The 61,981-nt window shown below is 44.1% G+C and overlaps 1 protein-coding gene across 1 annotated transcript; it reads left to right on the top strand.

Annotated features, from left to right (window-relative positions):
• Positions 1-1,952: 1,952 nt before the first annotated feature.
• EEF1G (eukaryotic translation elongation factor 1 gamma) lies at positions 1,953-24,348 on the top strand. Its single transcript, XM_089652874.1, has 10 exons — positions 1,953-2,097; positions 8,739-8,897; positions 10,226-10,289; positions 13,859-14,001; positions 14,453-14,596; positions 14,775-14,904; positions 17,085-17,283; positions 17,388-17,560; positions 22,694-22,818; positions 24,046-24,348. Exons 1-10 carry the CDS (start codon positions 1,987-1,989, stop codon positions 24,202-24,204), a joined length of 1,407 nt encoding a protein of 468 aa, XP_089509000.1. The 5' UTR covers positions 1,953-1,986; the 3' UTR covers positions 24,205-24,348.
• Positions 24,349-61,981: the final 37,633 nt, after the last annotated feature.

Genomic DNA, 61,981 nt, shown 5'->3' with positions numbered 1-61,981 from the left:
TGGGGCATCCTAACATTTCTAACACATTACCCAGTCCATATCAGCATAGATATCCAGCATGATATTTTTCCCCAGTGAGATCTGATGTGTTTTCGAAGTGTTCCTTTAATTTTTTTGAGCAGTGTATTTATATGGCTGTGACAAATTCATTAAGGAAATACTGCCATCGGAGATAAGAAAAGTGTAGGCCACCATGTTGGAGTAAAGTGTGTTGCATGTGTACGTACTGGGGTTGATTTACTAAAACTGGAGAGTGAAAAATCTGGTGCATATCTGCAGAGAAACCAATCGGCTTCCAGATTTTTTTTTTTTCTGTCAAAGCTTAATTGAACAAGCTGAAGTTAGAAGCTGATTGGTTACCATGCAGAGCCGCACCAGATTTTTCATTCTCCAGTTTTAGTAAATCAACCCCATTGTGTTACAGACAAAACTGTCTAAAGCAGGCCATAGACAGGTCGAACATCGGACGATTTAAAAAAAAAATGAAAAATTGGTCGTTCGATCGGCTGACGTTACCACCGTTAAAAAAATCTACCGATTTTCGTCCTGTCTATGGCCGGCATTAACCCTGTAACTTCTGTCCCTTGCAGAGACAGGGGAGCACACCATACATTGTGACAGCAATACATAAGAAGAAGAAGAAGTATTCCAGTCCGCTATTATATTTTATATGAAAAAGTATTGTGGTTGCAACAAATGTATCCATTTGTATCCAACTAAAAACATTGTAATGCATTATTGGGATTACAATGTTTTTATTTGGATTACAATGTTTTTATTTGGATACAAATGGATACATTTGTTGCAACCTCAAGCCTTTTTCATATAAAATATAATAGTGGACTGGAATTCTTCTTCTACTTCGTCAAAATCGGCCGCTAATTTTCCAACAGTCCCCGATAAAAAAATGTGCAAAAACCCCAAAAAACAGCTGACCAATTAACCCACTAACGGTGCAAAAATCGGCTGATTTTTGACCCATCTATAGCGACAGAAGGCTAGGTTCACACCAATGCAGGTTTTGTTTGAGCTGTTTCTGAATTGCGTTTTGTGTTTTTGCACCAGCGTTTTTTATGTGATATGCAGGGTTTTTTTATTGTTGCTAGACAGATATAAAATGCAAAACACAAAAAACGCTGCAAAAATGCAGGAAAAACGCACTACATGCTTATCTGCAGCATTTCCATTGAAGTGGTAAAGCGGTTTTGAGGCGGTTGATAGGCGTTTACCAAGCATTAAAACCACACCACAAACTCCTATAATGAAGTTTAAATGGTATTAACGCTCTGCAACCGCGCCGCAAACGCCAACCAGGCATTTGCGAAGCGGCACCATAGACTTGAATAGGAGGCTTCAATTCCTCCTGACTGGACACGAGGCGTCAGTTTTGCTTCAACGCTAAAGCTTCAGTGTGAACAGCACTGTGTGCTGCCATGTGAAGAATTTTCATAGGCCTATGAGAAGCATTAAAAACGCTTCCCAAACGCCTAACGCAACAAAGGTAGTGTGAATGCAGCCTAACACGTGAACTAAAGCCAGCCATACATGGAGGGAGATTTTATCAGCAGGGATTGGCTGGATGTTGGATCCATGTATGGGCAGGCTGGTTGTACAGACATCGATCCATGGATGGACTTGTGGACAATCAGCCTGTCAGTAGTCAGTAACCAACACTGATCGGTGTATTCTGAGGGCGGGGAAGGCTGCCGGCTGTCACAGTGCTGGTTGAATGAATACAAAAAGAAGACTGTATGGGCTGCCTGGTCCTGCACACTGTTTGCACCGTAATCACAGGTGTCAGCTAGGAACATGTCACAATCAGCACGGCTCAGCCGTAAAGTGAAGTTTATAGTTCCCTATCCCAGGACTGGAGCCGGGTATACCCCGAACACCTCTACAGTCTGCGAACACATCCCTCCCTCCCCCCTCCTCGCCTGTCAGTGACATCTCACACGCAGAGCAGCGTGCTGCCGCTAGGCGGCGCCTATGAAAGGAGCTCTTCATAGCACGACACTTTTCCTTTACGGCTCCCTGACAACGTCGGCACGCTCGCTGTACGGCTCCTCCCTTTCTCCTCGCATGAAGATGGCCGGCGGGGTGAGTAGTGTCGGGTCCGGGGAAATCTGACAGCATCGGACACATGGAGCCATGGCTGGGGTGTGGAGATGGAGGGCCGGGCTCCTGTGTGTTCCCTGTACATGGCGGGGGGTTATTGTGTGTGCTGTGGATGGCAGAGAGGAGCCGCTCCGGGAATACCGGCACCCCCCCCGGAACTGAGAGCCCGGCTCCCCTGTGTGTGAGTGGAGAACCGGACCGGTGTGTGCTTACCGGACATGGGGCCCCCAGGCGGCTCCTCCGCGTTATGGCATGGACCGTGTGCTCTGCTTATTCCTCAGGCATACAATGCCCTGAGAGGGCTCCTGTGATCTCCATAGACTGACCATTGTACGATATGGACTGGGGGCTCTGTACTGGTCCCACCTCTGAGGAGTCCTGTGATCTCCATAGACCATTGTATGATATGGACTGGGGGCTCTGTACCGGTCCCACCTCTGAGGAATGTCCTGTGATCGCCATAGACTGACCATTGTATGGCATGTACTTGGCTCTGTACTGGTCCTACCTCTCAGGAATGCCCTGTGATCTCCATAGACTGACCATTGTATGATATGGACTGGGGGCTCTGTACCGGTCCCACCTCTGAGGAGTGTCCTGTGATCTCCATAGACTGACCATTGTACGATATGGACTGGGGGCTCTGTACTGGTCCCACCTCTGAGGAATGTCCTGTGGTCTCCATAGACTGACCATTGTATGGCATGTACTTGGCTCTGTACTGGTCCTACCTCTGAATAGTGTCCTGTGATCTCCATAGACTGACCATTGTATGATATGGACTGTGGGCTCTACTGATCACACCTCAGAGGAGTGTCCTGTGATCTCCATAGACTGACCATTGTACGATATGGACTGGGGGCTCTGTACTGGTCCCACCTCTGAGGAGCGTCCTGCGATCTCCATAGACTGACCATTGTATGATATGGACTGGGGGCTCTGTACTCAGCTCTGTACTGGTCCCACCTCTGAGGAGCACCATGTGATCTCCATAGACTGGGGGCTCTGTACCGGTCCCACATCTGAGGAGCGTCCTGTAATCTGCATAGACTGACCATTGCATGACATGGACTGGGGGCTCTGTACCGGTGCCACCTCCTGAGGAGTGTCCTGTGATCTTCATAGACTGACCATTGAATGACACGGACTGTGGGCTCTGTACCAGTCCCACCTCTGAGGAGTGTCCTGTGATCTCCATAGACCTTTGTATGACATGGACTGTGGGCTCTGTACCGGTCTCACCTCTGGGAAGTGTCCTGTGATCTCCATAGACTGACTGTCGATTTACGCCAGTGTACTGGGGCTCTGCCTCCTGTACTGAGCACATACCTATAGACAGGTCCCTATGATCTCCATAGACCATTCTGTGACATGTACTCTGTGTACTAGGGTAGGGGTGCTCAACCTTTGGAAGAGCGAGGGTCGTTTAAGTGACTTAGTAACTGGTCGTGTGTCACAATGAAATAGTTCCGAATTTCACTTTTTTTTTTTTTTTTTTTTTTTTCTCGTGAATATCATAAGGAACTTTTTCCCTACTGCAGCCCCTGAATGCTGGCAGGAGAGAGGAGGAGTAGCTGGCTTTCAGTGGTTGCAGCAGAAATATGGAATGGATCAGTTCCTGTATATGCCACCCCCTCCTGTCCAAGTGTCAGAGCTGATTCACACATGTGCGGTGCGGCTTGAAGCTCAGGTTTCACAGCTAATTGACGCAGTAGTTGTTCAGCAGGTTCTTGTACATCTGACATGGACAGCTGTACATCAGGTCAGGATTTTGGCCTGTTCACACATGTACGGTTTAGAATGGTTCCCATAGAAGTCGATAGCCTGTAATCTGCACCTGAAGCCGCTGCTCAGAAATTGCTTCCTAAGCTGCCTGCTCACATATGTCCGATGCACTGGCAATGCAGATTAAAAAAGAGTGCAATGTTCTTTTACATTTCATGTAGATTGGATGCAGTTTGAACCGCATCCAATCTGAACCGCATCCAATCTGCGTATATGTGAACCGGCACTAAAACAGAATGTGATAGGGAGGCTGCACCTGGAGCATGGAGTGCAGCTGCCATTGCAACCCCTGACACTACATCATTGGTTGGGTGTGGTAAAAAGACATCTCACCTATGGGGTTTTACTGTCCCAGGCCCCCCCCCCCCCCCCCCAGAAGACTGCTTTCATACTGGTACACCTGCGGCCTTCCTGTGGGTTATATGTGCTTTGCCATACACTTCTATTAAATCTTGCAGGTCTGGTGCTCTTTTTGAAACGCCTGCATTCAGCAGTTTTGGGGCACTTTCGGAAAGGTGCACTGTACTGCGGATCCGTGTAAAAGCAGCTGAATAGTTGTTACCCTTTTATAGGTGCTAATATGCCCATTGCAAAAGCTCAGTGTGTGTTGTTTAATACCTCTCTCCAGGCTGCTGGAAAGATCCTAGGCGAAAGAGCCGATGATACAGAAGAACCATTGCCTTATGCGGCTCTTGCTCTCTCCACGGCCGCCTGCTTCCTCCACTGCTGGCTAAATGCACTCTAATGCTCTAGGATGGCGGGTTATCAATCCCAGATTGCGATCAATGAGTTGTTGACCCTGGGCATGCACTTCCCTGGTTTGAGGTCAAGGGCCACATCAGAGGACTCCTGTACTAGGGGTCCTGTCTCCTATCTCATACAAGTAGAAATGTTCTGTGATCTCCTCTACACTGATCATTGTGTGGCAGTTACCATGTGCTCTGTACTAGAGCTCAGTCTATTGGTAATGCCATGCACCCCTGTAGGGCTGGTTTTACACTTTAAAATGTGCTATACGTTTAACCACTTCCCGTCCGGTCCATGTATATAAATGGCCAGATGGAAGCAGTGCAGGGGTGGGTGGCCGTTTATAAACTGCCTCCCTGCTCTGTGCTTGTGCGCGCTCCCTGGGAGCGTGCAGCACTGCGATCTGGTGCCCGCTGTCCTCTGGACACAGTGGAACACCGTTCGCCGTACGGGACCTCTGTGTGAGGTCCCGATCATGCGATCACTGATTGGCCAATCAGTGATCAGCTGAAGAGTAGTAAGCAAGATGTCACTTCTGACATCATTGCTTACTACGTCTGAAATCTGTGAATGATCACAGAGATCACATGGTACAAGGCTATTCACAACAGCCTTGTACCATGTGACAAGCTGTGACCAATCACAGTTCACACAGTATTTCTCAATGGCTGCAAGAATGCAGCCAGAAAAAGGAGAAATGATTGCTTTTACAGCCTTTATGGGTATACAAGCAATCAGTGTTTAAAAAAAAAAAAAAAATCATCCCCCAAAAGTAGTACAGTGTCACTTTGGTGACCATGTACTGCTAGGGTGACAGTATGTAAAAAAAAAAATATATATATATATAAAAATTTCAAAAATTATAATTTTTAGCTATAAACTAACTTGGGATATATATATATATATTTTTTTTTTTTTTTGAAAGATAACGGAATATATTTTAGCCAGCAAAGAAAGATTATTTGCAAAATTTTATAAGAAACACTTTTTTAAAAAATTTTTTGGACATTTTTATTTATATAGCAAAAAAAATAAAAATCCCAGTGGTGAATAAATACCACCAAAATAAAGTTTTATCTGTCTCAAAAAAAATGCTAAAAAATTCATATGGATACAGCGTTGCATGACCGTGCAATTGTCATTCAAAGTGTGATAGTGTCAAAAGCTAAAAATTGGCCTGGACTGGAAGGGGGTGAAAGTGTCCGGACTTGAAGTGGTTAAGAAGAAAAACTCGTAGTTTGTTTTAAATGTCTTGTGTTAAAATTGAATGCAATGCATATACTGTAGCACAAGGCATATGCAGTGAATAGCTGGTTGTTAAAGTTGAACTTTACCCATAACAACTTGATAAAAATGTGTTTTGGTATAGAACATACATTCCACATTAATTATGCTACCAAAAGTAGTGTGTGCGGTAAATTGCCTCCAGCATTGTTCTGTGTGTTCTTGCTGGAGGTTGCCATTTTACTGAAGCCCAGAGCCCTGAGCAGCAGTAAATCTTTAGGCTGTCAGCAGATCGGGTTCTACATTTTTGGCATGGTGCCTTAAAATGTGCAGAGCAGGGTGAGACATTGCATGCCTGGATTTTAAAGCAATGCTAAAGGTTTTTTTTTTTTTTTGGGGGTGGAGCAATAACAAACATGTCTATACTTACCTGCTTTGTGCAGTGGTTTTGCACAGTGCAGCACAGATCCTCCTTTTCTCAGGTTCCCTGCTGGCACTCCTGGCTTCTACCTGTCTGCTTGCTATGGGGGCACCCGAGCAGGCATGTTTCCAAGCTGCTGCTCCGTGTTCTCCAATGGCTCCCGCTTGCTGTCTTTGCCAATGAGGAGGCAGAGACCCGGGACAGCCGAGGCTGTCAAGCACATTGATGGATCGCGATGGAGTTCAGGTAAGTATTGAGGGGGCTGGGAGCACTGCTGCACACAGACCTTTTTTTTTCCTTCATGCATAGAATCAGGGGCGTCCCTAGGCAGGTGCGTGGGGTGCGCGCCGCACGGGGTGACACTGGACCGCTCCATGAAAAGTAAGTTGTAAAGCAAGCCGACAATCCCCGGAGGATGGATCGGATCTGCGGATTGGGGAGCATAATAGATCGGAGTCCGATCCATTATGCTCCCTAATCCACAGATCCGATCCATCCGGCGGGGATTGTCTGCTTGCTTTACAACTTATCTTTTCGTGGACTGGGTCTGCTGTCACCCCGTATAGGTTGCATGCCGACGATCCCCGCAGGATGGATTGGATCTGCGGATTGGGGAGAATGGATCGTTGGCATACAACCTAAACGGGTTTACACCGGACCCACTCCACGAAAAGGTAAGTTGTAAAGCAAGCCGACGATCCCCGCAGGATGGATCGGATCTGCGGATTAAGCATAATGGATCAGAGTCCGATCTATTATGCTCAATCCGCAGATCTGATCCATTCTGCTAGGATCGTCGGAGGGGGTGTCACCAAGTGTTACCGCACCGGGTGACACCAACCCTAGGGATGCCCCTGCATAGAATGCAGGAAGGTAAAAAACCTTGAACTTTTACAACCACTTTAAACAGTCTAGGTAGTTTAGGCAAAAGGGACCAGCATGATGTGATCTAGCAGGACTTCATTTTTTGACTAAAATTCCACTTTAAGGATGCCAGCGGGTGCTATCTCCTTCATAAACAGCTGTTCACTGATCGTTAGGATGCTGGCTCCTTAAAGTGATGGGAAATTCCGCCTTTTATTTAGGAATAAAGACCAGGTGAAGATGACATACCAGTCAAGCACCCTCTGCGCATTTTTCTTGCATCTCTATTGACTTAAAATGGAACCTTGGACATTTTTTTACTAGGCCTTTAATGGAAAATAAGTGTTTTTGTTTTTTTTTTTTTTTTTGTTTTTCTCCCATCTCTAAGGACACAAAACCACTACAATGCTTCTAACCAGAAACCACACAAACTACACTGCCTAGGTACTAGCCCCCAACAGGGCTCAGAAGAAGCAGCCTTTGACATTTTTTAACTAGGCCTTTAATGGAAAATAGGTTTTTTTTTCCCCTCATCTCTAAGAACACAAAACCAGGCAGCCATTTTTATTCAGGTGAATAAATTAAATTTGGTAATCCTGACATGGCTATATGAAATAAGGCAAAACACGTGTCTATGTCAGGATTACCAAATTTAATTTATTGACCTGAATAAAAACTGCTGCCTGGTTTTGTGTTCTTAGACATGGGGGAAAAAAAAACTATTTTCCATTAAAGGCCTAGTAAAAAAAAATGTCAAAGGCTCCAGGAGGATCTAAATATTTGATGGATGTGGCATTGTTCAGAGTCTGGAGTAAGAAGCCGGTTCTAATGACGTGTGTCAAGTGATGAACCTAGGAGCCGATGTATGATTGTAGCATCTATAGCTAGGTGTGTCCTGTCTATGGTGTCACAAGTAATTGGTTACTGTATATATGAAATGCATGCTTCTGTATAGAAACGGAACTGGACAACTCTTGTGAAGCAGCTTACCAAAGTATCTTAAAAATGCAGCTGGGAGTATTCATATCAACTTTCTGAAACCGATTTGAAAACCTTTGCTGAGAGAAAACGAGGAGGATTCTGTGGACAACTTGGTCTGCAAATGGTAGTTGCCTGGCTGTCATGCTCATCCCCTGTTTCAGTACATGCCATTGACCTGAAATGAGGCCTCTTGGCCAGCGTAACAGCCAGGCAAGTAGCATTTGCAGCAGAGGATCAGAGCATTGCATTCACACTTTTCTCTTGTAAAAGGCTTACTCTAAGGTCTGCTGTTTACAGGCATGAAATCTGATCTTCCCACCTGCATTCATGGCATCTACTTGGCAGTTGTCAGAATCATCCTGATGGTTGGGGTTTCCGCAGGACATTGTGTGGCTCAGCAGATGGTTCTGTTTTGTATCCATTCACATGTCCTGGAGGTGGCTGCATCCATCATGGTGAAATGGGCCAATGTTTTGCAGATGTACAGATCAGCCGTAGGTAATCCAAGCAGACTTTTGCTGGCAGTTCTTGATTGTGTAAGGCTGGAGTCGCTGTTTGATTAATGAGTTTTTTTTTTTTTCCTTTCTCTCTTCCGTTGCAGACTCTGTACACGTACCCTGACAACTGGAGGGCATACAAGCCCCTCATCGCTGCTCAGTACTCCAGGTTTCCTATAACTGTTGCATCCTCTGCCCCCGAATTCCAATTTGGTGTGACAAACAAAACACCAGAATTCCTAAAGAAATTTCCTCTGGGGAAGGTGAGTGATGATGACGGATGTGTTAATGTTTGATGGCTGGATAGCTGATTCATCTGAAGTATAGACTAATGCCAGCCTTTATAGGGGGAGGGGTTAGACAACCTAAAGGAAGTTTGTAGTGAGCGGTATTGGTTGTTATTGCTGGTCACTTTGTTAAATGTTTAGTTACTTTGATGTCCTACTGCAGTACACCTGAGCTAGTGACCCAGAGCAAGCATGCAGCTCAGGAAAGTCAGATTGAAGCCAGAACCCTTAGGCCCCATTCACACTAGGGCATTTTTAATTGCCACGATTCTGCTCGCAGTTTCAATGCTCTGCTAAAATGACAAATCACAGGACTGTGTGTTTGGCTGCCATTCATTTTAATGACACCTGAAAACACAGTGCGGTTCTGCCACGGTTGTCGAGCTGCAAACCGCATTGTGTGACATGCATCGCCGCAGTTGCAGCACAATTTATTGTGCAACATTCGTGGCAGAATCGCACCTCGTTTTTAGGTGCCAGGATTTGTCATTTTAGCAGAGCGGTTTGAAATCGTGGCAATTTGGCCCACGATTCAAAACTCCCATGTGGGAATGCAATCCTAATCTAACTCGTGATTTATTTATTTATTTTTTTTATAATGTCATATGATCAGCACACAAGCCATTTAATTATTTTCAGATGCATTCTGCAAAAACAGCCTCCATACCTCCTGAGTACAGATATTTTATAGTTCCAGCGGTGCTCTTAACGGTGTCCGGGGAACTTAAACAGGATATCCAATTGTGCTCAGTGCATGGCTGCCTGCTGTTTACGGTTTCACTTTAAGTGGGAGTTTAGGCAAAACGGAGAACTCTGTAATATTTTGTAAAAGTGTATCTAAAGCCAAGTTTTTTGTAGTGGTAAAGGATTTGGACCCCCAATCAGTTAATGTTTGTGTCCCTGCATAGGGGAGGTTGTCATTTTTGTTCTGGTGACCATTGTCCGCAAAATTAAAAACTCAGAACAAGAATTGAACAGAAATCCATTCGTGGAGCTCCTTGTTTTGTGTCACTTGTTCTGTGACAACTGAGAGGGGAGTTCACTCCATTTTTTTTTTTTTAAAGAGATTTCCCCTCTTCCTATTGTGTATACAGAAAGTGGAAGGAAAATATTTTAAATATGATCAGGTAGGAAACCGATTTTTTTTTTTTTTTTTTAACCATTCCATACACTAAAAACTAACATTTTTCTTTGCAATAGAAAGTACACATATTATTGATTTTATTACATATATTTTCCTGGCTGATGTTTTCACCTAAAGTACAGTTTCTTGACATGTAATGGTCCTGTGTTCTTTTTCTTAGGTTCCAGCTTTTGAGGGAAATGATGGCTTCTGTCTGTTTGAGAGCAGTGCCATTGCTCACTATGGTATGAAATCGTTTTGTTTTGTTTTTTTTTCCAGTCAGTGCATTTTATAATACTAGTAGTCTCTGGCGGATCTGTTCTCCATTGCTTATGATTTATTAGGTTAGTTGCCTACTTTTATTTTCATCCTTGTAATAAAATAAAACCCTAAGCCCATTAAAGGCTATTTAAAGTGGTTATGGCTGCTGCTAAGAAATATAGTATGACTTAAGGAAATTATTGGAGGCTGGCCTATTGATCTTGGTAAGAATGGGAGCAATACAAAAAGTGATGTAATGCATTTTGTTCTGCTTTGGATAGGATTGGGCAGGATTGGTTTTACTGGGAGAAGTGCAGCCTGTAGTTCAGGGCCCCACTGGTCTAGATGGTTTGAGGTATTCTGTTGGGAAATGCATATCAAAGTTGCAAAGCAGTGGTTACCTACTCTTGAGGCCCCAACTTGAAGGTCAGTTTGTTGCTGTTCTAGTTCAAAATGATTGCCAGCTGGATGCAGAGCTGCCAGGTACCATTCAAACTGCAACAGCATCCCCTCACCCCATGCCCACACATTTCAAAGGGCTCTCATTTACTAACTCTTGAGTTGTAGGAGCACTTAAAGTTCTGCCTAATGATAAATCTGGTACTGTAATTTTTTGCTATTTCGCAGGTGCACAGTTTTGAGGCTTGATCTAGTTGGTATCCATTTACTTGACATTGCATTGCATCTTATTTTGCATAAAATGGGGGGGTACATTTTGTTTATGCATTAAGTTCTAGTGTGGTTTTTTTTTTTTTTTTTTTTTTTTCCAAAAATGCTAATTTTAACATGTGGCAAATGAGAGGTGAAGTGGGTTAAAGTAAACTATCCTTACCAGCAGGTGGGATCATGGGATGAATTTAACATGAACCCATTCTCCTTGCTTTATTATTATTATACAGGATTTATATAGCGCCAACAGTTTGCTCAGTGCTTTACAATATAATGGGAGACAATACAGTTCAAAACAAGAGGGAAAGGAGGGCCTGATCCTTGGAACAGTAAATCTCATAGATTGTAAGCTCCTTTAAAAAAAAAAAAAAAAAGATGCAAACTATCAGTTATCTCTATACTGCTAGGATATGTATGCCGAGCGGTGGGTCATACGAAATCATTTGGCAGATTAAGTGTAGCTCCCAACAATTACATTGCCTGCAGGATTGTGACCCTTCCTGAAGTCTCTTTCAAGGGTTGTGTCAGTGACCAGCTGCAGGTGAGGGGGCTTGAAGACTGGGCATCGGCAGAAATGGAATGAAGGAGAGACTTCAGCAGTAGATGAAATGGCAACGCAGCACTATAATCGATCACAGTAAAATCACTTGAACTCACACTTGTAGCGGTCACTGCTGTCCTTCTGAAAAGCAATCTATGTTGTATTCCTTCTTGGAGACATTTGACTATTAGCTTAGAGGGGACTTGCTGCCTGTCATTACCTGGTGGGGGGTAAAACTACAGCTCAGACTCCCTATTTTTACTGCCTTCCCTGGCTGCGTTTCTAGGGGGCATCCCTGACTCCTTGAGGGATATAATCAATCATGTTTTGGAATTGGATTGCGTATTTAGAGTGGAATATGAACAATGTTCCATCGCCGGCAGCCATTTCACCTAATTCTTCTTTTTACCTGCTGTCACAATTCAAAAGCAGTGCCCACATGGCCACATCATTCCATTAGTTTTCTGTGAATGCATGAACCACAACTACCTTCAGCCATTGCAGTTGACTGCTTGTAGTTCTGAATGAACTGTGTGGTCGCTGATGAGTGGTCTTAGTTTGTTCACAAGCCCTGCAAATTGTAAACGGTCATACTGTGTGACCCCTGGTTCACATGTATGCGGGCCGTGTTTTGTGCGGGCAAGAGAGCCCATTCATTTGAATGGACTCCTGTGCCCTGTGACACGCAGGGAAGAAGTCCCTGCACTTCCTCTGAAAACGCAGCCCACACAGGAACCTCGGTTCCCAGTACGGTTGCGATTTCATGTTTGTGTGGCGTGCCATTAGAACTAATGGCACCCACCCGCGGGTCCGCATTCCTCTGCGCGGGTGATGCGGCTGCATGGATTTTCATGCGGTTCTGCAGCGGCACCACCTGCACAGATGTGAACCAAGCCTGAAGGTACAGGAGTCTGGCATTGCATTCCTGATCCACTGATTTTTTTTTTTTTTTTTTTTTTTTTTTTTTCTTTTTCAGTAAATGTCATTTATTATTTTTTCCAGAAGGTAAACCTATTATAGTTTAGGATTTGGTTAGACTAGAGTAGTTTCCTCAACTAGGGTTCCTTCAAAATTTAGTTTTTTTTTAATTATTTGTTTTTTTCCTCTCAGATAAGTTCCTCCTGACACCAGTTCTCTTTTTAGCTATCTGTAAGAGGCATTCTTTCCACTGACCATCACACTAAAATGTTGAAATTATATTGAAAAGGTTGAGGTGATTGTACATTTGCGACAAACAATTGAGTACTGTCGTGATACTTTTTTTATTTGCACTAACATACAATTTTGAAGACAAGCTTTCGAGGTATGTCCCCTTCAAGGTCCAAGCAGTACTAATATTGAAAAGGTTGGGAGAGTCTGGACTAGATGCACTGTAGAATAAAAAGATTTATATTTGCAGTTTTTAATGTTGCAGGATATCTGTGCAACTGTTTATCAATTTTATATTTTCAGTAAATGGTACATTAAAAAAATGTTTTGGGGCACACAATTTAGTCCCACAATTTTATTTATTTATATTTGTACACAAATGTGGCAGTGTGCTTGAAACATCAAAATATTGTTACCTAAGTCTTAAAATGCCTTTTAGCCCCTGTTCACTCCGGTGCAACTTGTGCGATCTGACAGTTCCAAATCGCATGACAAGTCGCACCCCATTACCGGCATTGGAACTGCTCAAATCGCTGCAACTTATGTTGCAGTAATTCTGAAAGGTTTCTGCAGTATTTTTTGCTGATTTTTTCATCATGACTTACATAGAGGGTTTTTTTATTATTATTATTATTATTATTAAAGTTGCAAGCCGCAATGGAATCAGCAGTGCAAATCGCACTGATGTGGCTTTGAAATCGCGTTGTATCAAAATGAAAGCCGTACCTGTTTTAACTGATGGCTTAAAGCTCATGCTCTCAGTAAACTGTAAATGAGGGACCTAGAATTATTGCTTGCACTTCAGAATGCGTTATGATACCCATGTGTAACAAGCCTCCGTTGTGATTGCATTGGCAGGTGACAGGTAATATTTTTTTAATTGAATATCCGGAATCTATTAGACCAGCCACATCAGCACAGGAATGGCATTTTGACAGCTGTGATCAAGAAGTGCTCTGAGCTGAGCAGTACTTTTCTATCTGCAATGTCTCCCACAGAGTGGGGGTGCATTGTTTGTTCTCCTCTTCTCCCCCCCCCCCCCCGCACTGTTTTCTTTTCATGGTAGCGTGCCACAGTTGTGACTTGATACAGATATTTGCCAAAATGGTTATCAATCTGCGCACATTTTTAATGGTGTATATTACGAGAAGGCAAGATGTTAACGTAACTTTTTTTTTTTTTTTCTGTCAACAGTTGGTAATGATGAACTCCGTGGAACTTCCCGATTAGATCAGGCTCAGATTATCCAATGGGTCAGCTTCGCAGACAGTCACATTGTCCCTCCGGCCAGTGCCTGGGTTTTCCCAACTCTGGGGATCATGCAGTTCAACAAACAGGTAGGCATTTCTAATTTTATTTTATTTTATTTTTTGTTTTCTGAATGGCAGGACTATGGGATTTCTGCCGATCCTGTTCAGGTGGTATTTATTATTTTTCCCCACTTGTCTTCCTTAAGCAGATCTGGAAAAATGTTTGTAATGATGTAAAGAAGGATTAGAGCCTCAGTGGAGGGTTTTTTTTTTTTTGTACCAATCCGGGAGAATGAATTGCTCCACCCCCTTCTGTTGGATGGCACTTGTCACTGGGACAGTGCATAATTTGGTAATCTCAAGGGGACCCAATGTAATGAAAATATGACCTTTTATTTGCTAAAACATAGTTTATATTAAAGCCATTATACATGGAAGTTTGGGAGATGAGTAAAATTGCCTGCTGGTATGAACTTTGAGAACAGGTGACATATTTGACTGGTTTAAGTAACATTCCTGCTTTCATTGTTTTAAAAAGGCAACAGAACAAGCCAAGGAGGAGGTGAAGCATGTTCTGGCTACTCTGGATTCCCATCTGCAGACAAGAACATTCCTAGTGGGGGAGAGAGTCTCCCTGGCCGACATCACTGTAACATGCTCCCTGCTTTGGCTGTATAAACAGGTATGTATTTGTTGCTGAGACTGAATAATTTAAAAGTACTTTTCACACCGAGTATCACCACCATACTCTGGTCTTTGCTTCTCATTTCAGAACGGTTCCTGATATTTCATATTTTACAAAATGTATAGCTGCTTGGATATAATAGCTGTAACTAATGTATACTAAATTCTGTCCTCAGGTCCTGGAGCCTTCCTTCCGTCAGCCTTACGGTAATGTCACAAGATGGTTTGTGACATGTGTGAACCAGCCACAGTTCCGTGCTGTGTTGGGAGAGGTGAAACTCTGCGATAAGATGGCTCAGTTTGATGGTAATTGTCCTTGTGACTTTAGCAATGTTTGGTCCATTAGCTGTGTGTGTGTGTGTGTGTGTGTGTGTGTGTGTGTGTGTGTGTGTGTTTTTGCTCAGAGCAAGTATGTAGCCAGTGTGACCAGGGCACCAGACCTCTGTTCTTTCAGGTCAGTGACTTGCTAGTAAAGTAAGGGTGACTGCTGCAGGGCAATATCAGAAGTTTGCAGCATCTAAAGTTTAAAAAAGCGCCCCCCCAAGTCCCGTTAAAGATCTGATCGTATTTCTCATTGTTTGGTGCACTGGCCTATTCTTGGTGCGTGTTTTTGTTTTTTGTTTTTTTTACTTTCAGACTACATGGTTATTGATGTCTAATAGCATGTATACAGCTTTAGGGTGTCTGACTTTCTATATGTGGCCTAAACTTGGCACTCTACCTTGGTTGCATTTCAGCTAAGCATATAAATGTGGGCTAAGGGGTGCTTTGGCAGAGGCAGAGTGAAAAGTTAGTTTTCTCAAAAGAATTGGGTCCAGATAGTTGAGCTACTCATAACAGGTATTGCTGCCTTGCACTTAAATACACTGCTCAAAAAAATTAAAGGAACACTTTGAAAACACATCAGATCTCAATAGGGAAAAATATCATCATGCTGAATATCTATACTGATATGGATTGGGTAATGTGTTTAAGAACGTAAGGGTGCCCCATCATGTAATGGAAATAAAAATGATCAACCTATAGAGGACTGAAGTCAAAGACACCCTGAAAATCAAAGCGAAAAAATGATGCAGCAGGCTAGTTTTGCTGCAATTTCCTTGCAGCAACTTTAAAATTTTACAATAGTTTTGTATGGCCCCCATGTAAGGCATCACTGAGCTCCTGGACAGTCCGAGGTGCAACCTGGCGGCTTCAGATCGAAACATGATATACCAGAGGTGTTCTATTAGATTTAGGTCAGGCAAGCGTGGGGGCTGTTCAGTGGTATCAATTCCTTCATCCTCCAGGAACTGCCTGCATACTCTCCCCACATGAGGCCGGGCATTGTCATGCACCAGGACGAATCCAGGATCCACTGCACAAGCGTAGGACAATGGGTCCAAGGATTTCATTGTGATACCTAACGGCAGTCCGGGTGCCATTTGTCTAGCCTGTAGAGGTCTGTACATCCCATGGATATGCCTCCCCAGGCCATCACTGATACACCAACAAAACGGTCATGTTGAACGATGTTACAGGTAGCATAAAGTTCTCCAGACCCTCTAATGTTTGTCACATGTGCTCAGGGTGAACCTGCTCTCATCTGTGAAAAGAAGAGGGTGCTAGTGGTGGGCCTGCCAATTCTGGTGTTCAATGGCAAATGCCAATCGACCTCTATAGTGCCCGGCAGTGAGCACAGGGCCCAATAGAGGACATCGGGCCCTCAGGCCACCCTCATGAAGTCTTTCTGATTGTTTTGTCAGAGATATTCACACCAGTGGCCTGCTTGGAGGTCATTTTGTAAGGCTCTGGCAGTACTCATCCTGTTCCTCCTTGCACAAAGGAGCAGATACCGTTCCTGCTGATGGGTTAAGGACCTTTATATGGCCCCAGCTCTCCTAGAGTAATTGCCTGTCTCCTGGAATCTCCTCCATGCTCTTGAGACTGTGCTGGGTTACATAGCAAACCTTCTGGCAGTGGCATGTATTGATGTGCCATCCTGGAGGATTTGGTCTGCCTGTGCAACCTCTGTAGGGTCCAGGTATCTCCTCATGCTACCAGTAGTGAACCTGACCCTAGCAATATGCAAAACTAGTGAAAAACAGTCAGAAAAGATGAGTAGGGAAAAAATGTCAGTGGCCTCCACTTGTAAAACCATTCCTGTTTTGGGGGTCATCTCATTGTTGCCCATCTAGTGCACCTGTTAATTTTATTAACACCAAAGCAGCTGAAACTGATTAACAACCCCCTCTGCTACTTAACTGACCAGATCAGTATCCCAGGAGTTTAATTGATATACTCTGATTAAAAAGTGTTCCTTAAATTTTTTTGAGCAGTGTACTTATTGCCACGACAAGATACTCCCTAAGAGAAGTTTGAGAATTAAAAAAAAATAAATAAAAATTTGCCAATGTTTGTAAGTTTATAGTAATTTAGTGCCTCAGAGCATTTTGCTTGCAAAATTTCTGTATCTGTTTAATGAGTTCCACTTTCTCCACATCCAGCCAAAAAATTTGCAGAGTTGCAACCAAAGAAGGAGACCCCCAAGAAGGAGAAACCAGCAAAGGAGCAGAAGAAAGATAAGGAGGAAAAGAAGCCTGCTCCTGCCCCAGCCGCTGCTCCAGAAGAGGACCTGGATGAATCTGAGAAGGCTCTTGCAGCAGAGCCAAAATCAAAGGACCCTTATGCTCATCTCCCTAAGAGGTATGTTCCTGAACATTTTGTGTAACATGTATATTGAGAACTTTTTTTTTTCTCCTCTCATTGAGTAGTTATCTACTTATGTAACAGGATTTCTTGCTTTACAGCTCCTTCATTATGGATGAGTTTAAACGAAAGTATTCAAATGAAGATACACTTTCTGTGGCTCTTCCCTACTTCTGGGAGCACTTTGACAAAGAGGGATGGTCCATCTGGTATTCAGAGTACCGTTTCCCAAATGAACTTTCACAGACCTTTATGAGTTGCAACCTCATTACAGGTGAATGGCTGCCCAAAGTATTCTGTTGGTGCTGTGGTTTTTTTTTTTTTTAAATTTGGGGGAGGTGTTGGGTTGGGTTGTTCTTGTCATTTAAGTGTGGCAGAAAGAATCAGTTAAATGGTGTGATGTACTGCCATTCATAATGACCTTTTTTTAGAGAAGCAGGCTCCTCTATCATATGCAACATTTGTAGTAAGTTTGACCGTGTCAAGTGTACAAATAGACTTGTATAGTGGCTCAGACATTCCTATAGGTAGGTGAGCAAAGTTATCTTTGTTATCCAACATCATTCTCTAGACTTTTCTTTTTAGTTTGCTTACCTGGTGGGCAGTGACTTCTGTCCTTTTTGCTGTTTTTACAGAGCTAGAGCCACCCACAAAAGGTTAATAGCTGCTTGCCAGGCTACCCATGCTGATGAATCGTAAGCATTATGAAGTGTCAGATGCGGAAGATTCTTTGGTGCCCATAGCTCTGCTAGAGAGGAAAATGGTCTCACTTCCTCCCCAGATTGATAAGCAGTATAAACTTTTTTTTTTTTTTTTTTTTGTGGATAGAGACGCACACACACACTTTTTTGGTTATAAGCTATCATCCTGTTGACCAATTTGGGTAATCTTTCATGGGGTAACATGAATTCCATTTGATATTGTGCAGCTACCTGCAGATTCTTGGAGAGGTGCATTGGGGCTACATTAAGTGGCTGCAGTGAAGGGTTATAGTTTGCAAATCTGCTTTGTGTCCTTGGCTATTTAGAAATAGACTTCAAAGTTGAAGGTGGCCTTAAAGCCGAACTGCAGTGCATCTGAGCAGCACAAACTAAAAACTCTATTGAATTTGTTTTTAATTTTCTATGCAAACTCCCCCATCCATGCATCCATCCCTTAATTTGTTTCTTATGCTCATTTTGAAAAACATCCTCCTAGCATTTATGGCCATCTTGAGTGAGGGCCAATTATTCCAGTAGCATTTACTTCCTAGAATCAATCTGACCTTAGCTCAGTTTGCAGCCAGGGGAGATTGCTTAGCTAAGAAAACCCCTCTTGAAGACTTTTGGGATGTATGACATCATTTTGTCTAGGCCTGAACCTGTTAGTAGCATTTACTTCTTGGAATCTGTCTGCACATAGCTCAGGCATTGGCTGAGCTGAGACCCCTCCCCTCATGAGGGCTCCTGGGATGTATGACCTCATATGCCTAGGCATGGAAACCAGGAAGTAACTAAGGAATTGTATAGTAAAAATCTTTAAAAGAAATAAACATAATACTTTCCTATCTATTCAACTAATGCTAGCAGCATAAGGATTAAAAATAGTCAATGTTGATTAAGATAAAAAAAAACTCTACTTTAAGGTAACTCCTAATATCTTGGAGATTTTAGTAACACGTGCAAAAATGCCTGAATTTAGTTTTGCTGTGAATATTGTAGAACTAGGTCTTGTGCTCCCATAGGGATTCATTTTGTACTACATTTAAGTCTAGTTGTGTGTGATCTTGCAACTCATAGCCTTTTGAAATGGTATGGAAAGAAACTGCTACAAGGAATCTTTCTGAGTGAGATAAAGACTGAATAATTCAGCCCTTGGATTTACATCAGTTTGAATGGATAATTAAAATGCAACATTGCTTTATATTTGCCAAATATCCTGGCAGTTCCAAGTGCTCAAAGTGCCATCGCTTCTGTAGTGTTGAAACGTGCCTGTTTGATTCTGTGTCCCACTGATGCCTAATGGCCAGTTGGCCCATTGTAAGAATGTGAGAACATTTCGGTGTCTGTCTTAGAGGAAAGGGTAAGGAAAGACGACATTGCTGACTTGCTTTTTAAAGGATGGGTCCTTTGCTAGGCTATGCTTCCCCTTTGCTTGGTTCCAGTTTCCCAACTTCCTCTGTTTCACAGTATGTTGGGAGAAAAGTCCACCTAGGCTTCAGTCAATCTTTTCAGTGCAGTTTCAATAAAAGGTCAACACTTTGCAGACTATAAATAAGAGTTGGGACTTGAAGATTGGGGGTTCTGATCCTGCCTTCACTACATAGTATCTGAGACTAAAAACAAGTGTCCAGGATGGGAGATCGTGTGTGTGGTGTGTTTGTTGTTTTTCCATCATGCTTGTTCCAGGTCAGTCCTTTTTATTTTATCCTTTTCAGGAATACTTGCACCTATGATTTAGAATCTTTAGATCTCATAGTTTCCATTCAACTTTTTTTTTTTTCTTTGCCGCCGCCTTGGTTCAGGCTGGGACCCTGACCTTTCCGTTACATCTGCTAGTAGAGGCATTCCTCTATGGCAGGCGTGTCCAAACTATAGCCCTCCAGCTGTTGAAGTACTACAAGTCCCATCATGCCTCTGCATGTCTTGTCTGTGGATGTCAGTCTTGCAAGGTCTCATGGGACTTGTAGTTCCTCAACATGTGGAGGGCCATAGTTTTGGACACCCCTGCTCTATGGGGACTGGCCATGCCCTGATGGGTCCAGGGCCCAACCCAAGTGTCTTTTTTTTTTTTTTTTTCCCTTTGGGCAGTAATACGTAAATCATGACATTACAACTTTCAATTTAACAAGCCTGGTAGTTTTCAGCTCCTTGGCTAAGCTCTGGACGCTGGTTGTCACTGACAGCGGTTCCAGTGCGAATGCTGGTGGGTGTCACAGAAACCATTGACACTGAGTACCCTTTTATAACTGCGGCAGGGGGCTCTGGGATGAATGGCTTATATCTCTGCATTGGTTTAAACCTGATGTGTTTAACAGGATTTTTACTGCATTAGTTGAGGAGGTGCTCCCTTTTGTGATTCCACCGACAGGCAATTAGTCCATTCCTAGATCCCAATTAAGATTTGACTGGCCTTGCTGTGTCCTATATTAGCAGTGACTTTAGCTTGTCAAGTGGAATGGGTAGATTTCCATAAAAGGCTCCCTTTACCACTGAGGTAGGTCCCTGGTTTTATAATGTCTTGAGCCTTGTGCTTCAGTTTTGATGGCATATTACAAGTGTCTAAACTTGTGGCTGGCATGAAACTCGTCTCCATACAGATGTGTAGAGCACTCTGGATGTGTGTTTGGGACCCTTATACTGAACCCAAGAAGTGTCTGAATTGCCAACACTTTGAAGGACGCTGTCTTTCTCCTTGCTTTTGACAGCATGACAAGGATGCCTCAATGCAGCAGGTCTGCAGGGAAGTCTCAGGAATCCCACACTTTATCTACTTCGGCAGTGGGTACTTGCGGTCCTTCAGATCCTGACTCCCACTTGGTCTATAGGGCTCCTAGCCAGAGATTGTCTAACACCTTTGAGAAGCCTTCTATGATGAGGTGTACTTCCACACATTGGGGGCTGATTACTCCCCACTTTACCCTGGGCTTCAGTCTGGCTTCCATGATTAGATGGTTCTCCTAGTGTCCGTGTGCCTGCCTTGAGTTGGCTTCCTGGGTTGGAATTCATTGCCTATTACCTAGGTCTTGGTGTCTTCAGAAAGGTGTAAGGAGCCTTTACTGTGACAGAACAAGTAGCCTGGTTTCTGTTAAGGAACAGCTTGTTGGGGATGAAGTATGTCCAGAGTCCTACCTGGGACCTGCTCACTTGCAGATAGGTTATCCTTCTGTAGCTGATTCACAGCAACTTGAGTTTCTTCCATTGCCTTACCATGTTGGCCCTTAATCAGGTGAATGTTCTTAGCAGTGAGACTGTTTTCTGTTCTAGAATATTCTGTGCTCAAGGTTAGGCAGTTCTGCAGAGTTCTTCTGTTAGGCAACAGACACTCTTCTGGGTGTGAAGTGAATATTTTCATTTTTGTATTTTTATTTTTTCCTTTTATGTTTTTACCAGTGTGCGGTTGTGTGATACCTTTTCATTCCTGGCTCCCATTTTAGGGGTGCCTCTCATGCTCCCTACTCGTTAGGCTGAGCTTGTGGGATTGTACCAAACAATTTGAATCTGACAGTTACCAACAATGGTCAGCAATTCATAGTTACGCCCCTTGAGGGTTAGGGACTGATGTGAATGTACAATATAATATGTAAAGCGCTGCATAAATTGACGGTGCTATATAAGTACCTGAAATAAAAGTTAGGACTTAACAGGAAAGACACCTGTTGCTTAAAAAGTGTTAGCTGGAATTGGACTTTTTAATTTGTTTATTTGCACATAAGACAAGGCCGATACTGCTGCTGTCCTGGGGTGACTATGTAGATCCTCCAGAGATAACGAAGACAGGATGATCACCAGCTGAAAATAAAGGCGGTTGGAAAATGTAGTCACCACATCTAAGGATTGGCAGGCTGCAGTATATTACAATTTTTTTTTTTTTTTGGGTTTGGATATGGTTTGACACAAACCTGCCAATTCTTGAAGACCGGATATATGAAAACTGTGCAGATGTTTTGACTTCTAAAACTACTTGAGCTTTTTAGTTAAGATTTTGCAGGTAGGTGTGAGAATTTAGGTTCCATGCGCTGAGCAGTCACACTCTGGAGTTCAGTGCTCTATTGCTTTGGATTGGGCAAGTAGCAAGCCTGTATGTGCCTGAGCTTGCAGAGTAGGTGCAGAAGTGAAGCAGTAGGTGTGAACAGGTCTTTAAGCTATTCCCAGGATGGGAGTGGGACCAAGGCTGAATGAAGGGACAGACTATGTATTTTTTTTATGTAGTGTAAAATGGAGGGCGTTAGCTGCTACTGCCTGGTTTTGAATTCCAGAAGGAGGGTGCAGCTGGGGATAGAATTGTGTAGAAAGTGGTATCATTGGTGTTTTTTGGTAGCCTTTTGCAATGATACATTGCATTGTAGCATGACTGTGGTCACCAATCTTGGGAAGTTAATGCTCAATCACTTAAGACCATTCGTAGTGGGGTAGCGGAGGCCAGTGCATCTGTAACATGTTACACCCTGAATATGGGTGTAACATGTTATAAAAGGTGAACCTATCCTTTTTGTAAAATTCATAGAAGTGGCCTGAACCTAAAGCTGCCAATAGCCTGCATGGCTGATGGCACTGCACATTATGAGGTGTTTGTTTAGTTTTGTGTTTTTTGTTTTTTTTTTTGGTTTTCTCCTTCTTGTGATCCTTTATCCACTCAGTGTAAAACAGAGAAGTTTTATTGTTGCACTGGTTCTGCTTTGTACTAAGCAGTCTTCTTCATCCAACAGGTATGTTCCAGCGCCTGGACAAGCTACGTAAAACTGGCTTTGCAAGTGTCATCCTGTTTGGAACCAACAATGACAGTTCAATCTCTGGCATATGGGTGTTCAGAGGACATGATTTGGCCTTCACAGTAAGTTAACATATTGTATAACTTTGCATATGTCTAAAATGTTTCAAAATCTTACTGAGCATATATTGCAGAGCAAAAATGCTCCCAAATTTGTGTGATCTCTCTCCCAATACAAATCACAGTGAATAATTTAAGTAAATATATGAATAAAACCAATGCTGTATTGCAAGCTAAACACTTGTTAGTTATTTTAACCTCACCCTAACCTAAAATAGTAACAAGTGAAGCGCAACATAAACAATTCAAACCTAAAAACGTTCAAGGTCAATTATTGCAAAAAATATTTATAATCAAAGTCCAAAATATGAGCATCCAATTCAATCTACGTGACACGTGCACCTCCACCACTCCAATACGCTCAACTCCAATATGTCATATTAAGCCAATCTCATTCAAAATAAAGCAGCCCTTCTGATCCCGAAATCCACTTCTTATCCAGGTAATATCCTTCTCCTCAGCTTGATAGATGGATTTGTATACCATGTAATAAAAGGCCAGAACATAGTGCTCTCCGTTTTTTAAGACTTTATTTCATCCCCACTGTTAAAATCACACATAATCCACATGTAGGCCTACTGAAGAAGCCCGCATGTAGGTGCAATGCGTCCAGGGAGGAGGAGCCGATCTTTGTCATGAGTTTTGTGCAAAGTGGTGAGCAATTGGATTATTGGAGTTGCATGTGGATTATGTAAGTGTGATTTTTAACAGTGGAGATGATATAAGTCTTAAATGGAGAGCACTATGTTCTGGCCTTTTTATTACATGGTATACACATCCATCAATCTCTGAGCATAAGCTGAGGAGAAGGAGGATATAACCTGGATAAGAAGTGAATTTCGGGATCAGATGGGCTGCTTTATTTTGAATGAGATGAGCTTAATATGACACATTGGAGGTGAGCAGGTTTTTTACCTGGTGTGGTGGAGGTGCACTGATTGTGTAAGGAAGACGTGAACACACCTTAGTCGCATGTGGAGGTGCGTGTGTCACGGAGATTCAGTTGGATGTTCACATTTTGGACTTTTGTTAAAAATATTTTTTGCAATAACTGACCTTTTTTATGTTTTTAGGTTTGATTTGTTTGTTGCGCTGCACTTTATTGATATTGCAGAGCAAGCATATTTTATAATGCTCAAGATCATACCACCCTTGCTGTAGATTTAGCAGCAAAGGTATTGTGTTTTGTTCCCAAATCTGTTTAACAGTAAAACTCTCCTCCACTTTTAGCTGTCTGAGGATTGGCAAATTGATTACGAGTCCTATACCTGGAGGAAGCTGGATACAGACAGTGAAGAGTGCAAGACCCTGGTGAAAGAGTATTTCTGCTGGGAAGGAGATTTCAAACATGTAGGCAAAGCCTTTAACCAGGGCAAGATCTTCAAGTGAGGACCTCGGGGAGGGAGAGAGGAGCCGTCTTTCATTTTGAAGAGAGATCTGGGACATCTTAGTTTTTTTTTTTTTCCTCTTCTCGACCACTCAGACGTTTTAACTTAAGGCAGCAAAGAAAAAAATAAAAACCTGAAATCAAAATGTTACCTTGTGATGGTGTTTGATTTCTGTAATTCTGAGTGGAGTAGCCCTTAACCCCTTTCTTATCAAGGTATGTCTAGTCAAGGGGTTAAAACAAGCCCACAGCCCAACTTCAACAGTCAACTTAACCACTTGCCTACCGGACACTTTTTCCCCTTTCCTGCCCAGGCCAATTTTCAGCTTTCAGCGCTGTCGCACTTTGACAGTTGCGCAGTTATGCAACATTTTACTCATATGAAATTTTTATTAGAGCTTTCTTTTGGTGGTATTTAATCACCTCTGGGTTTTTTATTTTTTGTTTAAATCAAAAGCAACTGAAAATTTTGAAAGGGGGGGGGGGGAAACATTTTTTTTCTTTGTTATAAAATTTTGTAAAGTGATGTTCCTCCTTCACTGTTGTGTGTTAATGAGGCTGCACTGATGGGTACTGATGAGGAGGCACTCGTAGGTGGCACTGATGGGCATTGACAGGCATCACTAATAGGCAGCACTGGCGGGTGGCATTGTGGCACTGATGGGCATTGGCAGGTGGCACTGATGGGCCTGCACTGATCATCACTGTACATGTTCCCTCTGAGGAATGCTGATTACCAGCTCTCTTCTCACGAGCTGTCAGCGTGGCAGCTTGTGAGGAGAGGAATGCAGATAACTGGCATTTCCTTAGATTGGGAGGACATCATATGACTTCCTCCCAGAATGAGAGAACCACCTCCCGTCCGCCATTCCTTTATATGGCGGGAGGCAGTTAAAGTGGAAGGAAAGGTTTGCCTACAGAGATCTTCCGTCAATCATAAACCCCGTAATGATAGTGTTCTGTTAAGTTGTGTTTGTGTGTTTTTGGGGGGGGGTTTTTTCCCTACTTGTATGCATTGAAACTGCTCCTGTCACGTGACTGTAATGGTTCTAACTGTATTCAATCGGAGCGGCTGCTGGGTGCTAATGTGTCCTAATGACATGACAAATTGTACTGGGCCACGTGGGACAAGGGCAGGGTTATGTGCGCAGTGCTGTAATGACTATACAGACACTGAAAATCGTTTAGGGAAGTGCCTGTGATCTGCCACATTTGGCTGTACATGCACAATGTTTGTCGGTAAGGCTCAGGAGATTGCCGATTGTCTACATTGAACTGTTTTTAAATTTGGAGAATCAGCAATAACGATAATACATCATTTTTAAATGTTTTCGTAATTGTACATACTAAGCAAGGTCAGATTTTGATTTTTTTTTATGTGCTGTGTGCACCCCACCCCCTATGCTGCTACTGACTTAAGCGTTATGGTGAAAGTGAAAGGGTTAGAACGGTTAATTGCTGCCATTTATCTCCTAAATAGCACCAACAGTTTGTGCAGCACTTGACAATATAAGGGGAGACCGTACAATTACAATACATTTCAGCACAGAAGGAATAGGAGGGCCCTGCTCGTGGAGCTTACAATCTAAAGGAAGGGGGAGGTGATACAAAAGGTGATAGCTGCGGGGGATGATCTGATGGAGGTGACTCAAGTACAATTCTTAGGTGGAGGTGGCGTAGGCTTCCCTGAATAAGTGAGTTTTTTTCAAAGAACGTGTAAAGGCAGGCAGGGTGGGGGCTGATCGGACATACTGGGGTAGAGAGTTCCAGAGGATGGGAGAGGCTCTAGAGGTGAGCGTGTGAGGAGGTGACAAGGGAGCTAGAGAGCAAGATGTCTTTGGAGGAGTGGAGCTGGTGGGCAATGTGGACGATGGTTTACAGAGCAGAATATGACCATTTTTAGGAGGCCCCTAATGGCTGTCCTTGAATTTCACCACTGATGTGTCCTTTTAAAGTAAATCTAGAATATGAAATGCCACGTTTTTCATTACTACGCACCTCCTGAAAATGCTAATGCCTGGTGTCAACATTTTGTTAATAACCCAAAACAAGCATGAACAGTGTAATGCATAGCCTAGGTCAGGAGCCATAGCTAGTGAGTGTTTGCATCTATAGCCATATCCATGGTGACACTGTACTACTTGTGGGGGGTGATGAAGATTTTTTTTTTTTTTTAACACGGATTGCTTTTACACCCATAAAGGCTGTAAAAGCAATCATTTCTCCTTCTCTCTGGCTGCATTCTTGCAGCCATTGAGAAATACTGTGAGCTGTGACTGGTCACAGGGTACAAGGCTGTTGGGAATAGCCTTGTACCATGTGGCCTCTGTGATCATTCAGATTTCACACATAGTAAGCAAGGATGTCAGAAGTGACATCTTGCTTATTACTCTGCATGTGATCACTGATTGGCCAATCAGTGATCACATGATCTGGAACTCGCACAGAGCTCCCGTATGACGATCGGTGTTCTTCGGACACAGTGGGCATCGGATTGCGGTGCTGCGTGCTCCCAGTGAGCACGCACAAGCAGGGGGCGGGGAGGCCATTTATAAACTGCCACCCGACCCTGCACTGCCACCGTACGGCCATTTATATACAATGGCCGGACAGGAGGTGGTTAAATAAGGTGCCAGAGAAGAAGTGCAGCCAATCGGGGCCGGTAGTCAGTCGGGTGTGTGGTTGCTGGCCAGTTCAGGATGGAGAAAGACTGGGCAGTCGGCGCACACTGAGCGCACTGTGAGCGCACTGTCCTTATTGCTCAGCAAGGACGCAAACACATCAGAGCGGTGGAGGTGAGAACTTGATTCCTACTAGTACAGAGCTCCTAGTCTGCCTTCTATAGCGATTAGTCTGTCATAATAGATCAGTATGACAAGCAAGAAACCAGTATTTTGAGCAGAGATGAGCAATGGCAGCCATTATGGTTCCTCACTGCAGGTTTCCAGTAAAGGGTGTGGTTGTTTTTTTTTTTGTTTTTTTATACTTTCCTAATGTTTGACTGTATCTGTAAAGGGCAATAGAGGTTTTTGACTATTTAAGATGTACAGGACTCTCCTGGCATGGAGGGGCTTTTATCTGGAAAATTTAACATTTTTATTGGAGGTATAGGATATTCTGTTCACCTCCTGGGAAATTGAGCTTGAGTAATTTCCTCTGGTAAAAAAAACTAAATATAATTCCATCTTCAATCAGTACTCCTTTTTTTTTTTTTTTTTTTTAAGCCAATTGCAATGTACTGCAAATGTCAACTTGAAGCTGAATTCCTGTCCTATATTTGTCTATAGGTATTTTTGAAGCAACATGATTGTTTCTAATTACAGTATAATGGAATGTATATCCCTTTCCTGACAATCCTGCCTTCTGTCAACACTCTAAAAACAGACTGTTTTGGCTCTGATTGAGTGCACCACCTTGAAGCTAGAGAATTGGCCTGTCACTTAAATCAGTGCTGTCCCCAGTCTAGGATTCTTCAGAGCTCCTAAGACTGCCTAGACCTTCCCAATGCACCTGCCTGTTCAAACCATTTTTTGGTGGAGACTGAATATATCCTGAGAAGATATTTGTACCTTCCAATGACTTATTGGCTTTGTACCCATTTTGAAATGGTCTGCCCGCTCTGGAGCCAGGAGTGTATTATTCCAAAGCATCCACCATTCCTATAACTCTGGTAGGCTCCTGCTCTGTACCCTGTCCTAGCTGTGACCTTAATCTGTCAAACCTTGTTTGACTGGTCAAAGGATACTCGAGGTATCTCTTCACTGTGATGGTTTAATCCCTTTTATAATGTTTGGAACAAATGGCTGTATCTGAAATGGTGTTGATGGGCTGCTTATGGTCTCCTCATTGGCTCACAAGCAGAGAATACAGACTAAAGCACTGGACTGGAAATCGCATCTAAGAAGTGTTCTCCCGAAGCACCCACAACTTTCACTTATCCAGAACACATAGATAATCCTAGATCTGGTGTTTTGCTAATAATCCACTTCTCCAAATGGTACTAGAGGCTTCTTAACTAGCAGGTGGTATATCGGATCATACCCCTGTTGATATTACTAAGGATTCCTTGTTAGAAATGGGGGAGGAGGTTGCAGGAGGAAACGGTAACTACTGCTGTGGCCCTATTTTGCTTCCTTCTGGGAAGAAAACATGGACACCACCCAAGAACATGTTTGTGTTTTTTTTTTTTTTTTTTTTGGTGCTTATGGGGGGGGGAGGAGATATATTTCCGCCATAAAGGCTACCCACACCAACCATTACTATATTCCAGGAGTTTCAGGAGGAAGGAAGTTGCCAGGTCCATGCCTCCTCCCTATCTGCAAACTCGTACAAGGCTTTGCTAGAGGCGAGATATAAATGAAGTCTTCATATGACTGATTTAACCTACACTTTGTGTACGAGGAGGGCTGAGTCTCTCTTTGCACAACGAGATAAATATGGGATAACTTAGTGATTTTAGCTGCAAAACAACTGACCCAGAGTAATATCCCTTGCATTAAAATGGCGAGAGAGGAATTGTCTTCAGACCTGGAGGTTATAGTCGACTCCTTTGTGCAATACAATAGTCCCCTGCATGTGCTGGAGCCCTCCTATGAGGTGCAAGCTCTGGAGATGCTTCTCTCCTATCTTTATATCCCCTCATCAGAGGAGGACAAGACACACATGCATGCTGATTTCTCAATAGAAGAAATTGACAAGGCTACAAGATCCTTTCCTGCAAACAAATCGCTGGTCCTGGATGGCTTCCATTGGCTGCAAGCACTGATCAGGTGCTGGTTTTCCAGCAAGTTCATTCAACAGAAGCCAGTCAGGCAGCTGTACATATGGGCCAAAAGTTGGCTGGTTCCTGCTGAATCGATTGTTTTCACCCCGTGTACCCAAGTTTGGTCAACATTGACTGACTGCATTCATGCCTCAAAAGTCAACTGAGACTAGTCTAGAGACTATTCCATAATCTTCAGATTCTCAATGAAAGTGCTGGTACAAGGGCCATAGTGTCCATGAATATAGAAAAGGCCTTTGCTTCTATAGACTGGACATGATGGAAGGAAAGAATTGTATAATCTATGGTTTGCTTAAAGTATCGTAAACTTCATACAAAAAATATGAACAAAGCATATCCCTATAACAGGTAAAACTTGAAAAATTAGAATATCGTGCAAAAATGTATTTTATTTCAGTAATGCAACTTAAAAGGTGACTCATTACATGCAAGCAAGATAGTTCAAGCCGTGATTTGTCATAATTGTGATGATTATGGCTTACAGCTCATAAAAACCCCAAATCCACAATCTTAGAAAATTTTAATATTACATCCAATTGATAAAACATGGATTGTACATAGAACAATATCGGACCTCTGAAAAGTATAAGCATGCATATGTACTCAGTACTTGGTTTGGACCCTTTTGCAGCAATTACTGCTTCAATGCGGCGTGGCATGGAAGCTATCAGCCTGTGGCACTGCTGAGGTGTTATGGAAGACCAGGATGCTTCAATAGCGGCCTTCAGTTCTTCTGCATTGTTCGGTCTCATGTCTCTCATCTTTCTCTTGGCAATGCCCCATAGATTCTCTATGGGGTTCAGGTCAGGTGAGTTTGCTGGCCAATCAAGCACAGTGATCCCACGGTCATCGAACCAGGTATTGGTGCTTTTGGCAGTGTGGGCAGGTGCCAAGTCCTGCTGGAAAATGAAGTCCGCATCCCCATAAAGCTCATCTGCGGAAGGAAGCATGAAGTGCTCCAAAATCTCCTGGTAGACGGCTGCGTTACCCTGGACTTAATGAAGCACAGTGGACCAACACAGACTGTGATATGGCTCCCCTAATCAACACAGACTGTGGAAACCTCACACTGGATTTCAAGCATCTTGCAGTGTGTGCCTCTCCATTCTTCCTCCATACTCTGGGTCCTTGGTTTCCAAACGAGGTGCAAAAGTTGCTCTCATCAGAAAAGAGGACTTTGGACCACTGAGCAACAGACTAGGTCTGGTTTTTCTTTAGCCCAGGTAAGACACTTCTGACGTGAAGTACAAAAGAGGATAAGTGAGCGCTAAAATGGTCCTAAATGAATGAGCAGCTGTACACCAAAAAAGGTACCCATACACCTTCCAAGACACGTGTACAAAGAGAGGGTGCAGCGCTAGTAGATTCAGCAGTATTAAAATATCAATGTAAATACATATATGAAGTGACAAAGTGCAAATACATAGGCCACTATATGGTGGTCAAAAAGGTGCTAAAGAGTGTAGACTCAATATATACAGTCCAGAAAAGAAGAGGTGCTCTTGAGATTTCCAATGATCTCAGGATGTCCAGTGATAATGGATCCGGTAGTAAATAATAAGAATGCGCACTCACCAGATACGCATTATAAATGCGCATAAAATAGTAGTAAGCCTCTGGTCATCCAGATGTCATCACAGAATAGGTCTGATCAGATCAAGTTAAACCTCATTCCCTGGCGGTAATGGTGCTCCTAAGGATTCTCCACTCAATGGATACAGCCTACTCCCAGGGGGTCTCCTCACATGGAGGTGGATGCTTCTGTAAATATGATTAGCTCCCACAGGAGCTCAGAGAAACGGAGGAGCCCACATAGTGTAGTACTTTTGTAATTAGCGTTTTATTCCATGAGGTAAGTGTACAGACAGTAAAGAGCGTTGCCAAAAAATTCACTGACTGTATGACAGAAAAAAGATGGCCGCCGGGGCCCCTCGTGGCGCCGGCGGCGTAGCGTCACACCTGCTGCAGCTCTCTCTGACTCGTTTCGAGCGACTGCTCATAGTCATAGCGGTTCAGCTGTGCGCTGACGTTGTTTGTTCAGGAGCGGCTTGACAAGAGGATTAAGACATTTGAAGCCCATCTCCAGGATCCGTCTGTGTGTGGTGGCTCTTGATGCACTGACTCCAGCCTCAATCCACTCCTTGTGAAAGTCCCCAACACTTTTGAATGGCCTTTTCCTGACAATCCTCTCCAGGCTGCGGTCATCCCTGCTGCTTGTGCACCTTTTTTCTTCCAAACCTTTCCCTTCCACATAACGTTCTATTAATGTGCTTTGATACAGCACTTTGGGAACATCCAACTTCTTTTGCAATTACCTTTTGAGGCTTTCCCTCCTTATGGAGGGTGTCAATGATGGTTTTCTGCACAACTGTCAGGTCAGCAGTCTTTCCCATGATTGTGATTCCTACTGAACCAGACTGGGAGACCATTTAAAGGCTCAGGAACCCTTTGCAGGTGTTATGGCTTAATTAGCTGATTAGAGTGGGACACTTAGAAAATTAGAATATTGTGAAAAGGTGCAATATTCTAGGCTCAGAGATTGTGGATTTGGGGTTTTCATGAGCTGTAATCCATAATCATCACAATTATGACAAATCACGGCTTGAACTATCTTGCTTTGCATGTAATGAGTCTATCTCATATATTAGTTTTACCTTTTAAGTTGCATTACTGAAATAAATGAACTTTTGCATGATATTCAATTTTTTTGAGTTTCACCTGTAGTGTGTACTTGTCTCCAGAGCATGAAGTCTCATTTGTCTGCTGTCCCTTTCCTCTATCTTTGAGTCACTTTTGACATGTTTTCCTGACACCAAAAGAAAAAGTGACAGGGAAGCGACATCCAGCAGATTGACAGCCTTAGCTCTGTCTATGTGGAAGGGGGGGGGGGGGGAGGAGGAGGAGGGGGGGTGACCCCCTTCCCTCCCCTTTCCCTCTCAGAGCTCTCCTCACTGAACTCTGCACTATGTAACTTCAGCTCCCCCCTCCTCTTCATCTAACAGCCCAGAAAAGCTTAATAACTTCTGGACTTTGACTGGATGTAAAGAGAAGACTGCAGATAAATGGATACAACTTTTATGTAGGAGGATATGTTTTCATCACCTGAGGCCAGTCACTTCACTGGGTGTATGTAAGAAATCGGAAGACCCTGATCTCCCTCTGAAATGGGTAACTAATTGAAGTATCGAAGTGCAAATTACAGCTAAGGTTTTGGACTGAGACACCAAATTTATTACCCATACTCTGCTGAAACAGTAGACTGAGGTTTGGAAACATCTACCGTTATCCCTAATGGGCAGGCTTAAAGTGTTTCTAAAGGCAGAAGGTTTTCTACATTAATGCAATCTCTGCATTAAGGTAAAAAAAAAATCTGCAAGCAGCTCCCCCCTCCCAAGTCCCCTATATGATTTACCCAAACTCAATCTCAGTCCAGCAATGTGCACAAGAGCAGAGCCTCTCTCCCTTCTGCAGTGGGAGCCATTAGCCAGTCAATCTTATGGACACATAGAGCGAGGCTCAGAAATGAGCACGTGGGCCCCCATAGCAAGCTGCTTGCTATGGTGGGCACTCGGCGGGGGAGGGATGAGGTAATTTGGTTATCGACTGCTGCTACAAATGGTTAGTTTTCCATTCATTATTGTATACTGGTCATGTTACTTCCATCTATCTCGATCCATATATCTGAGTCTGTGGTGAGGTATGTGTGTGTGTACTATTTTACTTGACACTGAGATACTCATTTAAACCCTTCCTGCCTAAGGGGAAAACCAATGCGAATGCCTAAGCACAATTTAGCAATTTTGACATGTTGGTAAAATTGTACATATCACAATTTTTGTGTATCTAGGTCAGCGGTTCTCAACCTGGGGGTCGCGACCCCTTTGGGGGGTCGAACGACGCTTCCACAGGGGTCGCCTAAGACCATCGCAAAAAACATATTTCCGATGGTCTTAGGAACCGAGACACCGCTCCTCGCCGCCGCCACTGCCGTCTCCAGGTGTGGGCGGGATGACATGCCGCCCCTGTCATCTGGACACACCTCGAGATCAATCCTCGCCTGTGATTGGCCGCCGGCACTGTAGCTCAGGAGAGGCACACAGGCGGCCAATCACCGGCAAAGAGGTGGAGCTTGGAGAGGAGGAGCCGAGCGGCACCTCGAAGATCGAGCGAGTGAAGAGGAGGAGAGCGGCCGGAGAAGGAAGACATCTGACAGGTAAGTGTTGGTACCATGGGAGAGGGAGGGAGCGAGCGAGCCCAGGCTGGAGCAGGGGTCTGCAAGGTAAGTATCATTGGTGTCAGTGGGAATAGTGCCCCATCATTGGTGTCACTAATACCAATGATGGGGCACTATTCCTCCCACTGACACCAACGATGGGATACTATTCCTCCCACTGACACCAACGATAGGGCACTATTCCTCCCACTGACACAAACGATGGGACACTATTCCTCCCACTGACACCAACGATGGGACACTATTCCTCCCACTGACACCAACGATGGGACACTATTCCTCCCACTGACACCAACGATGGGACGCTATTCCTCCCACTGACACCAACGATGGGGCGCTATTCCTCCCACTGACACCAACGATGGGACGCTATTCCTCCCACTGACACCAACGATGGGACGCTATTCCTCCCACTGACACCAATGATGGGGCGCTATTCCTCCCACTGACACCAACGATGGGACACTATTCCCCCCACTGACACCAACGATGAGGCACGATTCCTCCCCCAAATGACACCAACGATGGGGCACAATTCCTCCCCCAAATGACACCAACGATGGGGCACAATTCCTCCCCCCACTGACACCAAGGATGGGGCAGTATTCCTCCCCCCACTGACACCAAGGATGGGGCACTATTCCTCCCCACACTGACACCAAGGATGGGGCACTATTCCTCCCCCCACTGACACCAAGGATGGGGCACTATTCCTCCCCCCACTGACACCAAGGATGGGGCACTATTCCTCCCCCCACTGACACCAAGGATGGGGCACTATTCCTCCCCCCACTGACACCAAGGATGGGGCACTATTCCTCCCCCCACTGACACCAAGGATGGGGCACTATTCCTCCCCCCACTGACACCAAGGATGGGGCACTATTCCTCCCCCCACTGACACCAAGGATGGGGCACTATTCCTCCCCCCCACTGACACCAAGGATGGGGCACTATTCCTCCCCCCACTGACACCAAGGATGGGGCACTATTCCTCCCCCCACTGACACCAAGGATGGGGCACTATTCCTCCCCCCACTGACACCAAGGATGGGGCACTATTCCTCCCCCCACTGACACCAAGGATGGGGCACTATTCCTCCCCCCACTGACACCAAGGATGGGGCACTATTCCTCCCCCCACTGACACCAAGGATGGGGCACTATTCCTCCCCCCACTGACACCAAGGATGGGGCACTATTCCTCCCCCCACTGACACCAAGGATGGGGCACTATTCCTCCCCCCACTGACACCAAGGATGGGGCACTATTCCTCCCCCCACTGACACCAAGGATGGGGCACTATTCCTCCCCCCACTGACACCAAGGATGGGGCACTATTCCTCCCCCCACTGACACCAAGGATGGGGCACTATTCCTCCCCCCACTGACACCAAGGATGGGGCACTATTCCTCCCCCCACTGACACCAAGGATGGGGCACTATTCCTCCCCCCACTGACACCAAGGATGGGGCACTATTCCTCCCCCCACTGACACCAAGGATGGGGCACTATTCCTCCCCCCACTGACACCAAGGATGGGGCACTATTCCTCCCCCCACTGACACCAAGGATGGGGCACTATTCCTCCTCCCACTGACACCAATGATGGGGCACTATTCCTCCCCCCACTGACACCAAGGATGGGGCACTATTCCTCCTCCCACTGACACCAATGATGGGGCACTATTCCTCCCACTGATACCAATGATGGGGCACTATTCCCCCCCACTGACACCAATGATGGGGCACTATTCCTCCCACTGACACCAATGATGGGACACTATTCCTCCCACTGACACCAATGATGGGACACTATTCCTCCCACTGACACCAATGATGGGACACTATTCCTCCCACTGACACCAATGACGGGGCACTATTCCTCCCACTGACACCAATGACGGGGCACTATTCCTCCCACTGACACCAATGACGGGGCACTATTCCTCCCACTGACACCAATGACGGGGCACTATTCCTCCCACTGACACCAATGACGGGGCACTATTCCTCCCACTGACACCAATGACGGGGCACTATTCCTCCCACTGACACCAATGACGGGGCACTATTCCTCCCACTGACACCAATGACGGGGCACTATTCCTCCCACTGACACCAATGACGTGGCACTATTCCTCCTACTGCAAAATTACAGTTATGAAGTAGCAACGAAAATAATTTTATTGTTGGGGGTCACCACAACATGAGGAACTGTATTAAGGGGTCGCGGCGTTAGGTTGAGAACCACTGATCTAGGTGGATTATACCTTGGTGGACAAATTGGGATTTCTTTTGGTTCTAATTGGTAAACTGGCCTAAAATAGTAAATCACTATAATTTACCACCAAAGAACAACCCAAAACAATTTCTTCTGCACCTGATGATGATAGCAGCTGTACCGCGCGTGTGTGTAGTTTGTACCTGTTGTAGGGCCCAGAAACAATGGTGCACACTGACTGATACTAATTTAAAAAAAAAAAAATTTGACCCCTATACTTACCCTGGCAAACCTTGATCTTGTCGTTTTTTTTTCTTTTTCTTTAATTTTTTCATTTATAGCTTCATCTCCTGCAAGGAGAGGAAAAGGAAGTAAACGCAGGGGTGAGTGCACAGTGACTGATCACCGTGCTAGCCAATCAGAGGCTATCGCAGTGATCAGGTGCCCTGGAACCAGCAGTCCTGGTACGAGAGATACGCATATATACCCATGGAAAAAGACCCACTTCGGTGTGCGGTCAGCGGGAAGGGGTTAAAGTTATGTCCCTAGTCATTTCAAGATGTTGGACATTAAGAGGATTGTCTTTTATGGCTGAATAGGTCTTTACCTAGTTCTATAGGTCACACACAATGGTCTTCCTGCATGCTTTAATTATTTAGTCCTGGGAACATTGGGGGGTTTTGATGCAATTCATTGTATTTTTGTGGTCCTGCATGACCTGCTGAGGCCCTGGTTGTGGCCTTTCTGTTTTATTTTTCTGGTTTTCTAGTCTAGATTTGTTTACATAACTCTTATTAAGTAATTAGAAGGGGAAAAAGCTTTTACTCCATAGGGCATTTGAGCGTCAAAATTTCTTCGGATCCAATGTGGACACCATCCTCCAGGATGCCACAGATGGCAAGATCAGCCATCTTCCTTAGACAAAGAAGACAGGCTCAGTTTGTGAAGGCTTGTCCCTTGCTGGAGGTCAAGAGAAGTCTTTTGTTATTCTAAAACCTCAAACTCAAGTCCAAACCCAAGCTGAACTCCCAAGCCTCCCGTAAGTCCTGGAACTTCATGTCTGCCAGACCCTCATGTCTTGTTCACCATAACGGTGGCTCCCACTTTTCAAAATGGGAGGATGTCTGTTAGCTTTTGCTGACATTTGGACTTTCTTGCATCGAAATACTTGGGTGCAGGAGGTGTTTTTCTGGGGTTAAAAGTAGGGTTTCACTGAAAGCCCCTTCCTTGGCCTATCAGTGCCAATCTATATATTAGATCTGTAGGCAGCCCTAGTGACTTTATTGGGAAAAGGGTGTCATTGCCACATACCCTGTGGCAGAATGATTTCAGCCACATCATTCCTTCACTTGGATCTGTGAATGAATAAACTATATGTCCCATCTACCACTGTGCCAGACAGACGTGAATGGACTTAGTGTGCTGATAAGTACACTCTTAGTCCACTTTCACTTCCTGCAATTTTCTAATTGAAAGCCCATACAGAGCAACAGTAAGAAAGGATGGATGTGTCAACAGAAGCCTGACTTTACACCCGTGATCCACTAGACATGGGTGCAAAGCATTGCAGACTCAAGGCCAAAAAAAGTGTGCTTTTTGGGTGGGGGGTGGGTAGAGGCTTCAAATGCTGGAACATGTTCAATGTTCCACCCTAAAAACAGTACATGTTCTGAAAGTGAACTTACCCTTAAAGTTGACACAGTTTCCAAGTTCCAACACATAGATGTTCAGGCCTCATCTTTTGCCAGCTTTGGATGTAGGGACGTCCTTCAGAAGGCTGTTTGAGCTGCAGACAGTCACTAGTTTTATTGTGTTTTAATTGAACTGTTGGCGCTTGCTGTGTTGCCCAACCCCCCACCAGTTGCACTGCTTTTAGACATCCTAACTGTTAATAGTTTCTTGTGCTCCTCCATAGCCAAATAGGATTAACCCAGAAAATAGGATTTTTGTACTTGCCATTAAATACTTTTCATGGAATCCATTGAAAGGACCAGGTCCCCCATCATATTAATTTATGACCATGCTCTTTGTACTGCTTAGCTACACAACTAAAGCCCATAGATTATACAAAGTAGAAAATGTCTCGATTCCCCCCACAGTGCATGTTGATGGTATAACCCAACAGTTAAATGACTTCCTAGGTTCCGTAGTGGACTTCTCAGATGAGTACAAAAAATACTATTTAATTCATTGTTAATATTCAAATCAAATTTCTCCCATCCATCCACGTCTCCATGCTTTATGTTGCTGAGAAATCATTTAGAAAAACACCTCTTGGCATTTCTGGCAGTGGCCATCTTGAGTAAGGGCAGATGATTCGTGTAGCATTTACTTCCTGGAATCCATCTGTCATTAACTCAAGCATTGGCTGAGCTGAAAATCTTCCCTCCTCCTCCTGAAGACTGCTGGGATGTATGACATTTTTCTTTGTTGCTATAAGCAAGCATTTACCTGAATAAAATCGATTCATTCAGGGTTTTTTTTTTTTTTTTTGTGTGATTTGGCCAAGGTTAATCATATGACACAGCTGGGCTATGACAGGCCCAGCTTGTGCATGTGATTGCTGTGACCATTCACAGCTAGACACACTTGTATACAATGGATGACCTGAAAGGAAGCCATCCATTGTATACAGCTGTCATGTGACCTACTGTGATTGGTCACAGCAGGTCACATGGTACTGGCAATGGGACCGGTACACAGATCTGTCATCGGCCCTGTCGGCCGGCCGAGAACCAGCAATTGCATTTCCCAGTGATCAGCATGTCGTACACGGCTGATCACGTGGTAAAAGGCCGCTGTGATTGGCCTTTTACCACATCACGTGATCAGCTGTGTCCGCAGGACACAGCAATCACGGAGATCGCTGGGGGCGCACAGCAGAGCGCGTTCTGGGAGGACATCATATGACGGCCTCCCAGAACTGGCCGGCCGCAGTGCAGCCATCATTCAGCTACCTGTGGTCAACAACTCGTTAAGAAAAAAAAATAGAGTCATTTTGAGATTGAAGGCAGCAACAAGTCTCAAAGTTGGGACAGGGCAACAAAAACCTGGCAAAGAAAGTGGTACTAACCAGGAAGTGCTGGAAGAACCTTTTGCAACCAATGAGGTTAATTGGCAATTAAATGATTGGGTATGAAAAGAGCATCTTAGAGAGTCAGAGTGTCATAAGTTCAGATGAGCAGAGGTTCACCAATCTATGTCTAAAATTCATCGAACAATGTAGAAAAATGTTCTTCAATGTAAAATTGCAAAGACTTAAAATATATCATCTACGGTACATGTCAAAAGATTCTGAGAATCTGGCGAAATCTCTGCACAAGGGACAAGCTTGAAATGCAACACTGGATGCCCTTGATCTTCAGGCCCTCAGACAGCACTGCATGATTCTGTGATGGAGGTAGAGAAGAAATTCTTATTGCACCAAAATAGCCCAGAAGAACCCGGTACTCAGACATATTCAAATTTCTGGGAGACAACAGCTGGACCCTCTTAACGGGCCAGACCTGCTATCTTAAGGCTTCCTGTTACATCCTGATTTTCAGTCACTGGCTTGGCTGTGGAAAACCAGGAACTGAATTGGGGTTTTCATGAGCTGTCAGCTTGTAGTTTTCGATGAACTACTGTGGCTCTGTGGAGTTCACTGAAGCTTCCTGTCAGAATATCTGCTTGCATGTACATCCCATACAGCAAGGAGATATTCTGACAGGTCTGTAGGAGACCTGCATGGCATCAGCGATCTACTGATCGTGCAATGCTTTCCATGCTCCTGTAGACAAAAATAATAAATGCACATTATTTTACATGCAAAAAATGTGCATTTATTTTTGTCTAAAAAGTGAACTTTTCCTTTAAGTATTTCTAAGTACTTATCCATTTTATTACAGAAACCATTGTCTTTGCTTTTCCTTGTTAGAACCTTTATTCAAGGTGTCTTGGGGATTAAACCTTTATTACAGTCCTTTTCCTTGGGATCTGTTTGGTTCTCTCTGTCCTGCAGAAACTGCCTTTTAAACCAATTAGGGAACCCCGCTTGGGTGACCTTCTTCTTGATGGCTATCCCATGTCAGACGTGTTTCTGGGATAGCGTCTTTCTTGTAAAGAGCCTTTTCCAATTCTTCACAGCAATAAAGTGGTCTTGCATCCAATGAGGACAGTGTCCTTCCTTCTTTGTGCCATGCTCCAAAGTACCCCAAAGAAATTGTTCCTCATTCTCTGGATGTGGTCAGAGCTGCCAGGGTCTATCTGTCAGCCATGGTCTCTATGCAGAAAACTGATTGCTGGCAGGGCCTTGTAAAGGATATCCTGCTTCACTTTTACTAGGTGGATAAGAACTCATTGTGCGGGCTTATGCACTCAAGATAGAGAACCTCCAGTACGTTTACAAGCTCACTCCACCAGATTGTATGGGGTTTTCTGGGCTTTCTGCCATCAAGCATCAGTGGCTCAGTTTTGTAAGGTGGGCCACCTGGTCTTCAGTTTATGCTTTCTTCCAGTTATACAAGGCAGATGTCCATGCCTCTGCCAATGTAGGCTTCTATTGCATTGTTCCTTTAGATACACTTTGTACTCTTGAATGTAGTCTTTGACTTTTGTTTTGTTGGGCCCGTTGGCACTGTTTTGATTGCCTTGTTGTTGCCCACCCCTCTGTGTCCATTGTTTGGCAACTACCAAGGGCCTATGAACATCTAGCCTGTGTCTTATATGGTTAAGATAATAGGGTTTTTGACTTGCCTGTAAATTCTTATCTTGGTGTACAGTACTGAGCACAGGACACCCATCATAATGTGTGTAAAAAAAAACTAATCCCTTGCCCAGAGTAGTATAGTGATATTATGGAAACATTGCTCTGGTCACAGGGGTAAAAAAAAACAATCTTTAAAAAAAAAAAATTTGAAAATGTAAGAAATTAAACTTTTCTCTAGTCATCTTCCAGGATGGCACACCAGAGAGATGACTAGCTCCAGCTGAAAGCAAACACAATAAAAAGAACAAGAGAGTTTAAATTCCCTGCCCTTCCCTCCACTCCTCAGTTTTTTTTTTGTTTCCCTGGCAGCAAAACATTTGTTTCTTTTTTGGAGACCTAAGACCTGGGGCTGGAAGGTCCCCCCTGGGGGGGTTAAGCAGCTGAGCCGTGCAGGGCAGGCTGTGAACCATGGTCACACACCCACTCCAGGGTCCCACACTCCAGGGGTCCCAGCATGTAGGAGCTTTCTGGGCACAGGAGGTGTGCCTGGTGTTCCAAGGACGGGAGCCCTTCTTCCCTCATTCGTGGTAGCGCTGAGGAGGACCAGAAGAGGACCAGGCCGCGAAGTTGCTATCTCGTAGGTGCCATGGGACCGCTGGCCGAGAACGGGGCCACAGTGGAGTCCTCCATTAGCTCTCCTAGAGCCGGTGGGCAGGCAGGCAGAGAACCCAGGGTCTGTGGGTGCAGGACCAGAAGTGGGAGTGAGGCTACGGACCAAGCCTCGTTCTTAGTCGGTTAGGGCAAGACTTCCACCGTAAAGATGGCAACGCCGGTCAACGTTCCCAGGAGCGTGGCAAAGGTGTCAGTCCCGAGGGGCCCTGCTGAGATGGAACGCAAGGCAGTGGCTGCATCCAATGAGGAGACAACGAGCGGTGAGTCTGACTCGGCTGGTGGGGGAGAGGAGGGGGGTAGAGTCCTTACCCACTGCCCTACAGGTGTACTTAGAGGGAAGAAATAACATGCTAACCAGAGGCCCTTGTTTTTCTCTCCTTAGAGCCATATGGAACCAAGCAGGAGAGCGCCCACAAGACACCTAAAGCTACAGCCCCCCGCTCCAAACTGTGTGTTGATTGCTATGATAAAGTCCCGCAAGATCATGCCAGACCCTTTTGTTACAAATGTATCCACAAGTTGTCAGGGAAAGAAACCTCTGCATCAGCTAGGAATGCTGATGCTTGGATGCAGAGTAATTGATCACGTGTCTCGGGGTACCATGAAGTCCTTCAAAAACAGGATCGGGGGAAAAGAAGTTCAAATTTTGTCAGACAATATGTAGACTGTGGCAAACCTGAATCATCAGGTGGGCGCCAGATCTTGGAAGCTTCTGGACCTAGCTCAGGCGATTCTAGGATGGGCGAAGAGCAGGGTCCTTTCGGTGTCGGGGGTTCACATAAAGGAGTCGGCTAACACGAAAGCAGATTTTCTCAGCCAACAGTTAATACATAAGGGAGAGTGGGAACTCAAGCCCGAGGTCTTTTTTCAGATGTCAGGTTTCTGGCAGCCTGGAAATAGACCTTTTTGCCTGCAGGAAAAACAGGAATGTGAGGCGGTATTTTCCCCTGGCCTGGGAGCAGGGGTCTGAGGGTCTGGATGCGTAAGTGCAGGAATGGGATTTCTAGCTGGCATATGCATTGATCCTGCGTGGTGGCCAAGAAGAGCCTGGTTAGCCAATCCCCGCATCGTCTCCCAGTCAGGGTTTTCACTTGCAGGAGCCAACTCTGCACCCCAATCTGGAGATTTTTCAGTTAACGGCTTGGCTCTTGAAAGGGGGATCCTTAAAAGAAGGGGGTGTTCTGAGAGGGTGATAGACACTCTTCTCAGTAAGAAACCGGTTACTAGAAAAATATACGCCAAGGTCTGGAGAGTGTTTTCTAGTTGTTAGCAGGAGAAGGGGGTTTCCCTTCCCATGGTCCCTGCGATCCTAGACTTTCTCCAAGCAGGGGTGGATAAAGGTGTATAGCAGTAAGCACGCTAAAGGTACATGTAGCAGCCTTATCGGTCTAAAGTACATAATTTTCGGGCTTGGGCTCTGACCTTGGTGTTAGAGGCTTTAACCAAGCCACCGTTTGAGCCAGTTGCACAGATTTCTATTTAGGGTTTTATCTTTTAAGTTAGCCTTTCTCTTAGCTATCACAACAGCAGGGAGGATAGGTGACCTTCAGAGCCCGTCCATCAAGGAACCCTTCCTGGTGGTATTAGAGGACAGGGTAGTGCTTAGACAGGATCCTCTTTATTTGCCCAAGGTGGCCTCACAGTTTCATAGGACACAGGAGATTGTACTAACGTCCTTCTGTCAAAACCCTAGGAATGAGAGGGAAAAGCGGTTTCATTTTTTTAGATGTCAGGCAGTGTTTACTGACATATTTGGATAGAGTAAGTGACTTCAGGAAGTTGAGTCACCTTCTGATTTTGTTTAGCGGCCCTAGGAAGGGACAGCAAGCATCTAAGCCAACAATAGCTAGATGGATCAGACAAGCCATCTCCTTAGCCTATGAGCAATCAAGGGTTTCCATTCCTTTACGCCTGAGGGCTCACTCTACTAGATCACTGACGACGTCTTGGGCGGAGAGGGCCAGAGCATTGATTGACCAGATCTGCCAAGCATCCACATGGACAAGCCAGGACACCTTCGTAAAACACTAAAGGGTAGAGTTGTTACTACAGAACCTGGCATTCAGCAGGAAGGTTTTGCAGCCAGTGGTCCCGCCCTAAGACAGGCCTGAGTTCCTTGCTTCTTATCTCAGGTTTGCTGTCCTGGAAGATAACTAGAGAAAAGTACCAGTTACACTTACCGGCAACTGTGTTTCTGGGAAATCTTCCAGGACAGCAGGCCTACTTTCCCACCCGTATCTGGTGTTGATTAATTTGAGGCAGATTACCTTTTGCGCACCATGGTGCGAGCATACTCTTTCATAGCTGAGGAGTGGAGGGAAGCCTTGGGAATTTAAACTCTGTTGTTCTATTGATTTTTTTTATCATAATGTCACCAGTTGGAGTCCCTAATCGCCCCCATACCAGTTCTATGATGATGCTGTACTGCATTGATGACAGTATTTAAAAAGAAAAAGTTTAAAAAAACAGTTTTCCTTTCTTTATTTTCCAAACAATTATGACAAAAAAGTACAACTTCAAAAAACTTGCCATGCCTCTTACTAAATACCTTAGCCTGTCTACTTTTCAAAAAGGGGTCATTGGGGGTATAGTTGTACTATCCTGACTTTTTTGGGCCTCAAGAAATGAGATTAAGCCATCAGTACATCAGGATTGATCAATTTTCAGATATAGTTTGTAGACTATAACTTTCTTACCAACTAAATAATAAACACTGATTTGTGTTATTTTCATCAAACATATGTAGGAGAATACATTTTGGCCTAAATTTCTGAAGAAAGATTATTTGCCAAATTCTGTAACAGAAACAAAGAAAAACCTTTTTTTTTAATTTTTGGTCTTTTTTCATTTATTTAGCAAAAAATAAAAAACTAAGTGATGATTAAATACCACTAAAAGAAAGCTCTATTTGTGTGAAAATTTCATATAGGTACAGTGTTGCATGACTGCACAATTGTCATTCAAAATGTGACAGCATTAAAGCTAAAAATTGACCTGGGCAGGAAGAGGTAAAAGTGCCCAGTATTGAAGCAGTAAATTGATTTTTTTTTTTTTTTTAAAGTTCCACCTGAATTATGACATTCATCATTGATCTACTATTATTGAAGTTGAAAGGCAAATTTGTCTTTATTATTTTATATAAATTTAACAAGCAGAGCATAGGAAGTATAAAAAACAAGTATAAATACAGAAACAAAAGAAAAACATCAGAGAGGTGGTTATGATCCACGTGGATAAATAAAGAATAAAGTGCAATATAACAGTGAGAGGAAAGGACCGATAACCAATATTACAGAGGTAGAACATAACAGATTGCCAGGGGGGGTATCCCCTGGCATGGTGTATGGACCAATATGAAAAAACTCTTCACAACCAAGATGATAAATCGTAATTGAGGAGAAAGAGAGAGAGAAAAAGAGAAGAAAAGGGGGGGGGGGGGGGAAACAGAACGAAAAAGAAGGGGCTAGTGTAAAGGCTATTAAAGGAGAAAAAAGAAGGGGTTGGGGAGCGGGGACGGCTGTAAGCAGCAACAAAATAGCTGCCCACACGTGTCTCATGGAAGCAACCCTGACGTACATAGCACGGAATGCGCCACAGGGTCCAAACGGCGGATAAGCCAAAATGAATTGTTGAGGTTTAAGGCTGTAACCTGGTTTACTGTGTTGCCTACACCTAAGATTCAGTGCTTTGGGACATCCAAAGTACTCGTGAATATCAAGTCCTCTGTATCTTGTAATGTACAATAAGAAATTGGGATTTTTGGTTTATCTGCAAAATCCTCTGGTCTGTGTTCCTCATTGCTTGCTACAAAACTGAGGCTTAACTTGGCTGGGAGGGTTATGCATGTACTGGGATTCCAGTCTTTGGCCTGAAGGTGGAAGCATAACCCAAGTAGTCGTGAATATCAAGTCTTCTCTGTTCTGTGATGGACACCAAGAAATTTTTTATGGGTAAACCAAAAATCCAACTTTTTTCATGTCTGGAGAGTAAGTTGTCACCCCAAGTCTCATGCAGTGGTCAGGAGTAAAAAATAACACGGTCCTAAGAATATAGTGCAGGGGTTAGGAATATATAAACCTAGTGCACAGCACTCTCCTATGATTTCTTTCACCAACTTTATTAATATTATAACAATACCATTTGAGGCATTTTGACAACACAAAAGAAATAGAAATAATTTGCTCTAGTAAAAAATACAAATAAATATCCCCAAAAAACAAATATAAATATAAGAATAAGTAAATAAATAAGTGTCCCAAAAAAATATCTGTCCAAAAAAAATATATTATGTAAAAAAGTCCAAAAGTAAAGAAAAATGTGACAATCCACCACCATATATACTAAATAAACTCACCAGAGCTGAATTCTGATAATAAATCAGCATAAAACGCTAATTGTTCTGGGAGTGATGGTCAGCAGGATGATAAGCCACTAGTTGATTTTGACATCACATCGATCAAAACCCCGCCCTATGCGTTTCGTCATCAACGTCGTCCTACCCGCTCCGTGAGGACGTCGATGACGAAACGCGCAGGGTGGGGTTTTGATCGATGTGACGTCATTGCGTTTCCCAGCGGTCTATGGCGCATGTGCTGAGTGGCTGGGTTCATCCATTGTATTTTACATGCTGTTAACGCTGGTGTCGGCTGGGACACCTTTTGAGTTAAGTGCGATGAGTGCATAATAAATGAAGTTGTTTTAAAAGGTACTGCACTATGAAGCTGCTGTTGTTCTTTTCCGAGTGTCTGGCCTAAAATCCTTTGGATATGGATATGGTGGAGTCTAGAAGAAGTGGGTTTTCTTAGTGGTATATTCGATTACAGATTATTGCTTCCTTTACATCGTTTTTTTGGAGCTGGCTTCTGCAGAATATCACCCCCTGGAGATCAAGGTTCAAAATCAACTAGTGGCTTATCATCCTGCTGACCATCGCTCCCAGAGCAATTAGCGATATATTTTTTTGGGACACTATTTATTTACTTATTCTTATATTTATATATGTTTTTTGGGATATTTATTTGTATTTATTTACTAGCGCAAATTATTTTTATTTCTTTGGTATATACCTTATTAATATAGGGTGGAGTTTGCAGCTGGTAGATTGGATAGTGATCCATTAATACCTTTTCTATAGGCGCCATTATATTCACTTATTTTGACAACCTGTAATTTACCCTTCCCTCTAAGGTCTATTTGCTGGTATAGCTGGCTGTCCCTTCACCCTTCTTGTGTGTGCAGAACTTTTTTCACAGGTAAATTGCTGCTCTCATCTGCTTTCTCCACTCTAAACTGCAACCTCAACAATGCATATTCTTTCTGCAAATCTCAGAACAAATAGTGTATATATTTTTGTCTGTTTGTGTTGATTAGTTCTCCTCTCTTGTTGCACTTTTTTTTTATGACTGTGGCCTGTGTCTGGTGTATGTTTGAGAAACATCCCCCCCCCCCATTCATGTGATCTTCATCAGTTCCTAATTGGGGCAGAGAAGAGTGCTCATTTGTCTATTTCCCTATAAATTTATATCAGCTCATGGGGGGAGGTCACTGACGGGGGCAGAGTCACAGATGGGGTGCAGTTTTGTGTGAGTGCAGTTTTTGTTGGAGTGCAGAGACACAGTTGAACACAGCAGTTTAACTAAAGCAGGATAACTCAAGCAGCAGGAAGATACAACAAAGAACTCTACTGCACGCTGGATGGACTGCAAACAAACACCCTGGGAAACATCTCCTACAAGTCTGAGTTCCACTCTGTGTACCTTTGTAATATGCCACCTCTACTCTCCTTTTCATATTACTATCCTGCGTTCCCAAAATCTCACTTCTTTACTCCTCTGCTCCACCCCAAAACTTGTACATCTCACTCTCACTGCTACCATCTCCCTACTACTGCTCTCATCACCTCCTGCTGATACTTCACTCTCTTGCTGACCCAAACACCAGGACAGGAAGGCATGTACACTCGTGTACATCCCGTTCCCATGTTACTTTCCTCACCCTCCTCCTAACCTCTGAGGATATCTCCCCAAACCCTGGTCCTCCACTATTTCACCCCCACACCAGGCACCCTCTTTCCTCCAGGAATAGCCACAATCCCCTCAATTTAATATCAGTCCCCGTGCTCCCAAAAACCACCCTCCCTTTTTCATGTGCGCTCTGGAATGCCCACTCTGTCTGTAATAAGCTCACCTCTGTCAATGACCATTTTGTCTCCCACTCCCTTAACCTACTAGCAATTACAGAAACCTGGCTTCAAGCAGCAGATTCTTCTTCTCCCGCAGCACTTTCCTATGGAGGCCTCCTCTGGACCCACTCACCCGGACCCAGTGGTCGGAAAGGAGGAGGGGTTGGTTTGCTTCTATCCCCACTGAGCACCTTTCAAGTCTTCCCTAACCCTCCCTCTCTATCCTTCTTCTCTTCTTTCGAGATTCACTACATTCACCTGTTTTCTCCCATTTCTCTGAGGATTGCAGTGATCTATTGTCCTCCTGGACCGGTGTCGCGCTTTCTTGATGATTTCTCCGCCTGGCTACCCTACTTTCTCTCCTCTTAACTACCCACTATCATTCTCAGAGATTTTAACATCCCTATTAATGTCAACAACCCGGCTACATCCCAACTCTTCAACATAACCTCATTTTTTGCATTAGCACAATGTATACAGTCCTCCGCTCACTCTGATGGGAATACATTAGACCTTGTTTTTTCCCATCTTTGCACTCCCTACAACCTCACAAACACTTCCTTTCCTCTCTCTGATCGCAATCTCATCACCTTCACAGTGTCCCCATTTTCAAACACTTATCCCTCCAAGCCACAAACAAGAAACCTTCACAACTTGAACCCTGCTCCTTTCCACTCTGCAACTGACCAACTCTATGACAGAATCTCTCCCCTGTCCTACCCTGACCTGGCCACTTCTGTCTACAGCAGTTCGCTTTCATCCACATTAGACTCACTTGCTCCTCTAACAACATGAAGCATCAGGCCCCGACCATCACAACCTTGGCAGACTGATGACACCAGAAATCTTAAGCAACATAGTCATGCGCTGGAGCAAATGTGGCATAAAACCAAGTCTCACCAAGCATTCACCCGATATAAATCTGCTTTCTTCACATACAATTCCTCCCTCCATGCTGCCAAACAAGCCTACTTTGTCACTCTCATCAATAGCTTGTCTCTTCTCTACTTTTAACTCTCTACTTTCTCCACCTCCACCTAGTACCTCACTCACTGCTCACGAGATTGCGAATCATTTCAAAAACAAGATTGATGCAATTCGTAGGGGCATCGCCACTGCACAGACATCCATCCCACTTAGCATACCTTATACTAAACCTCCCTTAACACTTTCCTCTTTTGACCTTTCTACTACTGAAGAGGTCACTAAGGTTTTCTCAGAAGCCCATCTCACTACCTGCTCCCTGGATCCTGTCCCCTCACAACTACTACGGTCACCCTCTTCTTTCATTCTATGCTCCCTCACTCACATCTTCAATTTCTCCCACTCTAATGGTGCCTTCCCCTCCCCTCTAAAGCATGCACACATCACTCCCATACTTAAAAAGCCCTCCCTGGACCCCACCAACCTGAATAACTTAAGACCCATCTCCCTGCTGCCATTTACCTCTAAACTCCCAGAACACTTAGTCTACAATCGCCTGAGCTCCTACCTCACTGACAACAACCTTCTTGACCCTTTACAGTCTGGCTTTCGCTCACTCCACTCCACTGAAACTGCCCTACTAAAACTCACTAATGATCTACTAATCGCAAATCGCATGCCAAGTCGCAGCCGATGTGCCCGGGGTGTAAAGAGGTTTTGAAGGCAATTTTTAAAAATTAAAATAATAAATGTGTAGTGCTACCTCCACAGGAGCCCCTGATGATGATGTTCTGCCACAAATATTAAAATCGCTTAGTCCCCACTGACACCGTCTGTGGTGGTGGAGGTGAAGGACCACTCATACCTGGATAACCTAAGCATTAGTAAGTCACAGATATATAATAATACACAGAAATTAGGCCATAGACTACCAGATAAGTCAAGTAAGTGTATTAAATCAAAGCAGGCAAACCGTTCAAGACTTGGCGTCAAGCGATAACCACTTCAATGTTGCAGGACTAATAAAATGAACATTGGCCTATAACAAGAGGAAATTATTATTATTATACAGGATTTATATAGTGCCAACAGTTTGCTCAGCGCTTTACAATATAATGGGAGACAATACAGCAACAATACAGTTGAATACAAGAGGGTTAGGAAGGCCCTGCTCCTTGGAGTTTACAATCTAAGAGGAAATAACTAAACTGTAAACTGCATCAATGTTAATCCAAGTTTTAGCTAAGATAACTATTTATGAGTGGAGTCAGACCCAATTAACTCAACGATCTTACCAAGATATGGGTATCATCAAATGTTTCTGAGGGCAGTACCCCTAGAAGTACCTTGCGCCTTAGTATTAGTGTTGGCTGGCTTACGGTGGGCTCCTTCTGTTGGTGGCTCACAAGAATCTATCTCTAAGAGTAGGCAGGGCTGCTAAATAACAAGCAGTCTATTTGGAACTGAGTGTAGTAAGGGGTTAAAGTAGAACTATAGGCAAAACGTTTTTTTTTTTCAATTTTGGATAGAGGAAGGAAGGGTTATAACCCCTGTCAGTTTATTTTTTTCCATCTGTGTCCCTTTGGTGAGATTTACCTTCTTTACCTTCCTAAGAAAATCTCTGCAAATTAAGGGAATTCCTTGGGGACCCCCAGTTCACCAGAACCAGTGTCCCCATTGGAAGATTTCCACTCTAATACTTTTCTGGGGACAACCCAAAATTTCGGATTTTTACTTTTACTTTCATTTACAATGATAACGATAATCAGGACAAATAGAGAGGGTGAAGCTCCCTAATGAGGACACAAACAGTGATAAAAACCTAATAAGTTTTCTAATACCTCTCCACTCCGTCCAACACTAAAAAAAGTTTTGCCATTTAGTTATACTTTAAAAGCTGCATCTCCTCTCACCACTCCTGGCAGGTAACAGGTCTGGCTCCACATGTCTGGAGGTTAGCTGTTCCAGCCATCAAGTCCCGGAGGCACAGTCTCTCAAAGTTGGATCACCCACATGGCTCAGTATTCTGCAAGCGCTGACAGCCTGGGCAGCAGGTTAGCCCTCCCTCTGAAGGTAACAAAGCCTCCTGCTTTTGAATGTGGTTCTTAGAACTTGGTTGGTTTTCCCATTCTTCTGACCTATGGTCTGGTGCTGTGATGCCTTTCCTCTCTCTTAGGACTGTGATTGTCCTATCACTGTTTGTGTCCCCTAATGGGGACACAAACAGTGATAAAAACCTAATACGTTTTCTAATACCTCTCCACTCTGTCCAACATTAAAAAAAGTTTTGCCTTTAATTATACTTTAAAAGCTGAATCTCTGCTCATCACTCCTGGCAGGTGACAGGTCTGGTTCCAAATGCCTGGAGGTTAGCAGTTCCAGCCATCAGGTCCCAGAGGCACAGTCTTTCAAAGCTGTATCACCCATATGGCTGAGTATCCTGCAAGCGCTGACAGCCTGGGCAGCAGGTTAGCCCTGCCTCTGAAGGTAACGAAACCTCCTGCTCTTGAATGTGGTTCTTAGAACTTGGTCAGTTTTCCCACTCTTCTGACCTATGGTCTGGTGTTGTGATGCCTTTCCATTCTCTTAGGACTGTGATTATCCCATCACACATAGCACTATAAAACAATAGACAGAGGGTGCACCAGCCTAGCGCATTACCTTGCCTCCAGAGGTGACTCTGAGGATAAGGGGCTACCCCTTGAAACACAGTCATATTGGATGCTGAAGGGTCTTCAAGCTACAAGCTAAGCACTGCGGATCTGACAACAGTCACATCTTGAGTATTTGATATGCCCGTTCACACTTTGGGGTTGCTTTACTAAAGGCAAATAGGCTGTGCAGGCTCCAAGCACGCAAGGAAAATAAAACAGCGTTTTTGCTTGCAGATGATTGGATGAAAGAAATCAGCAGAGCTTCCCCTCATTTCAGAGCTTCTCCTTGGATATAAAGCAACTGCTCTTGCTGTACACAGTATATTTACCTTTAGTGTTTGTGAGTATATTGCTTGCTTTTATTTATTAATAAAGTATATACAAAGGTTATGTTACGGACTTTCCGCAACATTGCGCCCTGAGTAACCTTTCGCCTCCCTCACCTGACCACCACTCTGCTTACCCTCCTAATATGCCACCTGTACTCCTCCTCCTCATACTCCTTTCCTCCATTCCCAAAATTTACTCTCTCTACCCCTCTACTTCCCCAAAACAACTATACATCACTCCCTCACTGCTTCCATCTCCCCACTATGGCTCTCACCACCCCCTTCAAATACTCCACTCTCCCACCAACCCACACGCCACCACTAACAGACTTACACGCTCCTGCACATCCCGCTCCCCTGCCACCTTTCTTGACCTTCTTCTTCTCCTAACCGCCGGGGACATCTCCCCAAACCCTGGTCCCCCACCACCTCACTCACCCACTAGGCACCCTCCTACTCCCACAAACTGCCGCAACACCCTCAACCTAATACCTGTCCCCCTGCTCCCCATCCTCCAATCTCGTGTGCACTCCTGAACGCCTGATCGGTCTGCAACAAGCTTACCACCATCCATGACCTCTTTATCTCCCACTCCCTCAACCTCCTAGCGGTCACCAAAACCTGGATCCAAGCCACTAACTCTGCCTCCCCTGCGGCACTCTCCTATGGAGGTCATGTCTGGACCCATTCACCCAGACTGAACGGTCGTAGAGGTGGTGGGGTCAGCATGCTCTTGTCACCGCTGAGCACATTCCAGGTCCTCCCAAACCCCCCTTCTCTGTCCTTCTCCTCCTTTGAGGCCCACTGCATCCGGCTATTATCTCCCACCCCTCTGAGGATTGCAGTAATCTATCGGCCTCCTGGACCGTATCCCGCTTCCTTGACGATTTCTCCGCTTGGCTTCCCTTCTTCCTCTCCTCTGAGCTACCCACCATCATCCTTGGAGACTTCAATATCCATATCAACGTCAACAACCCAGCTACATCCCAGCTCCTTCACTTAACCTTTTTTTTGCACACACACAGTGCACACAGTCCTCCACCCACACCGACGGGAACACCCTGGACCTCGTTTTTTCTCATCTCTGCTCCCTCCACAACCTCACTAACACCCCTTTCCCTCTCTCTGACCACAACCTCATTACGTTCTCCATCTCCCCGTCCTCAAACACCTCCCCCGCAAATGTCAAACTATCACCAGCAATAACCTCCGCAACCTGAACCCAGCCCTTTTCCACTCCACAGCTGACCGTCTGTACGACAGTATCCTTCCACTGTCCAGCCCTGACCTGGCCACTACTGCGTATAACAACTCGCTGTCAGCTGCCTTAGACTCCCTAGCACCCCTAACCACATGCAGCATTAGACCCCGACCGCTTCAACTCTGGCAGAACAACTGCATCAAAAATCTTAAACAACGCAGTCGTGCGCTGGAGAGATTATGGCGCAAAACCAGATCCTCTCAAGCGTACACCCTTTACAAATCCGCCTTCCTCACCTACACCTCCTCCCTCCACGGCGCCAAACAAGCCTCCTTCGTAACCCTCATGAATTCCCTCTCCTCCAATCCTCACCGGCTCTTCTCTACCTTCAACTCTCTACTCCCCCCCCCCCCCCCACCTCCACCCTGCACCACACTCACCGCCCACAAGATTGCCAACCACTTCCAAAACAAGATCGACGCAATCCGTAGGGGCATCGCCAATGCTCAATCTACCTCCCCAATGCTCTACTGGTCCTGCTGTATGTCCTCTCAGCATGGCTCCCTCTGCAAAAGACCCCCAGTGTTTCTCTTCCTCCCCTGAAAGCATCCCCCTCTGTAGTGCAAGGAATCCTGGGCATTGCAGTTCTGGAGCCATTTGTCTCCATGAACTGGCATTCTGCTCTTCCCCTAAGAAAACTACAAGTCCCAGTGTCCTTTGTGGCATCTTCCCCCTGCTGCTGATTGGAGCCGATCCTGCTTGGCAGGAGGGAGTGGGGAGAGCAGAAGCGGGGATTTCACAGACACATCCCACTCTGCATCTCTTCCTTGTCTCAGCAGAGATGCCAATATTGGCCCTCCTCTTGCGTGTCTGCCCCCCATAGCAAGCACATGCTATAGGAGCAGATTTGTGATCTCGATCCATTGACACACATAGCACGGCTCAACCCCGCCTCCCACTCTCTGCTCACAGCCAATGGCTTCCACTGCTCTCAGCCAAGCTTGTGAGAGAGAGGAGAGAAGACTGGCAGACAGTACTGGTTAGATGCAGGTAAGTATTTGGGGAGGGGGGGAAATGTTTTTTAATTGAAAGCGGAGCTCCACCGAAAAGGGAAAGTTCCGACTTAAGGACTGGTCCCCCGTTCCCCGCTAAGGATTGGCACCTTTGGGGAGCGGGTACCCAAAATGACAGGTCCCGCTCCCACTTCTACTAGGCGATCGGAAGCGAAAGTTGTCCTTCCCTCCCCATAGTCTTCTACGTGCCAAAAGACTACTGGACCATTCAAAAGCGCAGCGCAGCGCTGCTCGCGCATGCACAGTGAGTATCCGGCTATGAAGCTGCAAGCTGTCACAGCCGGGTGCCCACACTGAAGATGCCGGCACTGGGAACGCAGGGCAGCCAGTAAATCTGGCTGTGGGGGGACATTGTGGGATCGAAGAACTGGTAAGTGTCCGTTTTTTAAAAGTCAGCAGCTACAAAAACTGAGTTGATACTAAATGACATAGACCAGGGATCTCCAAACTTTTTATTCAAAGGGCCAGTTTACTGTACTTCAGACTTTAGGGAGGCTGGATTGTGGTCAGTGGGGGTAGAAAATGCCCCGGGACCAGGATACATGGGAATAAACATGGCCTTAGGGTTGGTGATCAGTAAGAGTATTGCCTTATCATTGGTAATATAGTAACCCATCATTGGTATCAGTGGAAGAAATAGTTGTTGGTGTCAGTGGGAAGAATAGTGCACCATTGTTGGTGTCAGTGGAAGAAATAGTGCACCATTGTTGAAGTCACTGAGAGGAATAGTGCCCCAATGGCTGTTTAACTTCTTGCCGTCTGGCCCATGTCGATAAACGACCGGACAGGAGCGCTGCCGATGCGGGTGGACATTTCATCCATTGCCTGTGCGCACTCCCCTGCGATTGGTGCCCGCTGTGTCCTCTGGAACACAGATTGCTGTATGGGACCTTTGTGTGACGTCCCAATTTATGTGATCACTGATTGGCCAATCGGTGATCACATGAACAGTAGTAAACAAGATGTCACTTCCTGACATCATTGCTTACTACTTGTGAAGTCTGTGAATGATCACAGAGGTCACATGGTACAAGGCTATTCACAACAGCCTTGTACCATGTGACAAGCTGTGATCAATCACAGTTCTCACAGTATTTCTCAATGGCTGCAGGAATGCAGCCAGAGAGAAATAGAAATTATTGCTTTTACAGTCTTTATGGGTGTAAAAGCAATCCGTGTAAAAAGAGAAAAAAAAAATCTTCATAAGTAGTACAGTGTCACTAAGGAGACACTGTACTGCTAGGGTGACAGTATGTAAAAAATAAATAATAATGTTAAAAAATAAAAGTAAAAAATTATAATTTTTGGTTATAAACTAATTTGTTTTTTTTTCACTAAAAAGATAGATTAATACATTTTGGCCAAGATTTATGAAGCAAGATTATTTATTTGCAAAATTTTATAAGAAAAAAACTTTTTTTTTCAAAATTTTGGGTCTTTTTCATTTATATAGCAAAAAAATTTAATCCCAGTGGTGAATAAATACCACCAAAAGAAAGTTCTATCTGTTTAAAAAAAAAAGGTAAAAATGTCAAATGGGTACAGTGTTGCATGACCACACAATTTTCATTCAAAATGTGATAGCACTGAAAGCTGAAAATTGGCCTGGACAGGAAGGGGGTGAAAGTGTCCGGACTTGAAGTGGTTAAAGGTTGGCAAAGGGCTGCATTCGGCCCCCGGGCCACAGTTTGGAGACCGCTGACGTAGACTATTGACAAATCTAGACAGCAAAGATGTACAATGCAGACCCCAAATACTTGTATAATCCCTTAATTAAATGTTCCCAACTTAAGTCATATATTAAGCGTTCAAGCATTTGTGATGTCATCTTACTCTTAGATTGTAAGCTCCCAGGATCAGAGCCCTCCTAACCCTCTTGGATTGAACTGTATTGTTGCTGTACTGTCTCCCTTATATTGTAAAGCGCTGAGCAAACTGTTGGTGCTATATAAATCCTGTATAATAATAATCTTACAATAGGTCTTTTTTTTAAATATTGCATGAGAGGAAGGGTTACGTTGTCTACGTTAATCAAGGAGGAACTGCAAATAAAACCGCAGCTGCTCACCTGCCCCCTTTAGGCCCTCTGGGCTTCATTTTAAAGAAAGGAACAAGAAAATCTGCCGTTTAACCTGTAGCGATTTAAGATCTGTGCTGTAGGCCTAACACATAGCTGTCATAACAGGAAATCTATGTTAACTGCCATCCTCTTTCCTTCCATTATGAGCTGCAATACCTCCTTGTAGCCAGGCAGTGGCAGTGTGTGCACGTGTGACTTACACTTGTACATGCTGTAACACACTTTGCTCTTAGCACATGGCTACCGATTGACTCATTCGAATATTTGTGCATTATATTACATTTTGAGTATTTTTGTATTCAAATTGAAATATACTGGTGTATTATAGAGTATAATTTACAAGTAAAAATCTAATCTGTATCCACTTTTCTTTAAAAAGTGATGCATCATCTTATAATTTTTACCAAAGTAAGGTTTGTTCAAGCATAGGATTCAGAGAGGCCTATTCTGGGTTTGCCATTTCCTAGAATATTGGGTTAAAGTTCAGATCATCGTGAAGTTCTTAAAGTTCGAACATTTTGTGGAATTAATATATTAAAGCCCTTAACCACTTGCCCTCCAGAGGATTTACCTCCCTTCCTGACCAGGCCATTTTTTGCGGTACGGTGCTGCGTTACTTTAACTGACAATTGCGCGGTCATGCAGCGTTGTACACAAATTACATTTTTGTCCTTTTTTTCCCCACAATTAGAGCTTTCTTTCGGTGGTATTTGATCACCTGTGCATTTTTATTTTTTGCGCTATAAACAAAAAAGACTGACAATTTTGAAAAAAAAATATTTTTGACTTTTTTGCTATAAAACATATCCAATAAAAAATGTTTAAAAATACAATTTCTTCATAAATTTAGGCCAAAATGTATTCTGCTACATGTCTTTGCTAAAAAAAAAATCCCAATACGTGTAAATTGTTTGGTTTATGTGAAAGTTATAGCGTCTACAAATGGCGGTATATATACTGGAATTTCTATTTTTCTTTTTGGTAACGGCAGCGATCAGCGGCTTATTGCGGGACTGCAGCGGGCATTGTGACACTGGGTGGGAACTAACTGCCACTGATATCCTCAATGACATTATTACAGTGATCAGTGCTAATAAAAAGCACTGACAATGTACTATTAGCACTGGGCAGGAAGGGGTTAACATATGGGGCAATCAAAGGGTTAACTGTGTGTGTTTTACATAGTGTACCTGTACCATATGTGATTTACTAGGGAGATAAGCTGCTTTGTGATCCCGGTGATCGACATGCCGAGGAGCCAATAGCAGTGTGGGTATGGAGCGTGCGCACGCCCCCTACCTGCAAAAACAAAATCACACACACATTATGTATATGTATAAAATGTGATTTTGTGCATTTCTGTTGCCCTGTAGTAGTACTTCTGCTACAGGGCAGTCGGGAAGCGGTTAAACAATCTTAGAAATGGTATGGGCAGCACAGTGGCTAAATGGTTAGCACTTCCGCCTGGCAGTACTAGGGTCGTTGGTTCGAATCCCAACCACGGCACCACCTGCCTGGAGTTTGCATGTTCTCCCTGTGCCTGCGTGGGTCTCCTCTGGGTACTCTGGTTTCCTCCCACACTCCAAAGACATGCTGGTAGGTTAATTGGATCCTTTCTAAATTGGCCCTAGTATGTGTATGCATGAATGAAAGTTAGGGACCTTAGATTGTATGCTCCTTGAGGGTTAGGGACCAATGTGAATGTACAATATATATGTAAAGCGCTGCGTAAATTGTAGCACTATATACGTACCTGTAATAAATAAATAATGTTGTTACCTCTGCTGTGCATTTCAGTAATAAAACACCAGGGACCTTGTGACCTCCTGACAACAATCTCTAGATGCATAGCTCTTCAAGGTTCCAACCCAAGGACACACCATCTGGGTCACTAGTGATGTCCCTCAAAGTGCTACACAAACAGACACAATGCAGTGACCCTCAGTACTGTGGACAGTCATGTTTTTACAAGCCTTTTACAACTGCAGTAAAAAAAGACTTTTAGGATAATAAACTTGCATTAACTTCTCTGACTCAAAGCATTATGTCTTCGGTGTCACTTTTTATTGGGGGTGTTTCCTTCCAAGTCAAGACACACTTTCACCAAACTGTCTTATCTAGTATTTCAGGGCATGGAATTGGTCTTCTGTCCTCCATGTTCCTGTTGAGATAAAATAAATCTCTTTTGAGAACTTAAATTAGATTCTACATTTTTTGAACATTGTCATCTGAATCTGTTTAGAAGGTGACATCAGTATCCTACCACAACTATACAGACAACGCCTAGATTCATGCTGCCTGCCAACTCGAGGCTGAGCCAGTGCTATGTGAAAATTGTCTACCTGGTCTTGCTCAATATTTAGCTGTTCTAGCATGCATTTATGTTTTTCTACAGCCTATGTGATAGCTATCAGCATTTTAAAATGCTTTTCAGGGACAGTTGACATTAAAGCAATGCCTGCAAGCTAGTTAATATAAATGGCTCCTCAGATCATTACCTCAATTGCATGGCAGGATATTAAAGGAACTCATCCCCTACATTTTTAAAGAGGAATTCAAAATGAACCTTAATTATCCTTAAAAATGTCCTCTTCCCCTCCTAACATCTATACTGATTAACTGCTTCCCGACCGCCCTATAGCAGATATACTGCTACAGGGTGGCACGGGTGTGCAAAATCACGTATATATACGTGATTTAGTATTTTCGGGTAGGGGGTACGCACGTCATACCCGCACCACCATTCGCAGCCAAGGCTGTCAATCACCGGGTCCCGGCCGGTGATTGCCGAGCATCTCCAATGGTGAGGAGAACTGTTTGTCAACAAAAAACAGTTCTCTTTGTCAGCTCGTGCACACTGCTTTGCATGGCTGTGCATAGAACAGCCATGCAAAGCAGTGCGCTTACAGTGAAGCATAAGCACACGGTCCCCTAGTAAAACACACCCAGCACACAGTTAACCCTTTGACCACCCCTCATGTTAACCCCTTCCTGCCCAGTGCCATTAGTACAGTGTCAGTGCTTTTTTTTTTAAGCATTGATCACTGTACTGGTGTCACTGGGGATGTCAGTGACACCAATTCAGTTCCCCCCAGTGTCAGAATGCTGCCGCAGTCCTGCTAGAAGTCATTGATCACCACCATTACTAGTAAAAATAAAAAAAAATAAAAAAATTCCACTATTTATACCGCCATTTGTAAACGCTATAACTTTCAGGTAAACCAATTAATTTACACGTATTGGGATTTTTTTTAGCAAAGACATGTAGCAGAATATATTTTGGCCTAAATTTATGACAAAATATACTTTTTAAAAATGTTTTACTGGCCAAAAAGTCAAAAATATTGTTTTTTTTTCTCAAATTGTCAGACTTTTTTCTTTATAGCACAAAAAATAAAAAACACACAGGAGATCAAATACCACCGAAAGAAAGCTCAATTAGTAGGAAAAAAAGGATGCAAATTTAATTTGGGTGCAGCGTTGCATCACCACGCAATTGTCGCACAAAAAATGGCCTGGTCAGGAAGGGGGGTAAATCCTCAGGAGGGCAAGTGGTTAACCTGTCTAAGAAAGATGCATGTACCTACCTATATTCAGCTTGGTCCGGTTGCTTGACCCGGCTCTCCTCTGTCAGCCAGCAGCAGTTGCAGGCTTGAGAAGGGAGTGCCGGCAATGGATGGGTCATAAGAACCTCTAGGTGGTGTCGCTACTTTAGGCTGTTGCCAAGGGCTTTCTCCCTCCCCTGCAGCCACCATTAGCTGACACAAGGGCTCATGTGACTGAGCACAAGCAGCCTGAAAATAGGTAAGTACACTCACTGGCCACTTTATTAGGTACACCTGTTCAATTGCTTGGAAGCACAAATCACTAATCAGCCAATCACATGGCAGAAATGTAATGCATTTAGGTATCTAGACGTGGTGAAGATGACTTGCTGAAGTTCAAACTGAGCATCAGAATGGGAAAGAAAGGGGATTTAAGTGACTTTGAACGTCGCCTGGTTGTTGATGACAGACAGGTTGGTCTGAGTATTTAAAAAACTGCTGATCTACTGGGATTTTCACTCTGGGGTATACAGAGAATGGTCCAAAAAAGAGAAAATATCCAGTGAGCGGTCGTGTGTGTAATCGAAAATACCTTGTTGATGTCAGAGGAGAATGGGCAGACTGGTTCGAAATGATAGAAAGGCAACAGTAACTCAAGTCAATATGGACCAGAATCTCTGAGGAATATTTCCACCACCTTGTTGAGTCTATGCCATGAAAAATTAAAAGGCAAAAGGGGTCCAACCCGGTACTAGTATGTTGTACCTAATACAGTGGCCAGAGGGGGGAAGCATTTTTTTATTCACACAGTTTAGTCAACAGAAGTGTTTGGGGGGGGTACATTTTTAAGACCAGTTAGGTTAGAGCTGGAATTTCACTATAAGGATCATGTTGCCTTTGCTGAACCAGAATAAGCACATATTAAAAGATTTGTTTGGTAGTTACCTAATCCAGGAGTCTTTTCTCTTTTTAGACTGTATTATCTGCATTTCCCAATGAGCACTGCCTTGTTTAAGCGAAGGCAATATCTATATGCAAAGAACATATATATATTATATTGCAACTTACATTAGAAATGGTGGAAGCATTCATTTTAATTTAGGATTTTCAGCATGTACAGAAAATATCTGTTCATCATATCAGAAATGCAGTGTCCTTGTAAATTCCAGTGAGCTGTACTGGGTCCAGCCTGGGTAACAAACACAACTTCTTCCATAGATACAAAGATACAGGAGGAGTGAGCATAGCCACCAGGGCTGTGCCCCCCCCCCAGATTTTACTTGTGCCCCCCCCCCCCAGATCTCTGAGGGTGCATCCACTGATCCATGGGCTAGTCTGATGCAAACAGTTGATGTAAAGGGGCACTCTGATGGGAGCAATCCGTGTATAGGGGCACTCTGATGGGGACACCTGATCTACAGGGGCTCTCTAATGGGGATAACCTATCATATGTAAGGGGACACTCTGATGGGGACAATTGATGGAGCATCTCTATTAGGGACACCTGATGTAAGGGGGAACTCTGATGGGGACACCTGATGTATGGGGGCACCACCCTGATGGGGACACCTGATGTAAGGGGGCACTCTGATGGGGACACCTGATGTAAGGGAGCACTCTTATGGGAACCTGATGTAAAGGGGGACTCTGATGAGTAGTCATGGAGTAAAGAAGGACTCTGATGAGGACTCCTGATGGACAATGACACTGATAGGACATCTGACAGGGGGGGTTGAGGGCACAGGCTTTGTTTAATCACCCTAATTTAATGACATCTAATTATTATTATTATTATACAGTATTTATAAAGTGTTAATAGTTCGCTCAGCGCTGTACATTACAAAGGGGGACAGAACATGTGACAGAACAATACCAATACAATGCAAAACATGAGGGGATTGAGGGCCCTGCTCTTTGGAGCTTACAATCTAGGAGATAATAGTGTTTCCCAGGTAAAGACATTGTGTCACACACGCTGTGACAGACTGTCAGTGACTCACACACACAGTGTTGATATTATTTCCCTTGAAGGTTTTTTTTACTGCACCCTCATATCAGATAGGCTAGATCTGGCCCTGATAGCCACCCAGAGATAGAAACATTGTTATTCACAGTATTAACAGGCGAAGAACTACTGCAGCCACCACTTCTAAAAACTGGTAAACCGCAATAAATTTACATTTCAGTTTTTGGGTTTAGAAGGCATTAAAATGCTCTGCAATCCTGTGTTGCCAGTCTTGTGATCCAGCTACCCTTGCAAGTTTGTAAATGAAGTAGTCTCACTTTTCTGCATTACAGTTAAAGTGAACTCCAGGCAACTAAAACACATTTTAATCTATGTATGCTTAAAAAAAAAAAAGGACTAAATAGTTGTTCACTCTAAACTAGTCAGGGCTTTAGATTTACAGTTTTGTCAGGAGAACATTGTGAACATACCAATATGCCTGAGTGGAAAACACAAAGATAACCTAATCAGCTTAGGATGGGTTATGGACCAGGCAGTACTGCACTGTAGTGTAGTCCGTAGCGGTGCCCAGGCCAGCACAAGGCTGGATTGTCTGTCAGGGCTGGCTAAACAAAATGAATTTACTTTGGTATCTAAAAGTGTTCATATATATGTATTCAGCTGTATATTTAGCTGCTTACCTGCAGTTCAGCTTTAAGAAATGCATAAGAAAAAAGGGAAAGCACCCACTAAGTAAAGTATTAAGAGCAGACTTTAATCTCAAACAGGTAAAAACACTCGCAGGATAGGATAAACAGGATCACTCATCATGAAAAGAGTTACCGCCACTTGTCCCCATCCTGCAGTATCCACCAGAGTTCTCCGGCCGCTGATGGGTGGTTGGAATCAAGGTGGATAACTGAATGGCAATCCTGAAGTCTCCTGGGCCAGCTTGGGAGTGCACAGATGGACAGGATGTGACATCGGGAGAACACTAGTGGATCCTACAGGATGGGGACGAGCGGCAGTGCCTGTTTTCATGATGAATCATCCTGGTTATCCTATCCTGGGAGTGTTTTTAACCATTTGAGATTAAAGTCTGGTATTAATACTTCAATTAGTGGGCACTTCCCTTTTTTCCTTATCCTTTTCCATACAAAGCTGGCTTACTCTGGCAACAGCTGCCACTATGTTTGTTATGCCACATGGGCTGTTTGTTAATTTTTACTGATGAACTTATAGAGT

This window comes from Staurois parvus, unplaced genomic scaffold (genome assembly GCF_062004578.1).
Source record: "Staurois parvus isolate SC_StPar_1 unplaced genomic scaffold, SC_StPar_1.0 ptg000694l, whole genome shotgun sequence".
Lineage (NCBI taxonomy): Eukaryota > Metazoa > Chordata > Amphibia > Anura > Ranidae > Staurois > Staurois parvus.
The sequence above is the reverse complement of the archived record's forward strand: the minus strand, read 5'-3'. Positions and strand labels throughout refer to the sequence as shown.

What these genes read in the sequence shown, in the direction of transcription:
- EEF1G (XM_089652874.1), top strand. Translation starts at nt 1,987, where the DNA reads ATGAAAGGAGCTCTTCATAGCACGACACTTTTCCTTTACGGCTCCCTG. An exon ending in TCATGCAGTTCAACAAACAG is followed by an intron (nt 14,002 to 14,452) that starts GTAGGCATTTCT and finishes TGTTTTAAAAAG; the next exon opens with GCAACAGAACAAGCCAAGGA. An exon ending in TAAGATGGCTCAGTTTGATG is followed by an intron (nt 14,905 to 17,084) that starts GTAATTGTCCTT and finishes CTCCACATCCAG; the next exon opens with CCAAAAAATTTGCAGAGTTG.